The sequence below is a fragment of the Tauraco erythrolophus genome, chromosome 7 (assembly GCF_009769465.1).
Source record: "Tauraco erythrolophus isolate bTauEry1 chromosome 7, bTauEry1.pri, whole genome shotgun sequence".
Lineage (NCBI taxonomy): Eukaryota > Metazoa > Chordata > Aves > Musophagiformes > Musophagidae > Tauraco > Tauraco erythrolophus.
This window is the reverse complement of record NC_141471.1, coordinates 50917752-50987038: the sequence shown is the minus strand read 5'-3', so window position 1 is coordinate 50987038 and position 69287 is coordinate 50917752. Positions and strand designations below refer to the sequence as shown.

At 47.9% G+C, this 69287-nt stretch overlaps 4 protein-coding genes and 2 non-coding genes across 12 annotated transcripts; 4 read left to right on the top strand and 2 right to left on the bottom strand.

Moving 5' to 3' along the window:
- Positions 1-2572: 2572 nt before the first annotated feature.
- On the bottom strand, positions 2573-3637 carry CX3CR1 (C-X3-C motif chemokine receptor 1). Its single transcript, XM_009989413.2, has one exon. The coding sequence runs from the start codon at positions 3635-3637 to the stop codon at positions 2573-2575; it is 1065 nt and encodes a 354-aa protein (XP_009987715.2).
- A 25949-nt stretch (positions 3638-29586) lies between these two features.
- LOC104371459 (C-C chemokine receptor type 8) lies at positions 29587-31827 on the bottom strand. Its single transcript, XM_009992500.1, has 2 exons — positions 31774-31827; positions 29587-30666 (listed from the first exon to the last, which is right to left on the bottom strand). The coding sequence occupies exons 1-2, from the start codon at positions 31825-31827 to the stop codon at positions 29587-29589; spliced, it is 1134 nt and encodes a 377-aa protein (XP_009990802.1).
- A 6006-nt stretch (positions 31828-37833) lies between these two features.
- Positions 37834-46769, top strand: SLC25A38 (solute carrier family 25 member 38). 7 transcript variants are annotated; one of them, XM_086614877.1, is made up of 8 exons: positions 37876-38078; positions 38529-38534; positions 39747-39868; positions 40527-40611; positions 41153-41332; positions 41791-41959; positions 42584-42750; positions 44119-46769. In XM_086614877.1, exons 1-8 carry the CDS (start codon positions 38010-38012, stop codon positions 44239-44241), a joined length of 921 nt encoding a protein of 306 aa, XP_086471003.1. In that variant the 5' UTR covers positions 37876-38009; the 3' UTR covers positions 44242-46769. The 7 variants fall into 7 exon arrangements, with proteins under 7 accessions (XP_086471008.1, XP_086471003.1, XP_086471005.1 ...); XM_086614882.1 differs by lacking the exons at positions 37876-38078; positions 38529-38534 and adding an exon at positions 37834-37859; XM_086614879.1 differs by lacking the exon at positions 38529-38534 and having other exon boundaries at positions 42641-42750.
- Positions 46770-51830: 5061 nt separating this feature from the next.
- Positions 51831-58540, top strand: RPSA (ribosomal protein SA). The gene is made up of 7 exons (XM_086614407.1): positions 51831-51861; positions 52147-52314; positions 52842-52960; positions 54268-54513; positions 56149-56277; positions 58142-58310; positions 58404-58540. Exons 2-7 carry the CDS (start codon positions 52182-52184, stop codon positions 58496-58498), a joined length of 891 nt encoding a protein of 296 aa, XP_086470533.1. The 5' UTR covers positions 51831-51861; positions 52147-52181; the 3' UTR covers positions 58499-58540.
- Positions 53583-53742, top strand: LOC147528460 (small nucleolar RNA SNORA62/SNORA6 family). Its single transcript, XR_015222279.1, has one exon. It is a non-coding gene; the product is annotated as a small nucleolar RNA SNORA62/SNORA6 family (small nucleolar RNA).
- Positions 54692-54850, top strand: LOC147528459 (small nucleolar RNA SNORA62/SNORA6 family). Its single transcript, XR_015222280.1, has one exon. It is a non-coding gene; the product is annotated as a small nucleolar RNA SNORA62/SNORA6 family (small nucleolar RNA).
- Positions 58541-69287: the final 10747 nt, after the last annotated feature.

Here is a 69287-nt window from a genome sequence, read left to right as displayed (position 1 = left end):
GCCTAGTGCCTGGAAAGCCCCCCTGAAGCTTTTAATCTCATACAAATGGCCAAATATTGAGCGATAAGATCTTGCACGTAATTAGCAAATTCTATATAATGACTTGCGAAGACGAGGCATAAAAATTTGACGATGTTATGCCAACAATCCTTGGAAGTCTTACGTTGCACAGTGTGGCAAAGAAGACAGAACAAGTGTGGATTGTCAGGAGGAGCCCTTGACTTGGAAGTGAAGGGTTTTTGCAGATGCAGTTTCTCACCACGCAGCTTGCAGAGGGCCCAGCCCTGTCAAGGCAGTGTGACTCACAGTAGCCAAGTCTGTGCTGCCCGAGGAGATGCACCGGGAAGATGTGTGTGTTGTGGTGCACTGGGCTGGTGATGGGGAAGATTACTGGGAAACTACTGGGGCTAGGCAGGAAAATGCTCTCCTTTCCTAGAGAGCTGGCAGAAAGCTCTGTCCTTGCGCCTTTCATTTTGGAGAAAGCACATGGATCATCTTTAAAGGTGCCTTTTACTCTTCCTACTCAGTTACTCACCATTGTCTGAAAAATAAAAGGAAAGTTAGACAAACTGAGTGAGATTGCATTGCTGAGCCTGGCAATCCGCCCTCTTCAGGCTGATTTCATGCAGATGACTTTTTGTTTAGTCTCAGAGCACCTTCCTCTTTCTTTCTGCACATCTTAGCATTTCTTAAAAAAAACATTGTAAAAATGCCGTTTCTTAAAAGTACCACTTACTTGGGGGTGGGGACGGAGGGAGTTGTCTGATCTCACTTGCTTAGGCAGACTGAATTTCGAAAAGTAATTTAATTTCAAGTGACACTCATGCTACACTTAATCTTAGCCAATAAGTCTGAAGTCCACTTATATCCGAAATTTGAAAAGTTGAGCATATAGAATATATTTACACTTAATACAAGGCATTTTATGAAAAGGGGCTATTATACTGTAGAGTGTACTGAATGTTCAGCAGCAAAAAATTGAATATTTAATATTTGTGGAATTGTTGCATATAGAAAACTGCTCAATGGGGAGACTCTCCTGCAAGCTTTCTTAGAAACAAGGTGGTACTAAGGTCCACAAAACAATGAGCTACTTCTCCCACGGATACTCTAGAACAACACTTTTGTGTTAGCTGGCAGACGAGAGTGTTTCTTCAGATTTGACATGTTGCCAGCTCCATCAATGATTAGCAATAGGGTTGCACTGGCATGGACTCATTTTGTAAGATTGGTCCTTGATTTTTCCTTGTAAAATGACTGCAGCTTTACAGATGGTAACGGTCCTTTTTCCATTCACCTAACTCCAGTCCACAGCGCCAACAAAAATCTCCTTTGCTCTTGCAGCAGATGACAGCAGGAGCTTGCCAGGGAGGCCCCTGGGGAAGGACTCTCAGTTGTCTGATCGACATTTTCCACCCTCAATGCATTGTCATTGCAAGAGTAGAAAGCATATTTGGAGGCTGTGGAGAGCACATAGTAAATGTGTCCTCTGGGACACGTTAAATCTGGGTACACCTGCAGGTTTCCCTGGGGAAATCAGCTGTCATGGGGCAGCTGTGCTAAGCAGCATGGGCAAGTGCTTATTTTGTCCCAAGAGCTGTTGTTTATGATGGTATAGGTGCAGTTGGTGTTTATAATGTGCGGAAAACAGAGCACAGGTGTGAAGCACGTACTTACCACGCTCTGCAAGCCTCTCACAGCTTGACCATGCTGTACTTGGACCCAGCACAATGACATCCAAACTCATACCTCCCGTTCCCCTTGTCCTGGCATGTGCTGATGTCCCTTGATAAAGCCAGCAGCCCCTCACTCAGTGGAGCGCTTGGGGATGTGCTGAGCAAAGGGCACCACCGAGCTCAGTCCTTTGGCTCAGGCCACAGCCCACGGGAATCAGGAGAGATGCCTGCTGGCTTGGATCAGCTCCAGGTCAGGTCCCAAATCCTTAAGGTCGGTCCTTGCTCTGATTGTTGCATGCTATAAACACTGAGTGCATTGATGGCACTAAAAGTGCATTCAGAAATCACTTTTTTTTTTTAACAGTAGGATTTTATTAGGCATGAAAGCACAGGCGAAATCAATAACTCCCAAACCGCTTCCATATGGATGTATAGCATCAAAACTACACCCCTTTATGATAAAAAATATTCCCCTCTGCTAGCAGTCAGCTATCATTCGTTAAAGAGATCTCTCTTCCCTTAAAGATGTTTAGGTCTATGTGTATTTGTACTGCATGTGCATAGACGGACACACGCACAAGTTATGATGCTGAACCCTTTCAACAGCTTCCCAATCCTTGAATTCTTCTCCACCTCCCGTTCTAGGCACAGAGCTCTGCGTTTCCTTCTACTTTCCCTCTTCCTCTCTCTTGATTCAATTCCACATTCAGCCCTGACATATTGTACTGCTTTTGTTTTTTAAATCTTTACTGTTTTAGAATATTTAATGCTTAAAAAGAAGCATGTCAGTAATTCAGTGTGGCCCTAAGTCTCTTCGTACGGCTAATGGCAATCTCTGAGCGGTGGCTAGTTCTGCAGAAGACATATTTACACATATTTCTTCTTCACAGAGCCTTTTAGACGAAGACAGAGCCATCCTGGTCACTGGTGTTCAGGGTTATGTTGCTGATCACGACGCTTTCTGCACGGCTGGCTGAATAGGTGACCTGGTAGCGACTGCAGGGGCCACAGAAACACAGGAACGGACAGTACTTTAAGCAGACACGATAAAGGTATTTCCTGAATTTTTGCCCAGCAAAGGCATAGATAAGAGGATTGAGACAACAATGGCTGAAAGCAATGGTTTCGGTCAGGTGCATTGCGTAGTCCAATGATTTAATTTGGTTGCAACTTGTGAATAAGTCATAGCGCCTTAAAGTCTCTAGAAAAATCAGTACATTGTAGGGGGACCAAAACAGAAAAAACACGACCACCACAAGCAAGATCAGTTTTATGGCTCGTGATTTTTTCTGATTTTTGCAGAACAGCAGGGTTTTGATGATCCCACAGTAGCAATAGCATATGATACAGACTGGGATGAAAAAGCCAATGGTGTTCAGCTCCATGTTGCAGAACACCGGCCAGATGTTCTCCAGTTCCTGGGGGAAGACAGAAATGCAGTCGTCTTCTACCAGCTGGGAGAACACAAAATGTGGCACTGAAACTAAAACTGCTATTGCCCATACTCCGCAGGTTATAAGAAAGCCATGTTTCACTGTTCTGGATTTCAGAGAATATGTTGCCCGGACAATGGCCAAGTATCTGTCGATACTGATAACAGTGATAAAGAACATGCCCCCAAAGAAACCAATGTAATACAGTGAGGAAACAGCTGTGCATGAGATTGTCCCGAGGGTCCATCCACGCACTGTGTTGGAAGCCCAGAAGGGGAGGGAGATCACGAAGAGAAGGTCCGAGATAGCCAAGCTCAGGAGATAAATGTCAGTGATGCTTTTTTTACTGCCTTCTTTCACGATGGCAAAAACCACCATCACGTTCCCTGAGAGGCCAAGAGCAAACACTGCAATGTAAAATATTGGCAGAAATACTTTCCCAAATTCTTGGATGTCAGTCTTATTGCAGGAAAAAGCATGTTCGTCATAAGCGTATTCAGCTGTCGTTTCTGTGAATGCTTCCGTCATGCTGAATCTTCTGCCTAGAGGCAACATGAAAAAGGACAAGTGCTCAGCAGGAAAGGATGCCTCACATGTCGCTGTTGATCAGCGTGCCATGTCTGTCAACACCACCGAGCGCCCGGTCTCGCCCCACGCGTTAACCCCCAGGGTGGAAGCGTGGTAAGATGCCCAGTTTGGCCACGTCCGAGCAGATGCTTGCCGACACGGGAGGAACAGTTTGTGCTGGGATATCCCTTAGGAGCAAGCATACTTCTGTTGAGGGTTTTTTTTTTTTAAAAAAATCATCCTATAATCAAAAGAAGAGAAACTGTATTGACATACTTCCTCAAGCACCAAAGCATCTCATGACTGTTCCCGCCTCGGGTGTGGGATAGTCAAGTTGGAGCCAAGGCTTGTTAACTTGGAGGCTGCACCCAAAGAGAGTCTGGTGTGCAGGTGTGTGACCTCTGGGCTCACTGGTCTGCACACCCAATAACTTGGGGGCACCCATCAGTTCCCCTGCACTTCCTTGGGATGTGGTGGTCAAGCCTCTGCAAAGATTGCTGTTTGCAGGAACCAAGAATCCTAGAGGGTTGCAGATCTTACTGCATTAGCTCTGCTTCCTGGCTGAGGTAAGGAGCTTGTAAATATCTGTTACTTGCTCTTGCTGTAGGAAATGAAGGAAGTTGACTGTGATATGCTGTGCAGAAGCCCAGGGGTGTGACAACACAACCAAACCAGGCTGCTAAAGCTGGGATTGAAAGGAAAGGTCAGCGATAACTAAACTGCAACTACCCCTTGGTCACAGTGTTGCAATCTTCTTACAGGAACCCCCATTGATTGCAAAGAAGGGAATCAGTTCAATGACCATCAGCTGTCTCCAATACAGGTGCTTACATCCTCCATTAGAGGGAGGTGTAGTCAATACAGCCAATGAAGAGCAGTGCATCTGACTGAATGCAGGTCAGGCCAAATCTGCTTTAAGACAAGACAGACTGCTTTCCAGACTCTGCTGATCGTGTTGATGGTGCTTCATGCTGAGCATGGGCACATTACTCAGTGGCAGGCGCCGATGCTGTATAACTACTCCCACTCCTGATGCTTACAGCAAAGTGGTTGGAATCCCAGCCTACATGTCCACCTTTCAATGATAGCAGTAGCTTTTATAGCCTCTGTTTAAAAGAAGCTTTGCAAGACTAAGCATGAAATTAAGATGTCCTGAGGTGTAAGACAGTCCTTGCCCAAGAAGTTTCATATGATGTAGTGGTAACTACAACAAACTCCCCCATGGATGGCTGCTGTGAGCACACTGAAATTTTCTCCTAATGCCTCATTGCCAGAGTGCCATTTGTGTTGTGGGCTATGAAATTCTGGCCTCTTATTTTGTAGTCATTTCTCAAAGAGTTTTTTCTGTGCTAGTTGGAAATGTGGGCTCTCCATTTTAAAATATCTTCTTATTCTGAAATTTCAAAACCTAATTGTTCCCAAACCATTTAAATGAGAAGTGCCCACAGTCATTAGTAAACAGTCTTTGTGGTTTTGCACAGGAAAAGTGGGCTAGAGCAGGGCTGGTTTCGGGCATGGGCACGACGCAGGGCAGGCTGTTTGCAGCAGGCAGGCACACCCACAGGCTGAGCTACTCTTGCAGTGCCTTTCCACTTAACTGGGAGCTGAGCCCACCTGCAAAGTCTGTCCAGACACTTGCTTGCAGCCCAGTTTAGTTCTCCAGCTTTTGGAGATGTGGTATTTGACACCAGCAGAATTAAAGGGGACGAACGGGTAATGCCTAGGTGCTGGGGCAGAAGCTGACAGCAATTGCAAAGAAGATACTGATTTTTTACTGGTGAAGTAACTAGAGTTGCCTACAGAGATATGTGCCTGCCCAGTCATTACTTTATCTACCCTGTTGAGGGATATAGAAATAATCTGGAGACATCGTGCATAGGCTCAATAACCCGTCATTTTCTGCCTTCCCACCCTGACGTTTTCTTTCTCCTCTTCTGAGACTAAATCTATGCAGCAAGTGCCTTTAAAATTAAAAGAAGCTTTGGGCTCCACCAAGTCTCTTGTGCCAAATGAGTCACTGCACCAGCCCACCCAGCTCCTTGGCACTGAGATGTGCTCCACAGCTGGTTCTTACCCGATGCACTGGTGTGTGGTAACTGAGGGCTACCAAAATGCCTGGGGCTAGAGCACCTGCTGTATGAGAAGACACTGAGAACTGGGTTTGATCAGCCTCAACAAGAGGCATCTCAGGGGGATCTAGTGAGAAGGTGTAAAGGTGAAGCATACAACATTCCTCAGAGGAATAAGAGGCAATAGCCATAGGAAATTGTTACTCACTACATGGAAAAAAGAAAATTCGCTGTGAGTGTGGTCAAACACCAGGACAGGTCACCAGGGAAGTTGTGGGATCTCCATTCCTGTAGATACTTGAAACTTGGGTGGCCCTGCTCTGAGGAGGATTTTGGACAAGAGACCTCCAGAAGTCCCATCCTAACTTTGTGACTCTGCAACAAAGCCAGACAGAGGCCATGATCTCTCTGTGAAGCCCTCCAGCATTTTCTCTGCAGTATGAGCTCCTGTTTCACACACATCTCTCCTGGTGTGACAGGTAGGAGCACTCTCATGCATGGAAGAAAACACTAACGGATGCCTGCTCATATGCCATTAGCATCTTTGCTGTCTGCACAGGCACACAGAGAGGGCTGTGCGGTGGTGCTTACCTAGACTCCGCATGCTGTGCAAGATCCCTGATCTGGAGAGAGGGAGCCCACGTTGATTTACTCTCTCTCTGAGGACCTCTAGCTGTGCTGGCCTTTCCTGTGCTCGTTCCCTTCATTCACATCTAGAAAGACATCTTGTTGCTCTGGAGAGTTTCTGTATGTGCGTGTACAAGCCGCTGCGCTCCATCGGGCACAGGGAGGGTTTCACACGCATAAGGAAGTGCAGCTCCCACCACGGGGTAGCCCTCAGGTCTGGCAGACTTCTGCATAGACTGCTCCCACTGGCATTGCCTGGAGAGAAACCTGGGTGTGGGAATGGTCACTGTCTTCAGAGGTGGAGGATGAACACGTGGCCTTATTGAAGTAAGGAGAAACATTGCTTGGGCTGGGATTTTTTCTGAAATACTTTTCAGAGAGCTAATCTCCTCTAGCTCACTGGCAGAGATCGTTTATTTCTACAGTAGCAAATTATTTTCTTTACCCCTAAATGGGTGGTTGCAAAGGCCATGGGGGGACCTACGCCAAGGGGAAGGGCGAGATCCTGCTCGGCACATCCGGAGGCAAGCGAAGAACGGTGCTTACCAAAATGACGCTGGCATCCGAAACTATCGGCACCATCTGTGGCTTGTTCACTCTCTAGCTCTTGGGTTTTGTGTATCACCACCCACCCACTCGTATCCTCCCACTGCCACTCATCCTGCATATGCAGTGCCGCCAGTTCTTTTTGAATATTTAGCTCCTCTGATACCGCTTTGCTCAGTTTAAGCTGATGATACTCAACAGGTGGGCTCCAAACTCCAAAGGGCCCCCAAAAAGAGCTTCAACCTAATTTTCTCTCTTGTGCTGACGACAAACGTTCACTTAAGGGCCAAAGTTAACTGAAGAGTGTAGAAGACACTGGAGAAGGACTGCAGGGCTGTGAGGTCCCTCCACCAGCCGTTTTCCTTTGCTGAGTGCAGGAAATTGTAGATTCACTTCTGCTTCTCATGGAACTGTTCAACCGCTTTGCTCTCTCTCCAGATTTCCCCGGCAGTTTTACACCCTGCTCCCCACAAACACTTCTGCTTTTAAACACATTTCTAGCTATCTCAAAGACAATAGTCTGCAGGACCAAAACCCCCATTTCTCAAGTCAGCTTTTCCAACCAACCATGTGTGCTGTATGTAATATGGAGGGAAGTGGAATTACGAGAGATATATGAACTCTTCTAAGCAACAGAAGTTGCATTTCACCCTTCAAACAGCACTGGCATCAGGCTGGATGACACAAGAGCCAAATCCTGTTTATCCATCTGACTTTTCCAGTTACCACCCTTGGCGCTGCAGCCAAGTGCCATGTTACAAGCTTTCCTGCCAAGAAGAGGGATCTGCGAGCACTTCGCCTCTCCGCAATACCTCTGGTGTTACCAGGTGAAAAGAATTTAAAAAACATAACCAAACCGCGGCCTCTGCCCGAGGGTCATGCTTCAGATTTGCACAATGTATGGATAAAAGTATTTAAGTCTCAGAAAGGCTTTTCACACCTTAGTCAGCATTTCTGGGTGAGGCTGACTTAGGTGCTTTTCTCATGCGAACAAAGCATGTTTTCAGCGCAAGCTGAACGGGCCGGAGCTGCACGCTGACAATTCAGCTGGCCCAGGGAAGGCTTTGTGGTAAGCCCTGTGAAACCCTATGTGTACACGATGGCTTTCTCACCCTTCGATCTGAGCTGCCACCACCCTACCCAAATATAAACGCTGTTGCTTTTGTGCATTTGCGACTACACACGTCTGCTTCTCGATGGCCGGTTATTCTCGGCAAGACTGTAGGGATGTCCTCGGGTAGCTCCAAATGAAAACTCGTAGCTCCTGGTGGCACTTCTAACACACAGAAAAAAATAGACTGAAGGGAATTAACCAGAACTGGGTGGTAACTAGCAGGAGAGATGAGTCTTAATAGCACTCTGGGTGAAACTCTTAACCAGCCTGGCGCCAAGCAGCTACCACACAATCGCCAGACTGCCGGCACCTCTAACCATGGTTTGGATGATATCCAACCCAAAACTTAGACTTATGGGCAATACACTAACCAGAGTTGGGGCTCGGTTTCTAGTCCTACACCCAACTGGTTCCTTTAATTCACTCAGTTGATCTTTCAAAGCAGGGTGGCTCCATCCTTAGGGGACGGTCTCTGGAGTTGCTTGGAATCATGTTAGATAGCCGAGGCCAAAAGCAGGCCCAGCCCAGCAGACAAAGTTAATTTAAATCTTAAATACAAGTATTTTCTTCAGTCCTTCAGTTTCTTCCGTTCCACCCCTACGGGTGCTGGAAGCAGCTGATACAATACCAATCTTTGAAAGCAGGAAGCAAGGTGAAGGAGTTAGTGTAACCTAGCCCTTAACCTGGGTAAAACAAAATTTAAACCGTAAAGGGGGAGGGTGCAGCTAATGCTGGTGTGGATGGCTTTATGGAAAAGAAGCTGTAGTTTGGACATCTGATGAGATTACAAGGTTGATAAACAGTACTGTGCGGGGGAGTTGGAGCTTTGACTTGCACTGCCTGCTTGGTTGGTTGACACATCTCACCAGCCTAAAGCAAGAAAAGCCCAACAAAGCATTACGATGGGGTTTGGGTTGGTTAGTTGTTAAATTTCAAAAGCCAGCCATCTGTGGAGGAAGCCTTCCTGAACTAGGAATATTGCTTGTAAAAGGTAAGCGGGAACTATGAGTTCAAAGCTGAAGACTCTTCAGTATCTTCATCGTTGATCTGAAAACAGATTGGGAATCAGAGCTGGCAGGGGGAAGTCCTAAAAGAGTCAGATAATCAGACAGTGATTCAGACAGATCTGAGTAATTCGGGGCTTCTCAGATGATTCATGTTGGCTTTGATGTAGCCAAAGTGACACGCTTGGGAGTTAAACAACACAGACCATGTCTTGAGAGCGGGGGCTCACCTGCTAGGAAACCTGACTGCTGATACAGGCAGGCTCTGAAACCGAGCTCCCGGCCAGATTGCACAGTAAGAAAAGCTGATGCAACCCTTGGGTGTTTAAAGAGGTGCTAAATGGGAAGGAAGGAAGGAAAGAGGGAAGACTTTACCATTGCAGAGCTTGATACTGGGGCTGTAGGCATACTTTGATAACACTTGATTTCACTTTTGCTCATGTTAGTAATCTCGCCGATTTAGTAGGATTAGCCGTACCATAAACTGATGCATGGAAATTCAAACCAGAATCGTGCAAGCTAGAAATCAGATACGCGTTTTTAACGGTGAAAACTAGTGACTGGAACAGACTTCATGCAGCAAAAGGAAACTTTTCTATGTCTGAAGGTCTCCATGTCAAGGTAAGATACCAATCTGGGAAATGAGTTTTGGCCAGACACATTGGAGGAGCTCAGCAGGGGGGTACTGGGTAAAACCCTACAGCCCCTGACAGGCAGGGAAGCAGAGCACAGGGGCTATTGAGGCACACTCGTCCTAACAACCATGGCTCTCTTTTGGTAATAAATGAATGAAAAGACAAACTGTCCTCTCCCCAGGTACTTCACTAGCACTAGCCAGCCCAAATCCTGAGATGGGACCCCCAAGAAGGACCTGGGGTCCTGTGAAGAGCGTGGAGCAGCTGCTGGGGTTAATTTAGAGAGGAGGCTGTATGACAGCTGTGGAAAGCAAGCAGCACAATTTGGGGACGGGAAGGTTGTTATCAAACAGCCCATCTGCACTGCCTCTGTGAAACACTACGTTTTCTCTACTTCTAACCAGTTCTTTTATCATTCCTCCATTGTTTCTGAGTGGATGGGTGTAATCCCAGATGCATCCTTGCTCCCTGCTCTCACAGCCCTTCCCCAATGACTTCAAGGTGAGGAAATTCCTTTCTTTGATGTTTCTTCTTTCTTCTGTGATTTATTCTCAGATCAGCTGGACCGTTTCTGTGGCCAGGCAGAGTTCAGCAAGCCTAGTAATTGCTTATCGATTTGGGCGATATAATTTATGGAGGCTGCCCTCAAGACTTTGAGGAGAAGTTTTTAAAAAGTAAGTAGTGATCTGGGATGTTTCATTATTGGATTTTCCAACTCAAGGTGGAGTTCAAAGTGCAGAAGCACGATGCTGAGGCTTTCTGAAAATTAGGGCATTTAAGATGTCCTAAATAAAGGACCCAAGAAATGGAAGCTGATCAAACCACTACTGATTAAGATAAATATAAGCTTGAATATCGTAGAGAACTGTGGTCCCTTTACAAGGACATTTACGTCAAAGAGATGAAAAAAATGCTCCTTCCTTGAACCAGTTCTACAGTTTTTACACCACCATCACAAACTAAATTAGAAGCAGGCACCACTAGCTGGAGATGAGCAGCATGTAAATCTACAAACTTAAACCAATAGTTGTAGGTAAAAAAAGATATTTGAAACGATCAGGCTTGGATCATGGAGGGCAGGAGGGGATGGTATAGAGTCCAAAATCCTCAGGATCTCTCTCACCTTCACCTAAGCCTTTATAGCATTGGAAAATGCTTTCTCAAAGATACTCCATGCTATCTGGGAGGTAACTGCAGGGTAGCAAGTTTCAGTTTAACCCATCACATCAAAATTAGATGTACTCTGATTTTTAGAAAAAAAAAAGACAAAAACTGGTTGATGAGAAGCTCAACATGAGCCGGCAATGTGCACTGGCAGCCCAGAAAGCCAACTGTATCCTGGGCTGCATCCAAAGAAGTGTGGCCAGCAGGTTGAGGGAGGTGATTCTGCCCCTCTACTCTGCTCTCATGAGACCCCACCTGCAGTACTGTGTCCAGCTCTGGAGTCCCCAGCACAAGAAGGACATGGAGCTGCTGGAGCGAGTCCAGAAGAGGGCCACAAAAATGATCCGAGGGCTGGAGCACCTCTGCTATGAAGACAGGCTGAGAGAGTTGGGGCTGTTCAGCCTGGAGAAGAGAAGGCTCTGGGGAGAACTTCTAGCAGCCTTCCAGTACTTCAAGGGGGCCTACAAGAAAGCTGAAGAGCGACTTTTTACAAGGGCATACAGTGATAGGACAGGGGTTAATGTCTTTAAGCTGAAAGAGGGTAGATTTTGATTAGATCTGGGGAAGAAATTCATCACTCTGAGAGTGGTGAGGCACTGAACCAAATTGCCCAGAGGAGTTGTGGCTGCCCCATCCCTGGAAGTGTTCAAGGCCAGGTTGGATGAGGCTTTGGGCAACCTGATCTAGTGGAAGGTGTCTCTACCTGTGGCATGGGAGTTGGAACTAGATGATCTTTGAGGTCCCTTCAACCCAAACCATTCTATGATTCTGTGATTCTATGGTTCTGTGACTTAGTACTGTCTCTGCTGGCAGCAACGGCTTCACTGCCTGTGCTTCAGAGCAACCACAATTATTTTGAACGAGATCTTCCTCTTGCTCCGTCAGTGCATGGTCCAGCTGGCTGGGCCAGTGGCCTCACTAGGGCTGGTTGTGCTACTGTCACAGCAAAGCGGGTACAGGGGACTGAACCCCAATGCCCTGGGCGAATCCTGCCCCCAGCGACATCTCTCCACTTGCTAGTTTTGTCACCTCGCCAGGATTGCTGCAAGCCATCCGGGAGGGACAGCAGCACTGCAGTGCTGCGTGGTTTGCACAAGGCATTGTTCTGAACCTCTGGCGGACAAAGTCACTTTAGAAATCTGGCCCTAAGGAGGTCAGAGCCTTAAATATCAATTTCAGAAATGACTTATGCATTTAGGAAATATGACCTGACAGTACGATTCAGACTCCTGTGTCCTTCTGAGGTTCAAAAATCACTGAAATAGTTCTAAACGTTTCATCTGTGCCTCTCAGGGTCATGATTTTGTGGTCTCAATCCTACAGTCAGATCCAGGGGTCCTCTGCAGAGCCTCTGCAACCTGAGATGGTTTCCAGGCAGTGTCTTGCCACCAGGGAAATTGCATAAATGGTGTGAGAATCATGTTGAAGAGCAGTATTTATTTTTGTCCTCACAGAGGCTGGGGAGCACTTTAACTCAGCTGCTGGAGGAGAGTGGCAGAGCTGGGGAAGGACCAGGCAGTCTGTCAAGAGCTGCCCAAGGAGTACTGGCTGTTTGGGGCCATTATCTGACTGGATGGTGATAAGCAGGATCAGGATTTTCCTGGAAAATTGGCTTCACAGGTATTTCTTCCAACCTGTTAGTTGCCCTGTTTGCCCTTTCTGCTTGCACAGTTGCTTGTGACACCCTTGTATCTTTTTTTACATGTATCGTTGAGTGTTTTGCCCGTGTTTTCTCTTACCTGCTTTTCCTTGGTATATCTTTCTCCCAGGCCTTCCCTTCTTAAGTGGCATTCAAATTGCTTTTGTATTTTCTGTTGAAGCGACAGTGAAAACAGACGATTGTTTGTAGCTGTGTGCACTGTTTGTACTTGTTCATGGTTACTATTTGCTCCATCCTCTCCACACCTTTATCGCGGTGCCTATTTACTCCCTGCCCCCTCTTTTTGTTATTAATAAGCTCACGTTGCCTTGGCATCTGTGAGAAATCTGAGATGGCTGTCTAGAAATGAGAGATCTGTTAAATCATCTTCTCCATCCTCATTTTAGAGGGCAGACCATATTATGCCTTGACTGTATCCAGATGAGATTTAAGTTCTGGAGTTACCAGCCCCTTCCTGGGAAGATCACATTTACTACATGATTTACTCTCAATTTCTATGTTTTCTCCTTTGCCAAACTTTAGCCTTGTCCTCTCCCTTTCGGGCTTTTTCTACACTGCCCAAACCCTTGTGATTCATTGCAGTTCCTGTCTTTCACCCCGTCGCTCAGTTCGCTGCCTCCGGCTGCCCTGCCTCTACGCAGGGTTTGCCCCAGCACATCACGTTTGGAGAGCCTCTGTTTCTGGGTTAAACATTTGTGTTTATATCACACAAGTACTTTACAGGCTGCTACCACTGTATTACCCAAATGTCTCACCCAAACCAGGGAACATCTTTGTGCAACATCCTTCCTCTGGAAAGCTGAGTCACAGAGAAATTAAATAATATGGTCATACAGAAAGTGGGGTTTTCAAGTGTTTTGGATTTCTGCCATTCCCTTGCCGATTTGTCTGCGTCTGACAGTTTCTGTCCTCTCTATCAGACTTTCTATATTGGGCTGTCATTCAGTGTCAGTGATGTTTGGGAAGTTGGTTCACTGACCAAAACTAAAAGCTGTTGAGTTACGAAATCCCTGTGGACATCTAACAAAAAGCATCTAATGAAGTAGAGGGCTCTATCTTCTTGGTCTGCCCTTCTGGACTGATGCTGCACACTAGTCATCCATCAGCATTTTGCTTTAACCTTGGGAACTTCCAGCCAGGGTGAATATTTCTCTAACCACAAGGTGCCACAAATAATTAGTCACCAAGTAAAATGTCTCTGTCCTGGTCCACTTCGATTAATAAAAGCATTCCCCTTTCTACTTTCACAATTTGTAAACATTGCCCACATCATCTTTACCCAAATTAAATATCATTTAGAGTCCAAGCACTAAGCAGCAAAGAGTTTCCTTAAGTTCATGAGACACCCTTTCTTGTCATCCTGCTCTGTCAAATCACAGGTAAAATATAATCGTCTCTTACCTTAATTCATAGCTGCATTGAAAAACGTTTTCTTCCAGCCGAGCCTGTTTGGATTTAAATGTATGTTTCCTCTTCTCTAGCGCTCATGCCTACCCTATAAAACATGTGAACTTTGGCAGGGCTACTTCCTGGGCTGAGCGTCGGGGCTGAGCTGAGAACGTATTAATGTGCTCTGCTCTGGTCCTGCTGGTGCCTTGTGAAATTGTGAAGCAGGATGCGGCCGCTCAGTGGGGCAGAAGTGCTTACGGAGGGCAGAAATTGCACAGGAGGCAGAAACGCCTGAGGAGCTTCATACTCAGCGTGTAAAAGCTCTCACCGCCTTGATTCCCCCTGTCCTATGCAGAACGAGATATTTTTGACTCCTACCAAGTCTGGTAGGATAGCAGGGGCCTTGAGCAGTGGGGGCATATGATGCAGCAGAGGGGACTACGGGGACAGGATGGTAAAAGATGGGTCACTGGCTGGCACCGGAGACCCCCACAGCTGTACACAACTCACTGGTGGCCAGTTGAAAAAACGCAGAACTGGGGCTGGCAAAACTGGTTTTAGCAGTGACAGAACAAAAACAGTATCTAACATTCGTAAGAGGCACCGTGCATAGTAAATTGGCAGTAACATGAAGATGCAGACCAGTGAAGGCAAAAGAAGGTATAGAAACATGTTAGCAGATACAAAAATAACCCCAAGCAGATCCTAGAGAAAGGCAGAAAAAAACATCGGCATGAATATTGCATTAGTCCCAGGGAGGGGCTGGAGATGCTGACAGCTCGCTCTAATACCCCACCCCACCACTACCACCACCTGAGGGAAACCACTGGACTTTGGACCCAAAGAAGCAGGAGAAGGGTGAGTGTACCACCAGGAAAAGGACTAGAAACTACGCGTGTGTAAGACAATTTTAACTGCATTAGTATTCTTCCTTTTTCTGCAACCAGCAGATCTAGAACGATAATGATCAGAGCCTTGAGACTGCCATTGGACTAAAATTAAATGAAACAAACACAAAAGGGAAGCCTACAGAGGGTGGAAGCAAGGACAGGTAGCCTGGGAGGAATACAGAGAAATTATCTGAGCTGTTAGGGATCAGGTTAGGAAAGCTAAAGCCCTGATAGAACTAAACCTGGCCAGGGACATCAAGGGTGACAAGAAAAACTTCAGTAGGTACATCAGTGATAAACTGAAGACTAGGGAAAATGTGGGCCCTCTCTGGAAGGAAAAAGAAAACCTGGTTACCCAGGATATGGAGAAGGTTGAGGTACTCAACGACTTTTTTGCCTCAGTCTTCACTGGCAAGTGCTCCAGTGGCACTGCTTGAGTCACAGAAGGCAAAGGCAGGGACTGGGAGAATGAAGAACCACCCACTGTAGAAGAATCATAGAATCATAGAATGGTTAGGGTTGGAAGGGACCTTAAAGATCATCTAGTTCCAACCCCCCTGCCATGGGCAGGGAAACCCTCCACTACACCAGGTTGCCCAAAGCCTCATCCAACCTGGCCTTGAACACTTGCAAGGATGGGGCATCTACAACTCCTCCAGTGCCTCACCACCCTCAGAGTGAAAAATTTCTTCCTCAGATCTAATCTAATCTAATCTAAATCTGCCCTCTTTCAATTTAAAGCCATTGCCCCTTGTCCTGTCACTACACGCCCTTGGAAAAAGCCCCTCTCCAGCTTTCCTGTAGGCCCCCTTGAAGTACTGGAAGGCTGCTAGAAGATCATCCCAGAGCCTTCTCTTCTCTAGGCTGAACAGCCCCAACTATCTCAGCCTGTCTTCATAGCAGAGGTCTTCCAGCCCCCGGATCATCTTCGTGGCCCTCCTCTGGACTCGCTCCAACAGCTCCATGTCCTTCTTGTGTTGGGGACTCCAGAGCTGAACGCAGTATTCCAGGTGGGGTCTCACGAGAGCAGAGTAGAGGGGCAGAATCACTTCCCTCGGCCTGCTGGCCACGCTTCTTTGGATGCAGCCCAGGATACAGTTGGCTTTCTGGGCTGCCAGTGCACATTGCTGGCTCATGTTGAGCTTCTCATCCACCAGCACTCCCAAGTCCTTTTCCTTAGGGCTGCTCTCAATCCATTCTCCGCCCAGCCTGTATTTGTGCATGGGATTGCCCCTACCCATGTGCAGGACCTTGCACTTGGCCTTGTTGAACTTCATGAGGTTCTCACAGGCCCACCTCTCCAGCCTGTCAAGGTCCCTCTGGATGGCATCCCTTCCCTCCAGCGTGTCCACAACAGCACACAACTTGGTGTCATCTGCAAACTTGCTGAGGGTGCACTCGATCCCACTGTCGAAGAAGATCAGGCTCAAGACCAGCTAAGGAACCTGAAGGTGCACAAGTCCATGGGACCTGATGAGATGCATCCACAGGTCCTGAGGGAACTGGCGGATGAAGTTGCTAAATCATTCTCCATCATATTTGAGAAGCCTTGGCAGTCTGGTGAAGTTCCCACTAACTAAAAAAGGGGAAACATAGCCCCCATTTTTAAAAAGAGGAAAAAAGGAAGACTCAGGGAACTACAGGCCTGTCAGTCTCACCTCTGTGCCTGGGGAGATCATGGAGCAGATCCTTCTGGCAACTATGCTAAGGCACATGGGAAAAAAAGAGGTGATTGGTAACAGCCAACATGGTTTCACTAGGAGCAAATCATGCCTGACAAATTTGGTGGCCTTCTACAATGGGTTTACAGCGTTAATGGATAAGGAAAGAGCAACTGATGCCATCTACCTGGACTTATGCAAAGCATTTGATACTGTCCCACGTGACATCCTTGTCTCTAAATTGCAGAGACATGGACTTGATGGATGGAGCACTTGGTGCATAAGGAATTGGCTGAATGATCACACTCAAAGAGTTGCGGTCAATAGCTCGATGTCCAAGTGGAGACCAGTGATGAGCGGCGTTCCTCAGGGATCGATATTGGGACCGGTGCTATTTAACATCTTTGTTGGCGGCATGGACAGTGGGATTGAGTGCACCCTCTGCAAGTTTGCTGACAAAACTAAGACGTGTGGTGTGCTTGACACACTGGAGGGAAGGGATGCCATTCAGAGAGACCTCGATCTGGTGGACTGAGTCCAGAGGAGGGCCGTGAAGATGATCAGAGGGCTGGAGCACCTCTCCTATGAAGACAGGCTGGATGAGGCTTTGAGAAACCTGATGTAGGGGAAGTTGTCCCTGTCCCTGTCCCTGTCCATGGCAGGGAGGTTGGAACTAGATGATCTTTAAGGTCCCTTCCAACCCAAACCATTCTATTAAGATTAAATTCTTCGATTTACCTATACATATGTTGTGCCTCCTCTTTGCCCATAAACAAGATCTTGAGAACAACATCTCCCTGTAGCCTGGGGCCTCCAGGCAACCGGAGGAATTGGAGAGTTTAATGCATTGGCATGTTTATTAATCAAGAAGCTTACTTCACCCCTGACCCAAGCATCATGCTCATGGTTGCATTTACAGGTGCACCCACAACTGGGATGCCACGTGGCACATTTCCAGGCACAGCTGGGGCACGTGAAGTTTTATCTGGGATAAAACCAGGCGAGAGGCTGTGCAGTGGGGTGCATTATTATGGAGATCTGAGACACTGCTTCTGCTTGGGGGCTGTTCCAATATCAAGGTCCTCCAGCACACACAGGAATTCAGTCTTGGAAACACCTCCAGGTACTGTCCCTGCCTCAGATGCCAAGGGAGATTAAAATGCCTTCTCCTCGAAAGCAGAGTTGTGCCACCTCCATACTGGCTGAACTGGATGAGGTTTTTGAGGTGGAGAGCGTCTTCCAGGTTGTCTGAACTGTTGCCCGTTGATTAGTGTAGCGAGTTGCCAAGCAAATATTCTTGTACAAGTTCAGTTCTCGTATTTCTGCCAATTGCATGTTTTTGCCATGATATTAGGCTTTATCTAGCAAGGGTTACATCTGCAACAGCTACAAAGTGATATACCAAAGGTCAAACTGTGGGCCTCCACCATCAGCCAAATTTTGCAAGCGATGTCAGTCATGTAGGCCAGGACAAGCACCCATGGAAATAATCAGGGAACCGATACCTGGTTAGATGTTAGCCAGGAACAGCAAAGATACACCACTGAAAATAAAGTGTAAAGGTTCAGGAATAGTAAAAGGTCAGAGCAGCAGATTTTCAAAACTCACCTTTTTCTCCTTTTTCTCTGACAAGTGCATACAGCCCCATCCTGTCCCTTTTTTAAAAACAGATGCAAAGAACTCTGCACTTGTTTCAGGAAAACATCAGCTGATGGCTGGTTTCTCCCCACACACTGAAAGTAGGAGCTATGACTGCCAAAATTATGAGCTTTTGACTTTCAGAAGGATAATTTCTGGTATATGGTCCTAAGGAAACATTCTCACTGCGGGAGAACCGTAAGATTCAGAAAGGCAAATGACAGCATCCTCGATGGCAGTGATAGTCTGACGTTCTCCCTGCAGTGCTGCCCCAGCCGTGGGTCCTGCAGAAAGTGTGCTGTGGTTCAGAGGACCCCCAAATCTAAGTCTGCCTCCCATGTCCTTATGGGATGATGAAAGGCTGCATCCTCACCAGCCCCCACCTCCCAGAGACAAGCCTTATAAAAAAGGTAAGGATAATCCAGTCCCCACTGGGGACCTGCACACATTAAACTGGTTTGCTGCTGACCTGTAAAATGTGAGTTGCCAGAGCTGGTGGATACCTGCTCCTGAGTCTGCAGTACTCAGCACAGCACCTCTGACGTTGCTCTTTGCAGTCAAAAACCTTGCAAACAGGGCCAGGAGTGCCCAAGTAACAGCAGGAGAGACAATCCCCAGCCAGCACTTCCCTCCGGTAGAAAGCACCTCCTTGCAGCTGGGTTTCCCTGAAGGCAGTCGTCAACCCCATCCGTCCCGTGCTGCCCGGCATTCAACTGGAACTGAACACAGAGCAGGTTATTACCCTCGTGAAGAAATTAGGTTTGTGGAAAGGGGTACCCACATGGTTTTTAACTGGAGGACTTCAAATAAAGAGAAACCAAATCAAGTTGGCTCACAGATGTCCTCGACAGATCTCTCCGGGCTTTCTGTCGTATTCTGATGTTAGGGATAACCCTAGATAAGAGTGCTGCTCATTATCATGGTGTGCGCTCCTAGTGCAACATGAACAGACATGAAAGTGTCGTGGTTCAGCCCAGCTGGCAACTAAACGCCATCCAGCCGCCTGCTCACCCTGCCTCACCCCTGGGGGAAAGGGGAAGAGAATTAAAGGGGAAAAGGGAGAGAGACGCGTGGGTTGAGAAAAGTACAATTTAATAATAACAATAATACAAATTAAAAGTTATAATGGTAATAATAATAATATATATATAATTATAATAATTATATACACAAACAAGTGATGCACAGTGTAATTACTCACCACTTGGTGACCAACACTTGTCCTGTCCTGGCAAACGATCCTGGAACAGATAAGTCCCGACATCATAATCCCAGATGAGTGAGAGGCTCCAAAAGAGAGCAAGAGAGAGAGAGTACTCTGAGCGTCCGAGAGCGAGAGCCCTCAGAAGAGCAAAGCCCTTCTTTCTGGTCAACCCCCATCTATATACTGGGCATGATGTTGCATGAAATGCTTCCACACCAGCGGCATCTCCTCCCGCTCCATGGCCAGGCTGCCAGGTCAGGTCAGCTCAGGCAGGCTTTTGCATGGCAGCCTTGGCAAGTTCAAGCTTTGTGGACTAAAGCACTTGGTAAAGAAACTTCTGGCCTGAAAGAATCCAAATGCTGTTCTCCCCAGCACACTCTGTTTTCACTGCCGTGTGGGAAAGCCTGATGGTGATGACTCTCTACAGAAGGCGGCTCTCTCAGCTCTCCAGAGTTTCACTGGAGTCCCCTCTGCAGGATGGGCAATTGTAACTGCCTGGGGGTACCACAGGGAACTCCAGGAACCTCCTCTCACCCAGTGCTGTGACACCAGGACTTCTCTGTGTGGACTTTAGAGACTTGCTGGAGTTGCCAAACTCTTTCTTTTTGTTTGATTTATCACTTTTCTCAAGTGGAAAGCAGTTACAGCTGAGACCATGGCAGAGATGGAATGAGTAAGTGGAGGCAGAACATGGTTTTGGAGATGTAGCAGAAATGGCCCTTGACAATTTAATTCCTTGTAGACATGGAGAAAAAGAGCTAGTGTGGAGAATAGCGTACAGAGATGCTACTTTCTAAATGTACAGGGTAAAAAAAAGTCCACACAAACTTGCAAGCATCCATACATTGATCATAAAAGAGCAGATACAGTCCTGTTTTGACTTTCTCTGCTCTGCAGAACACCTGCTCGGGTGTTTTGGTCTTACAACTGACTTTGACTGTAAACCATGTCTGTTTGCATCATGTTTGGCTTTCACTTTGAAGACACAGGAAAAGCTCATCCAAATGATTTTTATGAGGAGCAGAATTCAAACCTGGAAAGCTTACAAGCCTGAATGGTGCATTTGAAATGCTCCCAAAGGGTGCCGAGCTCTGGAGGCCACTTCCTTCCGTTCTCTTCCCCTGAGGCCACCAGCAGCAGCTGAATGGTGATGGCACCGTGTTGCTGAGTGCAGCTACAACGGACACTTGCGCTGCTTCCCTGAGCAAAGCAACAGCAGCACCCAGATGGCTCACATCCCAAGAAAGAGCTCTTCCAGCCTGAAGACCTGCCAGGTTCTTCTGCATTTGTTTCAAGCGGAGGGACAGGAGCAAAACCCAGGCAGCTGTGACCTTCACCGCACTGTGAGTAGTGTGACATGGAGCCAGGAGCTGTGTTGTTCAGGCTGTATCCTTTGGAAATCCTTGTCAAGGCTGGGCAGTGGGCAGGGATGGAGCCCCTGGGTCCCACTGGAGCTCTCTGATGCAGAGCTGCCCTGCATGTCTCAGCAGTGCGGCACCATGACACGCACCATAGCCGTGACTGCACTGAACCCTACAGGACAGTTTTTTTGTTCCCCTTCCCTTAATTTCTCCTCCAAAACTCTCCTCTTGTCTTTTCTATCAGCTGGGTGGAGGCACTTCTGGAGGCACATCCCTGCAGCAGCAGCGCCCCGTTCCTCCCGTGCTCTCCTGCCGCAGAGCTGCTGCCTGCCCTGAGCCCACCCGTCAGCTTTTGGAGTGGGTGTGGGCACCAGTTGATCACACACAGCACCCTTCGTAGAAACCATTTCTGTGCCTCACTTCTGAAAGAAAACCCAGCAGAGGGAGCCTCATCCCTTCATGTCACTATCCTGGAGAGATGCAAGGAGACAACCCAGCTCAGGCAGCTTTGCAGCCACCAGTGGCAGATGCGTTTAATCTTCATCAAAAAGATGGCGAGGCAAAAATTACTCAGAGAGAGAGAAGTTGTGTCTAGGGATGAAAATATTTCAGCCTGAGGGCTCGTGAAGGGAAGAGCCGCAGAAAGCTGAAGGTTTGCATGATTTCTGCAAGCAAAAGGAGTGCGGCCCAAACAGGTATTAAGGGCGAAGAGAAACACTTATCCCCACATTAGAAATAATACTGAAGGGATGAGGGCATGGAAACAGCTTAGTGTTTAGGCTCACTCGTGCCTTGGTGACCATATCTGAGTTCCTGAGCTGTTCGTTATCCTCCCCTCGCTCCAGCTGCCATGTGGGGACGGAGCTCTCCTGCCCTGGAGAGATGACAGATGCTCAGCCAGATCCCCTGGGGAGGTGACCTCCTCCCCTGGGACGGGTGATGTGCACGCGAGCTGCTCAGGTCCACCTGTTTCATTGTGTGCCTGAGTTACACCCATTGCTCAGAGCACATCACTGAGGCTGTGCTGCTAGTGAGGTCGGCTCCAACGCTATCAGCAAGGCATGAGAAAGCGGGCAGGGAGCTGTCGCTGGGCCATTGCATCCCTTCCCTCCTGGGCTCGCCCAGGCAGGAGGAACTGCCGCACAGCCACGCTCCAGCAAGCCGCTGTTCAAAACGCTGCTAAAAGAAACTCCTTTCCTTCCTCCTTCCTTTTCTGCCTCTCTCCCTCCCTCCTTCTCCTCCTCTCCCTCTCCCTCATGCAGCTCACGAGAGTTGAAGCTGACGGGTGCATTTGCACCAGCATCACCCCTCTCCGCACCGCTGTGTCTGAGCATCCCTCAGATAGGATGGGGCAGCACGGTGCTGGGGACAGCAGACAGGATATGTGCAGGGATGGTGCCAGAGGTGCATGAGCGCAGAAGTGTGGAAGCAGCCGGTGTGAGCATGGGGAGGAGAATGCAGTCAGCCTCGCAGTGAGTGTGGACAAAAGACCCAAGGAAACCAGCCAGCGTTGCTCTTTGCTCTCAGCCCAGTTGAACACCTGAGTGTTGAGGGACGAGATCCGTTTACTCTGTTGCTTCTTGTGTAGGAAAGGCACTGCCTTCTGGCAGCGATTTGCAAATCTTGCTGGCACATCGATCTCTTTCCGTTGCCGGGTGCTGCAGTCAAGGCTGGTGCTGGGTCAAACACAAGTGACAGACAACGCTTTTGCAGTGTCCTAGTAGTGGCTGCGTCCTTCTTTCCGTCTGTTGCTGTGCTCATCCTCACACCCTGCACACCCATTCACACCTTGAGGTCAAATTTTCTTCTGGAGCTCTGTTCGGAACAAGCCGTTTATTTCCATCATCTGGCTGCCCAGAGAGAGCCAGCACTGCTGTGCTCAGGGCAGGATGGAGAGCCAGGGGCTCGCTCTGTCCTTGCAAGACACATGAAGGGAAGGGACAGAGAAGAAAATGCCCCAGGATGTCTCTAGCAGCCCTGTGTCACAGCTGGGGAAGGGCTGCCCGTGCTAATGAGGTCCCTGCCCTAACGACCCACATGAGCAGGCATGCAGCTCCAGGTGGGACGCGTGGTGCAGAGAGAGACCCTGCTATAACCAGGAGGGTTTGGCTCTGAAGTGCTTGTAGGATATTTTCTGCTGAAGCTCTGCCCAGAAGAAACAAGGTTATCTTTATCTCATGCCACTACTCTGAATGGAGGGACACTGGCTGCTTTCCTGCCAGGGCTGGTGGCCAATTGACTTGTTCCTGGGCTTCTCTCAGACAGAGCTTCCTGCTGCCATGCAGGGCACAGCCAGGGTCTCCTGGCAGCGGTGTTTTGCCTTGTCTCTCCCCTGGGCATGAGATGCCTGGGCATTTCACAGCTTCCCAGCAGTCTCGGTGCTGCTGGGGCTGCCTGTTCCTTGTACTTGGGCAGCTTGTCATCTCTATTTAGGAGATAAAATGTACAGAGCTGCCTAAAGGGCCAAATTCCTGTGTATGATTGCTCTGCTCGATACCTGCCTGTTAGTGTGCGTTGCACATTTGCTGGGTGCTGGTCCAATAGTTGTCTGCTGCTGTTAACTTAAAAATGGGTAACAGAGATTGCTTCAGCAGAGCTTTAGTTGTGAAGTCAAGAGAACCTATTGATGAGTATATTTTTAACCAAATTGTGTTTGAATTCACTTTAGTTGGTGGCAATAGGGCACAGGCTGTCACTGACCCAGGAATACAGGGCACTGCATCCATCTCCTGCTGCTGCGAGACACACGTTTTCTGAAGATCCCAAATGAAATCTCCTCTCAACCTCTGCGGTGTGTTAGAGTTCATCAAGGATTTGCATCCAGTCTGGCAACGTCCATCCCAGAGGCAGGTGTCGGATGTGTCCCTTCAACATGCAGAAAGCTCCAGCATCATATGTGTTCCTGAAGGACTGAAACCTGCCCAGACAGCCACAAACCCATCTGCTGGGGTTGGATGATGGGTCAAGAGACAGGTACTAAAAAAATGGGTATTTCCCTTTGGATCACAATTCATCTCCTTTTTTTCTGAAACAGACTCCACAGTCATCTGTCAGTAAGTTTAGCATCAGAGTTTAGGTTCAGGAATGAATCAGGCTGGGGCTGTTCCTCCATGGCAGAAAGGACTGTGGTGTCTTTGAAAAAGAAGAGTAGAATATGCACGCCCTGCCAGTTGTGGTGCTGGATTACTGAGGTGCTGCTGAACTCTTAGGAAATGGAGAGATGAGCAGAGGCCCTCCACCATGCTCTGCTTCTCGATGTGCTGGCTCCCTTTGGCAGAGCTGAAGCTTGGGCTGTGCTTTACCCCTGCACATCATTTCACATGTGCCACCTCTGAGCACCGTGCTCACGTTCTTTGGAAAGATCACATTTATCTCCACGTATGGACCAGCAGAAGGTTAGGGCTTTTAGGAATGGTTGCCTTGCTGCACTTCATTGATTAACAACCTGGTATGTTTGGTTTTTGTTTTGTTTTTTTTTTTTTTCTGTAGAAAAAGGAGGAAAAAATGGACTGCTGAAAGCACAATAGCCTAGTTCTCAAGCCCTCCTGAACCTGTGCTGCAGGATCGTTTAGGACAGACATGGTTATCTGGGCAGCTAATGGTGAACAGATGTGATGTGAAGAGTTCAGCTGGCTGTGGTGCTTTCTCTAAACCCAAGCACATGGAGAATTATGGAGACTGAACATCCTTGGAGAGCAGTAGGTGAAGAAAAGGTGTGTGGATAAATATTTTGGTGATACACACACACGTAGTAATGTTAGTGGGAAGTCTGCCTGGATACGCCAGTATGGTGAGGAAAACCAGTATTTGCTGGGGTAGCACAGCAGACATTGCTGTTTGCATGGTAGTACTCTTCTCTTGCATATATCTCATCCTACATGGTAAGTCTGACCCAGCTGCTGATACCAGGGTTACACTGGCTACATTGACTGCTGGAAAGCACACTGGGCCCACACGGACAGTCCTGGCTGGCCATGAGACAAGAGCAGCTTTGGGTTGGGACAAGCCCCAGCAGATGCACTTGTCAGCAGAGGCTGCGGAAGCCCAAATCACGCTACTGCTATTCTGAGGTGGGGATTTCTGTGCCCTGCCTCTGTACATTTTAGCATTTCAGCTGAGCAAGCAGAAGTACAGACTTCTGCAGAAGCGCACGGACACGCAGAAGCCGTGCGTCAGAACTGGCGTAGTGCAGCAGCAGCAGCTGTGCTTTGGCCAGCGTTACTTGCTGCCTTTGAGGTAAAAATATCAATCAAAAATGCATGTCAGTCTGCACGTTACGGTTAAATTTGACATACTCAGACTAAGGTTATAATTAACTTTCAATTTTTTTTTTACATCTGGACAGAACACCTAAAGTCATGGTTTGGTTTTTTTTTTTTCAGTCGTGATCCTTCCTGGATCCTCTCCTGGCACAGTTAGTAATTTCCATGGTGCTTGTCACTGGTATACTAAATCAGTGTTTTCAACAGGCTGAAAATAAAACAGGATTATCCTGGACATGGTACAGTTACCAGGGGTTTTGTAGGTTTTGTGTATGCTAATGCAGGGCCATCCCTGAACAGGAGCATCTCTCAGCCATGAGAGGTGTGGGATACAAACACTTTTCTTTAACCTTTCTTTTTTACCCTCGTAAAACTTTTGAGCAGTTCTGACTGCCGGGTGTAGCTGGATGTTACCACAACAGAAAGAGGCAGGATCATGCTGCTGGCTGGGAGGACTCCTACGGAAAGGATCAAGTCAGAAGCTCCCATCCTCACCCCCAGGCTGCATGCAGCGGCCTGAACGAGTGACTTGAAAGCCAAAGATTCTGCCGAGGATCGAATTAGTGTTGACTCTGTGTTGCCTGGGGAAGGAAGCTTCAGCATAATGTCAGAAAAAGCCAGATATGGTCTAGTTTCATACTCTGGGATGCCATTTTGGAATAAGATGCTGAGACTCTCACTCCCCATGCGAAACTGTCAGTCCTGCAGCTCAGAGCTGAGAGAGAGAAGAATCCACCATATCCCACTGCACACTATTTCCTGAGGGATCTAGTAACAATGTAAGCAAGTGTGTCCCCATATATCCCAATCTTTTGTCTGGTGTGGTTCAACAGCGTGTGTCCTTGAACATACTCTTTGCCCTCTGGCACTGCTGCACAGGCTTATATAGTGCAGTGAGTGACAGCTGTGCGAGACAAGCCCCACTGATGCCACTGCAACAACCTTGTCAAGGGCTTTTCATCCAAACGTGCAGAGCATCATGGGTGGAATCAGACAAAGACTCCATCTTTCTAACAGAGACCCTCAGGCTTAAGAGGCTGAATACTGATAAAGCAGCATATACAGCCGTACTAATTTTTATCTATTTTTTTTAATCTGAAAGTCTCTCCCTGAGCTGCAGAGAGACGTAATGGATGGAAGGATTCTCGAGACACACAAGTGAGGGTAGTGAATAGTTCCCTCTGTCATTTTCCCTCTTTTCCACCCAGACCACCAGCAGTCTGACAGAAACCTTCTAGGCTACAATTAACTTGAGCTGAATACTCTAACCATGATGGACGCTGTGCTCCTTCTCTGTCACTACCCTAAGGGAGTAGCTGAGTTCCTCTAATTTCGCAAATGCTGTTGATGTACCATGGAGGAGAACATATAGGAGTGCACAGGTAAGAGGATCACATTTTCTCCAGGGACACAGCTTTTATTCACTTAATTTCTTTTAACTCTTTATTTTGCAAATAACACCAAAGAATTGAAAGAAAACAAGTGGGTATTTCAGATTTAAGCTTGAATGTGAGTAACAATGACTCTGGTCTCTGTTTTAAGATGACACGCTGAAGCCAGAACAAGAGAATATCTGACTATTTAATGTGCCAACATCATCCTGAATCCTCTTTAACCTGCATCATCTCAGCAAAAAAAGTAAAAGCAAGACCAGGATATGAAGCGAAGTAGCAGATACGAGCAGGACCAATATAACAGCTGTGGTAGGTACTTTTTACGCAAGCAGGTGAACAGGCACGTGGTCTGTGCAGGATGGTCCAGCCTCAGCAGCCAGGTGCTTCTTGTGCTCCCAGCTCTGGGGACAACCCTACAATTTGGCATGACCCTCAAGTTGCCCAGCAGCTTGCACAGAGGCAGGAAGACGCCTCCTGCTCTCCTGTGCTCTCAGTGCCTTCACAGACACTGGCAGGGCAGCAGGCTGCTCCCAGGCTTGTCCCTGCAGAAAGGAGAGGAGCTTTGAGACCTGCAGGGATGCTCCTGGGCGCCCGCAGCGACACCGGGCAGGCCCTGCCAGCCCTGCAGCCTCCCGATGTGGTTCTCACCTTCTCCCTTTGCACAGGAAGGTAGCAGTAGCAGCTCAAAGCAGCTGAGCTGTGAGGAGAAGTTGAGGCTAGGTCCAGCTCAGGGCTCCTGATTTTGCTGTCACGATGGAGGAAGGCAGCTGCCTCCGGCAGGAAATCTTCTGAGCCGCAGAAAGCGTCTCCCACCTCCTCGCTGGAAGGCTTTGCGAGCGGTGCTGAGCCCGCAGCAGGGGGAAGATGCCCTTTAGACTCTCGTAAGAGCTGGAGAAGTGAAAGACTTTGCAAATAAGGCTCTGCACGTTTATGCCACCCTCACGCCACAGAGCTACAGCCCTTTGGGGGAAGTCCTGACTCACAGCCTCGCTCCGACAGCTGCACAGCAATCGGTGAAACCTCTGAAAAGAGGGAGATATCCCCTGGAGGAGATGCTCGGCAGTGCCAGGGCTCCAGCGCCTGTCCCGAAGCGTTCACACAAGGGCCGCAGGATGGGGCTGCAGAAACCAGTCCCATCTCCTGCGCTTTAGCTGAGCGAGGTCTGATCTAGAGGGTTCACGCTGTGAATCTGCAGGGGTGGGAGAGAGCTGGTGCTGTCCTCCTGCCCACCATCCCTTGGCTTTGTCCTGAATTTTTGGGAATTGCTTTCTAGAGCACCTGACTGTTTGCCGATACAAAACAAAGCCTGGGTGCCCCAGGGTGGTAAGGTACCTGAAAGGCAGGGCCTGGCTGCGATTCTGCTGCTGGAACCTAGGCAGCAGCTGAGCCTTTTCCTCTGGTCACAGCCTTTGCTTTGCAATTTGGAGAACGTGTGTCGTGGCCCACATGAGGGAGTGTGTATTTCTTACACACCTTCTGTTACTGGCCTGTTCTTGCAAAAGATTGTACCTTACAGATTGAAAACACGAGTACACATTAAAACAGTAAATCCTATCTGAAGAAGATCGGTGGTTTAAAAGAATTGTATTTTGTGTTTTGTGCTGCTGTACTCTAGGAAGTAAGCCCAAGGTACTCAGTACGTGTGGAAACACTACCAAGGGAGACTCTTACAGGAAATTAAATTTCTAGAATAAAAGATAATCTACTCTCTGCTTCTTTTTCCCGGGGGAGGAGGAAGAGAGATGGAGAGAGAGGAGGGAGAGAAGAGGCAGCTGGAGGGAGTCAGTTTTTTAAAACTGCCCAGCACAGAAGAAAATGCACAAGCTGAAAGAATTAACAATGAAATATATTTCCAGGATTGTGCAATTACACTGCATGCAGTATCTTTATTATAAAACTTCAAATATGGTGATATCTTGTAGGGAGAAACAGACCAGGACTAAAAGCTTCAGAACACCATTGCATTTATCTGTAAATATTTGTGTATGTAAAACATATATACATGTGCATGTATATGTATGTGTATATATTTGTGTATATATACACACATGCATGTATATATACACAAATATGAGTATTTATATGTACATCTAAATGTATATGCATGGGTAACCATTCACATATAAATCAGTCATTCATAGTTACCGAATTGGAACAGTAACTGGGAGATCAACTCCAGTCGTGTGCTCAAGAGCAGCGACCATCCTGGCACATCAGTTGCTTAAAGTATTCAGAAAGTTACCTCATGGGGAAGCATGAGTGTCATCTGCGTTTTAGGCATCTCTGGAGCCTCTGGCCACTCAGTCCAGCCAGTGCTGTCCACTTGAGATACCACCTGAGTTACAGGATGCTTGGTGTATTACCCCTCTTTGTGTCTCTCTCCACCCTCTTTCGGGCATCCGCAGAACAACCAGCCCCTCGGCTAGTGAGTCAGGGCTCTGCTGAGAGCAGCCACCACCCTGGCCTGTGGCTTACCAGCCAGCAGGTCCATCGGAAGCTGTGACATATGACTCTTAATGCTCTCTCAGCTCACACTCAGTATTTTTTCCACTCTTCACCCTTTTTTTTCCTGGTAACCATTTCTCCACTAGGGCACTTGTTCATTCTCATAAGGGTTTTTTCTTGATATCCACAGTGTCACTTCTAGGCTACAGCTTCCAAACCCTTCCAGCTGAGGAAAACTCCATGCTGATTTTGACAAAACGCATGCATAGCGTTTGTTTCTTTGTTGCTTATCTAATTATTCACTCGCTAAGCTCTTTCTGGGCTGGAAACCTTGTTCAGATCTGTCAACAGGGAGCCAGGCCCCAGCATAATGCCTTAAACTTGGGTACCGTGTCCCTTGAAAGAGTGGGTTCCCGCTCCTGCTGGGAGCCACATCTCTGCCTATGAAGTCAATCCACTCTGCTGAGATGAGAGAAGGTGCAGCCGAGTGTCTCAAGTTCAGAAACATAAACTGTTCCTTTCATCACTGAATCTGAGATGGGGGAAGAAATGTTTCTGAGGCGCCTCTCTGTGCTGCTCAGGCAGTGCAGGAGTCTGCTGGTAGTTTCAGCCTCCCTTTCACAAAGCAGGCAGGACAGGACGTGCCAAGGGAAAGGGAGGAAGATGCTAAAAAAGACGTTAAAAACTAAGAACCTCAAAGGCAACCATGATAAAAGCAAGCTCAAGCAGCTGCTTCCATTTTTCCTGTTCTAAAAGGTTGCCCAAAGTTTGCCCCAAAGGTTGCCTGCTGGAAGGATTTCTGAACATCTGGTCACCTGTTCAGGATGAAAGTTTTTGACTTGTAGCTCTACAAGACAGGGCCAACAAAAGACGACTGTGAGGATGTTACATGCAGAGAGGAGTGCTTGTCCAGGCTGCGCCTATCGAAAGCATTGTAGTCTTTGTAGATCAACAGAAAACGTGCGTATTTTCTGAAAGCTTCGCGGAGATGCTTCTTGAACTTCTCACCCACAAAGGTGTAGATGACCGGGTTTAGGCAGCAGTGGATGAAGGAGAGTGCCTCAGCCAGCTCCATGGCTAGGTCTAGCCTTTGGCTTGTCTGGCAGTCATCGATGATGTACATGTTCCTCAGAGAGTCCAGAAAAAGCACAATGTTGACAGGAGTCCAGAAGAAGAAGAACACGAAGACAACAATAAAAACCAGTTTAATTGCTTTGTACTTGTTCTGAGTATGGCACTTCTGCAGGTTTTTCAAGATGCTGTGGTAGCAGAAAATGAGGACACCAGCAGGGATCAGCCACCCCAGGACATTGACTTCAAAATTCCTGAAAGTCTTCCAGCCATTGTTGCCATCAGGATAGTGAGGGATGCATTTAGTTGAGTTATTGTCATTTGTCTCCTGGAAAAAAATTAAGTCTGGCACTGACGCTAAAGTGGCGACTGCCCAAAGGACCAGGCTGGTGATAACCCCATGGGCAGTTGTCCGAACACGTAGAGCATAGACAGACCGGACAATGGCCAAGTACCTGTCGATGCTCATGATGGTTATGAAGAAGGCGCTGCTGTAGAAACCAATGAAGTAAGCTGAGCTGACGATTTTGCACATCGTATTTCCAAAAGTCCACTGGCTCCTGATGGAATACTGAACCAAGAAGGGGAGGGAGAAAACAAAGAGGAGGTCAGAGATGGCGAGGTTCAGCAGATACACGTCAGTCATAGCCCTGACTTTCTTGAAGACTGTCAGGACCCAAACAACCAAAGCATTTCCCACGAGGCCAGTCACGAACAGCAGGGAGTACAGCACTGGAAAAAAGGTAGATGCAAATGCTGGAATATTTTCAAGATCACAGTTGATGTCCAGTTCTGGGTAGAAGGCGGCGTATTCATAGGCTGCAGAGGAGTTAGATGTTGGTGATGTGTAACCCACCTGTTCAGGGACAATGAAGTTCATGAGGCCCAAATCCCAAATTACCCTCTTAGTAAACACTCTAGGCACAAGTCAGTTCACACTCACTTGCATGAGGACAAAACAGCTGTGCCTCAGCTCTGTTGGAGGATGCAAATGATGAATGAACATGAGTGAGCAGTCCTCCCCTGCAAGATCCGGGATGAGGTTCTTGCACCAGAGGGACGTGCCTGCAGTCCAGGTGGACATGGTGGGGCACCAGAGCCAGAGCCAGGTGGCATCCCCAAACCAGCAACCAAATGGGCATGGCCATGGGGCTGAGAGCCCCTGACAAAGGTTTTGGGGTCCTATTCCATGTTTCCTTCAGAAAGGAGAAAGGGAGCAGTGCTCAGGGAAGAACTGACATGTAAATGCTCAGCTAAAAGCTGCGTTTCCAGTTAGCTGAGTGACAGAAATACCCCTTCGTGAGACAAATCACTTTTACAGAGGATTCCTGCACGGTTCAAGCAGGTTTTCAGCTGTAAAGGCACCAGCACATAGAAATCACCGGTGGGTGCTGCATGTTGCACATTGTCTCCACCCTGGGTGAGATCAGCGGTGGCAGCTCTGGCCCGAGGAGCAACTTCCCAAAGAGCAGATGGGGGGTTTCTGCCCCTTTTTCCCCTCTCCCCAGCAGGAACTTTGCCCTCTTGTCCTGTGTCAGCACAAACCGCTGCTGGCAGCAGCTCATGCCCACCAAGATTTTACTCTGCTAATGGAGACAACTGGATTCCTTTCAACACCAGCAGTTCTGCTCTCCTGGCACCTGACAGGATGCACCAGCGGCAGCAACGTATCCCTTCCCTGCGCCTCAGCCCCTTGCAGCTCCCCAGCAGCAACCACTACATCCCTGGGCAGCACCTTTGACAGCAAACAGCTAAAGATGATGGGTAGCAGTAGATCCTTTGGTCTCGTCAGCCAAGGATATTTTCACTTACTCTTTTTTTCAAAGAACAAAAATCACACTGATTTCTTCTAAACCCTCCTTGTCCCTGCCAATACTATGTGTCCCTGTAGGCAAAACTGAACCCCTCAGGTATGCTACTGGCTTTGGCTTGCACGACAGCAGCCTGGCAGGGAACGACTCACCAACATGTCCTCAGAGCTCCCTATGCCCAGCAGGTACGTCAAGTTCTCCTCCATAATCCAATGCTGTGTCTGAAAGAGTGCAAAAAAAAATGCCTTTACATCACAGGTTTTGAAGAAGCAGGCATACCTTCACACATATATATGCTGGCAGTATTTACCTTAGCTTATGTTGCAATGACGAGTCACAGGCAAGGTCCTCACCGTAGCAGTGCACAGTTATAAAATGCCTTTTCCTCTGTGTGATGCGGGTCACATTAAAGACATAAAAAACCCCAAGCCAGTGGGTTCACCTCTTTACTTGACAGTTAAGAGAAACGGAAAAGTGTCAGGTTTATCTTCTTAATGATCTACGTCCTTTCACTTTGAGCATTGATATGAACGTCAGTGGAATAGATTTGCAATTTCCCCCACGCATTTGCAAAGTGCCCCCGCCCCTCACCTGCAGCTCCTGCTCTGCAGTCCCCACGGCTGGGAGAGGGGAAGCAGTGCTGCCTCTCCTCTGCTCAGGATTTTGGTGAAGATGTCTGCGGGGGAAGGCCCAATGCTGTCAACAGCCAGTGATGGCAAAGGGCACCATGTTTGCCTTGACATTTTTCCTTGGAAGGTGCTCTCCTCCTGCACCCACCCACTCACAGACAGAAATACCCAAGGGCACTGATCATAGAATCATGGAATCATTTAGGTTGGAAAAGACCTTTAAGATCATTGAGTTCAACCATAAACCTAACACCTTATAAGGTATCCTTGCAGGACACTCTTGCAGACTAACACTGATGTAAAGCCCTGAACAGCACTGGATTTCCACTGACTCTACCAACTACCTACTGGGGCCTCATTCTGACCCACCACGGCTTTCATCCTGTCTCTGATCTCCTCCCCAAAACAAGATATTTGGAAAAGAGCAGCACTACTGAGCAACAGGCAGCATTTGAAATGTGTGTTATCTCCTTAAATACTGCTGCTCCTCACCGTAGTCTGGTGTTGTTACTGTAATTCAGGCAAGTCACATCGCCTTTTTTTTTGGTTTTGAGGAAACAGTACCTCACTGGGTGTCAGTCCATAGATGTGCTGCTGGAGATCTCCATGTGGAATAGTCTATCGTCTCTTTCAAACCCTCTGAATGCCCACCTTCATTCACCATCACTGCAAAGGCAGAGGCGTAAATCTCTGTGAACTGAGAAAATCTGCAACTATTCCACATGGGGCGGTGGCTGACTTTGGCTGTGGTGGGAAGTGTGATATTGGGTCAAAGTTTTACCTGTGGATCAAGCCATATGCATATCATAGTCTGATTGACAGCCAAGCTTTGCTGGGTATTAACTCTTGCAATAGCTGAAACCAGAAACCAGAATTAGAAACAATCTCCTTTGTCATAGGAGTTACTGGCAGTGTTGACGTAGAATCTCCAATACCCATTCGCAGGTTTGAAACTGTACTGACATCTCTGTCAGTGTTGGTGGCCGAGAAGCCACCCAGGAATTATGCAACGTGGAAAAGAGGTGACAACCAAACAAGAATTTGGCCCTTTAGGCAGCTCTGTACTTCTCATCTCCTAAATAGAGATGACAGGCTGCCCAAGCACAAAGAAAAGAGCTGGAAAATGCCTTTCTTAACTCATAACCACAAATTTGACACCTTCAGCATCTGAGGGGTGCTCAGCTGCAGCGGTGCAGAGAGAGGGGTGCTGCTGGGTGCAAAAACACCAGCCAGCTCCAGCCCTGTCTCACAGGGCTCATGAGCAGCACCTTTTCTGCAGTGATGTCAAGGCCACTTGCTAATTTCCCTGACACACATCAGGACATCGCCTTGCTCATGCACTCTGGTGTGCCTGTACTGCTGTGCACCGTGAGCCATGTCTGTGCCTCCATCACATGCGAGCACGTGTGTGCAGTGTGCTGAGGTCTCCCTGTTTGTAACTGGCCTGAGGCTGGTCCTTGGTGCCAGGTGGCCATGGTGACCTGTGGATCCCTGTAAAGCCCTCTAAGATCCCCCTGTGGAAGATGTCCTCACGGCACAGCACATGCTGGGCACGTGGTCCATCTCCCTGTTCACGGCCAGATGGCGTGCATCAGTGTCACCCCTGCGTGATGCTTGTCAGACCACCAGAAAGACTGCTGTGGAGAAGTGTCTACTCTATGGCCCCAGACTCATTGGCTCTGACATGAAGGTGTATTTGTTGACCAGTGCTGTCACTGGAAATGATCTTGGTGTGTGAGGGGTCTCTCCTGTACTGGCAGTGCCTCAAAGCAGTATTTGGCTCTGCGTAGAGGCTTGTGTCCTTCAGCAAGTCAGCAACACTTTGCCTTTGAGTTCCTATCTCTCAGCAACTGGAGAAATTTGGGACCGTGGTGAGACATAGAGTGAGGCACAGGGGCAGAAGGGACCATGGGTTCAGACAGAGCTGTCCTACACCTAAAGCCAACAGTGTCTGAGCACCCCAGCTGCAGGCACCCCTGAGCAGGGATCAACTCAAATTCAGATCATGCAAGCAATTTTTGCCTGCCCCTCTTTTTATGAATAAATGTGTCTCCCACTGGTGGCTGAAAAGCCAAAAGACACAACTCTGCAAAGCCACCAGAGCTGAGTTGTGTCCTTGCATCTCTCCAAGACTGTGACATGAAGGGATGAGGCTTTCTCTGCTGTGTTTTTCTGAGGCAGTGAGGCACAGAAATCATCCCTGCAGTGGTGCGTGTGATCAACAGTGCTGCTTCACCTCCTCATTCATCGTGAGTCTTATTTTGAGAGTAAAACTCTTCCAGGTCCACAGTAAACCGAGAACCTGGAGACTGCTGTTACTGCCAGGGTTTCAGGCTGGAAGAATCCTTTCTTGGGGTGTGCACCATTTGGCCACTATTATTGCAGTCCCTGCTTTGCTCCGGGAAACAACACAAGTGTCCATTGTAGCTCCACTCAAAGACCTGGAGGGAGAGGATCCAGCCACACCACCCTCAGCTCCATACAAAAGCTAAGCTCCATACAGAAATGTTTCAAATGCACCATTTGCGTTTGTCAGCTTTATTAGACTTGTTAAGCTCACTCCTCTGAACAATAATTTAAATGTGTTTTTATTGTGTCTTCGAAGCAAAAGACAAACAAGATGCAAACTGCCATGGCTAAAGTCAGAATTAGTTCTGAGAACAAAACATCCCCGTAAGAGCTTGGCTACCTGCTCGGTCCCACCCAGCACTGCAGAAACACACCAGAGGAAATCAGCCAAAGGAGCTTTTTCAAGATAACATATATCACCAAGCCAGCTTCCTTATAAAATAAATGATGATGTATTGGGTTTACATGGCAAGGTTTTAGTAGCAGAGGGGCTGCAGGGTTGGCTGCTGTGAGAAGATACCAGAAGCTGCCCCCACGTTGGAGGTAACCAGTTCCAGCTGACTCCAAGATGGATCTGCCACTGGCCAAAGCTGAGCTTATCAGTGATGTTGGTAGTGCATCTGTGATAACATGTTTAATAAAGGGTAAACCCCACTGTGTAACAGCAGCTAGGAGAGAGGAGTGGGAATATGTGAGACAAAAACCTGCAGACTCTAAGGTCAGTAAAGAAGGAGAGGGAGGAGGTGCTCCAGGTGCCGGAGAAAAGATTTCCCTGCAGCTTGTGGTAAAGACCATGGTGATACAGGCTGTGCCCCTGCAGCTCATAGAGGTTAATGGTGGAGCAGATACCCATCTGCAGCCCATGGAGGACCCCACACCAGAGCAGGTGGATGCACCCTGAATGAAGCTGTAGCCTGTAGACAGCCTGTGCTGGAGCAGGCTCCTAGCAGGAGCTGTGGACCTGTGGAGAGAGAAGCCCACGCTGGAGCAGGTTTTCTGGCAGGAGCTGTGACCCTATGGGGGATCCATGCTGAAGCAGTCTGTTCCTGAGGGACTACACCCTGTTGTAGGAACCCAGGCTGGACCAGGATTGCAGCCCATGGGAAGGACCCATGTTAGAGAAGTTTGTGAAGGACTACAACCTGTGGGTGGGACCCCATGCTGGAGCTGGGGAAGAGTGCGAGGAAGAAGGAGCAGCTGAGATAAAGTGTTATCAGCTGACCACATCCCCCATTCTCCAAACCCCTGTGCCGCTTAGGAGGAGGAGGTAGAAGAGCTGGGAGTGAGGCTGAGCCTGGGAAGAGGCGAAGAGTGCGGTGGAGGTATTTTTAAGATTTGTTCTTATTTTTCATTATCCTTCTCTGTTTAATTGGCAACAAGTTAAATTGTTTTCCCCAAATAGAATCTGGTTTGCCTGTGACAGTAATTGCTGGGCAATCTCCCTGTCTTTATCTCAGTCTATGAACCCTTTGTTGTATCTCCTCCTCCCTGTCCTTTGAAGAAGGGGGAGTGATACAGTGGCTTGGTGGGCACTTGGTGGCCAGCCAAGGTCAACGAACCACAGTCTTTTGTGGCACCCAACATGGGACATGAGGAATTTGAAATAAGGATAGTAATCGAGAGAGGTAATGGGCAAAACATGGACTGAACATTGCTAGAGAGCGGGAAGCATAATAGTGGGGGGGATTTTTTTGTGTTGTAATTGTGGTGAAGGGACGAGGGATGGAATACGTGTAAATTGTCCACATTTGTTGGTGTTATGATGATGTTATTTGTATTTTGGTATGGGGAATTGTTTTGTTGATATTAAGTAAAGTTTGTGACGATTATAGATTGTGTGATGTTATGTATTTTAATGATAATTCTTAAATACATGATTCATAGAGGTGAGGGGCAGAATGTGTTTGGTTTATGTGGCAAGGTTTTGGTAGTGGAGCAGTTGCAGGAGTGGCTTCTATGAGAAGATGCCAGAAGCTGTCCCCATGTTGGGCAAACAGTTTCAGCTGGCTCCAAAATGAACTCGTTGCTTGGCCAAAGCTGAGCCCATCAGTGGCACTGGTACTATATCTGTGATAACACATATAAGAAAGGGTAAATAGCACAGTGTAACAGCAACTATAGGAGAGGAGCGGGATTACATGACAGAAACAGCCCTGCAGACACCAAGATCAGTGAAGAAGGAGGAGGAGGTGCTCCAGGCGCTGGAGCAGAGATTCCCCTGCAGCCAGTGATGAAGACCATGGTGATGCAGGTTGTCCCCTTTTCCATGAGTTAGCAGGCAATCAGTTAATGGAACTGCATAATGAGAGAAGAGTTTGCAAAAGGGGAGTCCCTAGTTGTTCTGATTTTGACCAGGACAGAGTTAGTTTTTCTTTTTAGCAGCTACAAGAGCTCTGTGTTTTGGTTTTAGTCTGGGATTTGTTATGAGAAGAATGTTGATAGCACACTGATGTTTATAGTTGATGTTGAGACAGCAAGGACCTTTCAGTTTTCCATGTCCTGCCAGTGTACAGAAGTGCAGCAGGCTGGGGGGGGGGGGGGGGGGGGGAAGCATGGCCAGGACAAAGGTCCCAGAACTCCTTTTATGATTTGAATTTAGACTTAGGATTGAGAGCCAAATTGGCTGATGGAGTGTTCCATATCATGCAACGTCATGCCCGAGTATATGAATGAGCATTGACTGGGAAGGTGGGTTCTCTCTTTCTTCAGAGAGGGACTCTTTCTGACTCTCAGAGTTCTTTCTCTGTGTTGCTCTTCTCGGGCTTCTCACTCATCCAGGATTGTGGTGTCAAGATTTACCTGTTTTGGGATTGCTTGCCTGGACAGGACAGGCACTGGTCACCAGGTGGTGAGTAATTACACTGTACATCACCTGTTTGTATCTATTATTATAATTATACACACATATATTTTCATATATTATTATTATTTTAATTTTATATTATTAACTTGTTCTTGTCTCTTTCCCTTTTCCCCTTTAATTCTCTTCCCCCTTCCCCTGGGGTGGGGAGAGTGAGCCTGCGACATGGCCGGGGCAAACCACGACAGGAATGAAGAGCTTTTGCTAGCCCGGAGGGGTTTATTCCCTCTTTCTAAAGGGGCTGCCAAGCAGCAAAGCCAGCAAACAAGGGTAAAGTGGTGCCCGCACGTGGCTATTGGCACTCTCGGGATTTTCTTTCTAGGAACAGCCCAACTCGGCTGGAGCGTGACGTATGAGCACGTGACGCCCTTCACTTGGCGTAGGCACAGCGAGCTGGCAGGTGAGGTTTTCGGAAAAGCAGCTCCTCCGAGCCTCCTCCTGCTCGGCTGATAAGCAATGTCCGGCTCCGCGGGCGCAGCGAGGACAGGCGGTGTGCGGGCTGGCGCGGGTCTGAAATAGAAGCGCTTCATTTCGGCGCCCGGCGCCTTCAATGCTGTGGAAACGCGGCCCTCCTCCGCTCTGCGCCCAGGGTGCGGAAGAGCAAGTGGAAACACTGGTGGTAAGAAGGCGCCAGGGCGGTGCTCAGGTTTCGGAACGCCACCGCCTCCGCAAGACGGCGGGGGGGAGGCGGGGGGCTGGGGGAAGACATGAAAACTATGCACTGTCCCCTTCCCCCTGCCCGTGTCTGACGGAGCCCCCACTGGGACTCGGCTGCTGGATATGGAACAGCCAAGAGATGTGAGAAACACGGGGGCGCGGCGGCTGGCTGCTGCTCGCTCTCAGGCTCGGGCCCGCCGGCGGGCGGCCGCGGGCAGCGGCAGCCGGCGGGAGGGCCGCAGCACGCCAAGGGTTAAGGGGCGGCTCACGCGCCCTCCAGGGCCGCGCTCCCCGCTCCCGTCCTGCGGGTCGGCCGCTCGGATTGGCCGGCGGGGGCGGAGCGCCGCGCTGCGTCACTCGCTCCCGCCGCGCTCAGTGGCTGCGGAGCGGCGCGGGGATGCCGGGGCGAGAGCTGGAGGTAGCGGCGCGCGGCCGGGCCGTTGCGGTCCGCCGGGCCGTCGGAGCCCGACCGGCGTTCCCGGTCGCGCTGCCGAGGGGAGCCCGGCGGCAGCGCCCGGGTGGAAGGCGGCAGGGGGTTTGCTGCGCCCCTTCCCCTCTTCCATCGTGTCCCGCGGCCTCCCGGCTTTTGGGAAGCGGGCCCCGGGGCAGCCCGAGGGAAGGGCGGGACGCGCGGGCCCTGCCCGGTAAGGCGGCAGCGAACTGCGGGGCTGCCCCGCTGGCGGGCCCGGGGAGGAGGGGACGTGCCGGGGGACGGCCGCTGCTCCGCCCGCGCAGCGCGGCCAGAGGGTCATAACGGGTTTTCAGAGGAGTCTGACATTCGGCGGGGGAAGGCAGCCATCTGCCGCTCGCCGCGGAAGGCGAATCGGTGGGTTTGGAGCGTGCCCGTCCGGAAACCGCCGCGCTGCAAAAATCCCTGACATGGTTCGGCTCCGAGGGATGTAGAAACTCGTTCTTCGTTAACAAAACACCATCGCGTCTTTTGATAAATCCCCCCCCTCCCCGCGCTGTGTGGTTTGTGCCTCCTGCCTTATCCCCCGAGAAGTGCGGAGAGGCGGCAGCCGGAGCTGTTGGGAAAACCAGACCTTAGCGGAGGAGGCCGTGCTGTGCTTTGGGCGCGTTTGAGCTGCGTTTGGGTGGTGGGCAGTTCTAAGGGAGAGCTCTGCTAGTGCCTGTGGTGGGGGATCCTGGTGTGCAACGGGGCAGAAGGGTTGGAGGTGCTGCTAGCAGGATGCTGAGCAGAGGTGGATGGGATTGGGGCTAAGGCATAGGTAGTTGACGGGGTGATGGGGAGGGGGCACCTGTTTCCTTTAACATGGCGAATAGTTACCAAATCGCTGCTAATACATTTGACCCCATGGTAGGGGGGTTGGTACTAGGTGATCTTTGAGGTACCTTCCAACCCAAACCATTCTATGATTCTATGATGTTCAGAAAGCTCTTTCCAGCCACCAAATTTCAAGGAGAGTCTGCAACAATCTCCCAGGAAAGGCAGAGGTTCCAAAAGCTACAAATAAAACTTGATCAGGGTCTGAAAAGGTCTGAAAAAGTTTCCTGTGCCCTGAGCAGCAGTCCTTAGCTAGTCTTCCTTTTCTGTAACAAGTGACGCATCACCTGCTGTATTTCCTTTTTCTTAATTAAATGGTAATTTAAAGTCCTTTTCTTCTTCCAGATGCATCCAGTCCTAAAGGCCTTCGTGTGTGGCTCCATCAGTGGCACTTGCTCCACACTCCTCTTCCAACCCCTTGACCTGCTGAAAACCCGCCTGCAAACTCTGCAGCCTGCTGTGAATGGGTGAGAGGGTGGGGATGTGAGGATGTGTATGCATGGGGGGTGTGGGGGTGCTCCACCACAGGCTTCTGCTTGATTTGCTGGCTGGGAGTTGGAGTTCAGGGTTGTAGTTAAGATACTGAGAGTCTTTCTGAAATAGGACATGTGTTTTTGTAGCACAGAGGATTTATATTTTTCTCCAGAAGAGAGAAAATGGCTGCTCTTGTGAACACTACTTTAATAACATGTAACCAGAGCATTTGTCTGTACACGTCTGAGAGTCTGTTGTTAGCTGGAGTAGCCACCATGCATTTTCACATGGTATCCTCTGCCTGACAAATAGTGTGTGGTTGAACATAACCTGTCCACATGTGTGCAGCTGCTCCAGTTTCCCAGGAGTGGTCAATTATGACTGTATTTGCTGCTTCTAACAAAGGGAGTGAGCAACTAAAGACGCTAATGAGAGAGGCCTCTAACGTGTGTTACAAGTGGTGGGAAAGCAGAATGTGACAGAGAAGCCCTGGAATGAGTGACTGAGGAAAGCAGGCTGAGATTAGAAGGAGCACGTCTGAGGTGCTGGGGTAATGCACAGAGATATGAATGAAGGGAGTGGCCGCAGACTATGTCTGCTAGAGAGCATAAGCAGGTCATCTCTGCAGTTCCTGTCTTGTTTTCCTTTCAGGCCCAGTCGTGCTGGGATGGTAACACTGCTCTTTAGGGTTGTTCGTACTGAGAGTCTTCTGGGGCTCTGGAAAGGTGTTTCTCCAGTAAGTGGCTGTTTTAACCCTGACTTCTGAAAATAACTACATGAATAAACCTACTATTTATTATTAACTATGGACTGGATTTAAATAGCCAGCTCTTGTACAATTATGAATGAAACCATGTGATTTAGTTGTTTAAATCTTATTTTAAGGTGTTAGTGTTGTGAATTCCCCTCATTAGGTCATAGCAGTCACTGTGGATTTGCAATCCTGAGCAGCCGAACACTTGAGTGCCATTGCAAATGTGAGGTGACAACTCCATCAACCTCATTTTGTTTTGGAGTATCTTGTTCCTAGAAAACTGTAGTTGAGGAATGCGTTAAATCTTGGCGTAGTTTTAATCAATCGACTCTCAATGCTGTAAAAGATTTTTACCTTGTCGTCTTTCCTCAGCATGTTAGCTGAGGAAAAATCACTGAAGTGATTTTTTTGTTTTGTTTTGGTGCAAAGCTTCCTCTGAAGTTTAACAGTCTCTGAAATGTTCTGCAGTATATTTTGTCTTAAGCATGCTTTTTCTTTCTTCATCTGCTTCTTTCTTCTGAAGTCCTTTGCAAGATGTATTCCAGGGGTTGGGATTTACTTCAGCACTTTGTACATGATGAAGCAAAAGTTTCTAGTGGACCGTTCACCCACAGCCCTGGAGTCTGTCTTTCTGGGTGCCACTGCACGTGCAGTATCAGGGATTTGCATGTTGCCAGTGACTGTAGTGAAGACCCGATATGAGGTGAGTGTGACTTTATAGTTAGTTCCCTGTTAATGATGCTGCACCCCTTCCTCATGATTAAAAAGAAATTCTTCCATCTGGAGAAGGTTGCTGCCTTGAGTACTGTCAGAGATGTAGTCCTGACTTCATCCTGATTCACACATTGTGCAGGAAATGCCATGCATTGATTTTTAGGCAAGAAGCATAAGATGAAACAGAACTTACCATGAGATTTTTAAGTTTCAGTTGTATACATGTAATTTTAGCATCTTTCTTATTTTACCTTCTTGAAGGATTGTTTTAAAGGCTGAGGTAGGTGGAACCCAGTTTTTGCCTTGGACTGTCCTCTGTGCTGTCATCTCAGGTGTCACATGGAGCGCATACTAACCCTTCTTTGGACAGGGTGTCCTTGGGGTGTGTGTAGGGCTCCTTGGCCTGTGCCTGGCACATGGATGACTGACCGTTGTCCACACTTGCAGAGTGGAAGATTTGACTATGGGAGTGTGTACGGAGCTCTGAAGAATATCTATCAGACAGAAGGAGCTCGCGGCATGTTCAGTGGGCTCACTGCAACGCTGCTGCGGGATGCACCCTTCTCTGGGATCTACCTGATGTTCTACACACAGACCAAAAACTTCACAGCTCAGGGTAAGGCTGAACGTTAGAGGCTGTAATGGGAGTTGTCTTTTTTCTCGCATCTTGTCCTGCAGTTGACTGCCTGTGTGCTCTGCTTATTGCACTCTACCTCAGTAGTTAAATAAGTCTACTGTAGGGATTTAGGTGGAACATTCACCTTTTTCTATGGAGAACGGTAGACCTGTAGCTCAGTTCAGTGTACAAATGGAAATTAGCCCTAAATTGATTGATTGTCTTTATGAAGGCTGATGCATAAGGTCAGTCAGTGAGCAGTTGAAAGAGAGGGTGTGTTCAGCTGTCCTTTCTGCTGCTGATTGTTTTGTATGCTGATCAGTTTCCACTAACCTGAGAGGTTTCTCTTGTGCTAGAACTGGCTGGGGCAACACTTGCACAATCTTTCCTTCTCTGTGTTCCTGTCAAAATCAGTTCCCCAGCAAGTGAGACTTCTTAACAGTGCTAACTTTTGACTTGTTAGCCACTTTTCCCCTTGAAGGGTTTCTCTACTCTGCATGGATTTTAACTTCTCTTAGACTCTGACATTGATGTAATCATTCAGTAGCTTTTCACTTTGTCACGCAACATGAGTATTCCTGGCCTGTTTTGTGTCTTGAGTTCATTCTCTTTGCTCTGTTGCAGACCAGCTGGATCCAGTGCTCATGCCCTTGCTGAATTTTGGCTGTGGGATCTTTGCAGGAATCTTGGCCTCACTGGCGACACAGCCTGCTGATGTCATCAAAACACACATGCAGCTGTCCCCCCAAAAGTACCACAGGACGATCCAGGCCATTGCCTTCATCTACAAGGTGAGGTGAATCCCTTCTAATATGTGCAATCACAGCTCACTTCTGGTCTCCTCGCCCAGAGCACAGCTATGGTAAGAAAGTTGTTGTTTTTTTTTAAAGGAGGCGAACAGTTGTGACTGCTTGATGTGCTTTTGCAGTCAGGCTACTCAGTGTCGACATTTTCAGAAGCTGAGATGAGTCATGCTGTGGGAGACTGAGGCTGAATCTCTTGTCACTGATTTGTGTGTGGACTTGTTCGGTAATAACTGGAAAGTACTCTGGTTGATAGTCCGAAAGCAGTCAGAGGCTTCAGTCTATTCCGTGCTTTTCCTTATAATTAGAGAGGCTATTGTCACTACTCAGATGTGTTTCTTGCTCCTCTTGAATGGATTACAAGGCAGTGAACTATCTCCGTGGTTATTCTCGCTTTTCCTCAGTCCTGTATCTGTTTTCACAAAGTTACACATGATGGAATTGGAGAGGAAGTTCAGAGTAGTGGAGCACAAAGGTGGGCATATTCCAGTAAGTGTTTCTCTACACAGGCCTGCTTCACATTTCAGGCTGGTGAATGATTTCACTTTGGTTCTGTCTGTTACGTATTGATTCTTACACTGGTAGTGATGGAAAGCACTCGGAGGAGCCGTACTTACAGCTCCTGCTGTCTGTGGTTTATCGGTGTAGGCACATCTGTGATTATCATACTGGGGCAAAGGGTTTCTTTATTATGTAGCGTGAAATGCCAGTGTGAGATATAAGCCAGCTGCAAAACAATTCTTTGCCCTGTGGACACTGGAAGAGAAATAAATGCCCAGATCTGTATCCCAGGAATGGGATGGACATGTACTCAAAGCCCACCTTTCCCTTTCTGCCCTCAGAAGAGCAGATCTTGGCAAGTTAGCTTCGTTTCCATATTGAATTCTATTCCTAAACAGGAATCTGTTTATTTGTGCATTGATTTTTTTGTGCATGGTACATTCTTCTCATATCAGAATGTATTTTTACTTCAGTGCTTACACATCTCTGTTTTTACAGAATAGCTAAGTTACGTTTTTAAATACAAAGCTCTAAAACAAGGGCAAGTAATTTTCCTGAAGTGCATTGAAACTGTTACACCCTCACCTTCTGTTTGTTGGGCTTGAGCATGGCTTTCCCCATCCCGGCATTCCCTTCTCCACTCGCTGCTTTCTTGCTTTCTTGGGTAGCCCTGCAATTGCACAGTACTGCAGGTTCTTCTTAAACAGTAAATGCTGTTTAAGCCTGGATCTTTTGGAAACTGATCTGAGTCTGAGCTGAAATATATCCTGTGCTGTTCCATGTAATAAATGATGAGAAATTAAAACAACAGAGGCAGATAATGATGGATTGCTGTTTGTTTGTCTGCTGTTGCAGGACTTCGGGTTGGTCGGCTTTTTCCAAGGTGGTGTGCCCCGTGCCCTCAGGCGGACTCTGATGGCAGCAATGGCATGGACGGTGTATGAACAGATGATGGAAAAAATGGGCTTGAAATCTTGACTGACTTGCACAAGAAGTGACCAGCTTCACTCCTCCTCCTGCTTGCTGTGATCAACTGGCACTGGGAAGTTCCTGGTTCCACAGAGGAATAAGCCTTGCTCAGCCAAGAGGAAGACAGCCCTTCTGAGACAGGGGAGATTCAGCCTTTTGGCAAGTAGAGGAAAGAAGGATTGTATCTTTGCGTCATTTGATCAATGCATTCTGGAAGGATTGCAGACTGCCAGGGGAAATGGCGGAGTTTCCACAGCTTGGTAACTGCGCTGAGAGAAAAGCCCCTTTTAAAAATAGCTCTGTGCTTACCACCTTTATGCAATGAGACATTGCTGAGCAAAAGTGTTTGAGGAGAGAACAGCGACTGCAGAAGCTGCCAGCTTGTTCCCTGCTGGTCTGGCCAGTAAGGCCTCAGTGACCCACTGTCTGTTGTAGATCCTCCTTCCACACATGCTTTGTTCTCACAGGGGAACATTGCAGACCACAGTGGGAGACTGAATATGTCTCTTAATGCTTATATCGCAGGAGTGGGTGGAAGAGAAAATAAGTGCTGATGGAAAGCTAGGAACATGGTCTCTGTCTACTGTGCAGGATAGCAGAGAAGGTAACTGGAACCTCCTTGCTGTGTTGTGTTATTATGTAATTGAGCATTTTAACACTCCTGAAACGTGCTTCTGCCCTACAGCAGCGTTTGCACAGGAATTAAGAAGCATAAGGCACTTTAGAGTTGATTGCTACCAAAGTTCTACTTGTTCTCTGAAAAAAAAACATTTTTCCTGCTGGTCTGACTCTTCAGGAACACTCAAGTTTTTTAGTATCGAGTTGTACTAGAGACTTATTTGCTTCCTAATATTCATTTGTTAATCCTGGATCAACACCCTTGGCGTGAGCTGGTGCTTAGCTTTTAGGGTCATTGCTCATAATGCGTAAATGTGTCATGGAAGCAGATATAGATACTGACACTTCAGAATTTCCTAAAAAGCTGCTGCTGATTGCATGTGGAGTGTCTTTGGGTTTGGTCTTTTCTGTAAGCTTTCTCCAAAGTTCGAGACCTATGAGTGTTTCATAGGGAACTTGAATTCTCTTTGGGCTCCACACGGACCCTTCACAGTTTCCCAGCTGATCATTTTCTCTTTGCAGGTAGTCCATGTTTCAGTACTCCTGAGTTTAGGCTTAGAGATAAATACACTTTTTTCATCCACTGTGCCTTCTTCCTCATTCCTGCTTTGTTACAAAGACCTTATAGTGTGTGCTGTCCAAACTTGAGTACACCTTCCTTCTCTCTTCACTTGTGCCTCTGTGCTGGCTAAGCTGGGCATAAAAATGTGCATCCTGTTCTGTAGTGTGCCTTGCAGAAAACATAGGTTTGGCTTTTATTTTCTTGAATATCTAGGGATATTACAATTCACTTGAGGAACAGAGCAGGTGTCTCTCTAGATAGGAAGACGTGACACTGTAGCTATATGAAAAATGGGTACTGTCTACCTGTTGTTGGTAAAATTTGGAGTGTAATTTGCACAATCATTGCCTGCCCTGGCAACCTCCTAAGCACAAGAGTAGAGGGAACATGGGTTGTAAAAGATGTCCTTTATCAAATGCCAACTCCAAGAAGGCTTGATGAAGGCTTGAGTGATCTGATTACATGATCAGAAGGCTTGACAAGAGAGTTAAGTCTGAGTAAAGTGTAAGGGCACTGGTTGGAGGCTTGGAAGGTGCTGCCTGTTTTTAGCCTCAGCCCATCTGCGAGGGGAGACTGGTGCTACACAGTGCAGGAGTCTCCAAGAATGGTGGTGGAGGGTCCATTTGTGCACATGTCTATATCTTAATAATAGTGCACTGCATCAAATCATTCCATGTTGTGACTGACCAGCTGTCAGATTCCCTCCTCACTGTTAGGCAAGTGGGCACATCATTTGCCAAATCCTGAATATGAAGAACTGTTTCTTTCTTTTGCTGTCCCTCCCATCTTTAGTGACCTGAACTCGTGAGGGTACATGAAACAGTGGTGACTGCACATCCTGCTGTTTGTTATCCTGAGCACTACTGGCAGCTGGAGAACCAAGTCTAGGATTGCTGAGCAGGTGGAGTAAGGTGGCAATTACATGAGTTACCTCATATGTCTTTTACTTCACTATGCATAGGATCAAACCAACGTACTATACTGGAAGCCTGAATTTCTTTGAGGATTTCTTAATCTGGTGTGTAAGTTGGATCTGTTGTTCATCCTGGACTGTGGCAGTCAAGGGCTGTGTATGGTGTCGCCTGCAAAGGGCTTCATGAATATTTTGGTTCCTGATTTAGCAATGGCAAAGCAGCATGCAACTTGTGCAGACAGAAGCTTAGGCTCTTAAAAATGAGGCAAGTAAGCAAAGAATGCCAGGTGATAAATCTTGAATTAAGTAATGTCCTCCTCAGAAACCTGAACTGCAGGAACACTTTAGTAGCTTTTATGCCCTATACTCCTGCCTGGTCAAGTAATAAAGGAAGAACTAGAGAATTTATTCTGGTGTGTTGGTGTTTTAAAGTCTACCTTTTTTTTTAAAAAAAAAATAAAATCTAGATTGAGGCCTAACACAGTGTTAGCTTTTCGTTTGGGAAAGTTCTTCCATTCCCCCTACTTTCAGGAGAATGGGGAGGCTCTTTGTTGTCGCAGTAGAGTGAAGTAGTATGTGCTTTTGACTTGTGAATTAGCCTGGGCTCCTTTGAGTTTAAGAAATAGAGAATCTAAACTTCACTGTTTTATCAGCCCTTGGTGCTGCAAATGCAAAAACTTCTCTACATATCAGCTGGGGAGAGTGAGTTTTGTGGTGCAAGTTTGCTGTTTATTTTTCTTTATTATTTTTTTTGTAAGCTCTCTCATATATGGGGGAAGGGAAAGCCTGAAGTTCTGTTTCACTGTCTTCTGAAAGCTGTATCACATAGGCAGGCCCAAGACTATTTCTCAGCTCTGATCCTTACCATCCTTCACCCTTTTTCCCTCATCAAAAGCATCCTGCTTCTAAAGTGATTTATTGAAGTTACTTCTTGATCACTATAATAAGCCAAGAAAAACAAGTGTGCAGACTTGAAATTTAGATATATTGTCCTTGAGGCTGTATGTGTCTAAACAACAAATGGTCGCTGTACAGCCTAAATGCAAAGGAAATCAAATAAAAGATCCGACACTGGTGCTTAATCACCTACCTGCACCATGCCAGCAATTCAACACTAACAATCCTATTAGATAATAATTTACAAAGCCATCTTAGCTTGGATTCCAGAGAAGGTGGTGCAATCTCTTCTCTATACAGCAGGGTGGCAGTCAGATCCCTCTTGGAATGACCTCTGTTGCTGTCAGTATGCTGTTAGAGAATGTGCATTGGCTCTGCTTGTCCCTGCAGCTGTGGTGTAACAACACAACTGGCTAACAAGTTGAGGCAGTTGGTATTTAAGTGGAGTGTAAGTACACAAGAGAAATAGTCTGATTATTTATGTTTTAGAAACTTCACATTGCCATTCTTCCTGTGCCAATGAAATTTTTTTTTTCCTTGCACTGTTTAAACAGTACTGGAGCTTTGGAACATTGCATAGGTTTGAGTATTGTGCGTGTGTATGTGTCTATATAAATGTGTCTATATAAAATATTTATGTGAGAAGATGTATTATATGTTTCCATTAAAAACTGGTTGTCAAAATGAACTATGTCATCTCTTCAGTGTTTCTTTAAAAAAAACAAACCCCAAACCAATCAAGCCCACAAGGTATGGGGTGAAATAGAGGCTTAAGAAAGCAAAAGAAGTTTCCCAAGAAAACAGGACTATTGGGTAAGTTCAGAGCCCACACAAGTCGACACATATTCTCTTTTTCTATGGGGCATAATATACACAGGCTGTGCTAGTACAACCTAAATCAGTTTTATTTAAATGGAAAAAACATACAGCAATGGGGAATCTTGTCTTTTTCACAGCTTCCTCTGCCTGCCTGCTGCGTATAAAGACTGTGGAAATTGAATCTCCATACCAGCTGGTGAAATACTCACCTTTAGGACAGGGGTTTTGAGCACTCTCGGGGAGAGACTGTTTTTAATCTCCTGCCAACCAGGTCTTTGCTACTCAGGCAGTCTGATCTCAGTAGGGGACCAGAAATTGTGCCTGGGACTTCATTCTCTGCTGCAAGGTATGGTGCAAGGTGACGCTGGATTGCTGGGATCTCCCTTTGCTGTCACAGCATGGTCCTGGGATTCAGTAGGAGGCAGGTTGTGCTAAGCAAAACATCAATATTTTTGATACTGAGATGTACGTCTTCCAGATGTGAAGATCCTAAACCTCTTCTGTTTTTAGATGTTGCCTAGATGATGCATTCTTTTATGGAGCAGCTTTCACGAAGAATTATCTGTGTGTAACAGACTTACCAGGCAGTCCTGGCATGCAGCCATGTGCCAGCTGGACCTGAACTGCTTATGCAGGTACCTGATACCAAATTAGGCTGGTGATAGTGCCCACTTTTAAATGCAGGGCTCCCCCGAGCTCTCCTACTGCCTTGGAGAACCACCTCTGGTGCAGAGGGTGTTTCTGGTCATGCTGCTGACAGCTGCCCCAGCTGTCAGAAGAGATAGCAGACAAGCTCCCTAACCCTCTTGGGTGGTGGAGGGTGGGAAAGAGAGAAAAGGAACAGTTTAAAGGCACCATCCTTGTAATAAAACATTGAATTACAGGTCTCCCTTTCACCTAAAAACCAGGCAAATGCTTTGCTTGCTTTTTTAATTTTTATGTTTAGTGTATTATGTGCCATGCATAATCATACTCCTCATTTCTCCCACACACACACACACACGTACTTCTGCAAAACCAATGTGGAGCTCTTGAATATGCTTATTGCTTCTGGTTGCAAAGTGTTGAGCTGATTTTCTGCATTGCACTGTTTCTTAATTTCCAATTTTATCACTACTAAGTGCTTTGGGAGATTTTATTATAATGCGTTATAACGCGCAAAAATGACAAAAAACCCAAAACAGTAAGTAAGAGGTTAAAATGAGATCTCCACAACTTTTGTGACAGATGTTTGGCAATTCTAGCTTTGTAGAACCAGAAATAAGAAGGGAATAGATTTGCTGAAGTATGTTTCCCCAAAACGTCAAAGAAATAATAACAAACCTTTGAAACACAAGCCAAGATGGAATTTACAAAGCAGCAAGGTATTGTGCAGTTTTGCTGGAGGTGGGTCAGTCTCCATGGGTTCCTCTTTTTCTTCTGGAGGGTCTAGCTCTAGGGATGCCACACCAGCTCTAGGGATGCCACACCACCTCTTGGATGACACCCACTGGCACTTTTGGTGGGACAGATACTGCCTGAACATCTTTCTTCCTGAGCCTCTTCCCAAGATGCATCTGTCTCAGGACTCTTTTGGCAGCAGAGAACACCTCCGCTCCAGCCCAGTGGCTCTCTCCCACCACTGTTACAGCCCCCTACTCCCGTTTTTTGGGGAATAGACTGAATTCAAGGAGAAAGATACTGGTAAACACTCTATGCTAAAATTGTTATTTGGCGTTTCTGTGTGTATCAATAAATATGTGACTTAATTGCATGTGTGTCGGGTCCATAGATTTGGGAAATGCTTTCGTACTAAGTTTCTCTTAGTTAAGGAACATTTTGAAGCTAACTCAACTTTAAAAAAAAAATCGATCATGCTCTGCATATAATTATGTAATCAAGTTCAGTGTGAACAGTAACAGCAGAGACATACATGGTCTATAAATACATGGTAAGACAGATGCACTTCTACCTGAGGGTTGTGTTCATTAGTGACAGAGATTTATTTCAAAGCGTCTCAGCACACAGTCAAAAACCATACTTTCAGGACTGTCAAGCTTTAGTATGACTCTTCCAAGCCCTCTCATGGGCTGTGGAGCTCATGGTCTACCAGAAAGGGCCCAAACTGTAACAACAAGAAATAAGTTAAGTATTAGAGATTGCACAGGAGTTTGGAATGCTTCCCAGCAGCACTACTTTGGTAACATCGTATTTGCTGCAATGTTTGTTACTGAACTTCCAGTCACTATGTTCAAATACACTTTTAATGCAGTTGGTTTTTGATTATGCAGAAGAGCTCTCCAGACTAAATCCACTGCACGCACTACGGTAACACTACCACCTCCCCTCTTTCCCCCCAAGCTAGTATTCAAACCGTGCTCTTGTTAGGAGCCCCAACAGGCCAGCTCTCACTATCCACAGCGCTCTTACCAACGCGCGACGAAAGTCTGTGATCTGCTAGGTACCTGCGCAACAGTCCATGTTCCTGCGGAGAGCTCGCTCAGCTGGTTGTCGGGTTTCGTTTTACCTGCCTTTGTCACCACCATGTGGCAAACGTGTGAATTACGCTCTTAAAGAACATTTTCTAAAACTGATCTGGTAATCTTGCTCATTAAGATCATCTAATAAGTACAGAGAAATGAAGAACAGTGTGACAGCCAGCTCCTGACTTGCAGGCTGAAGTTTGGTGGGAACAATGGAGAGCGGCTGACAGTAAACGTGCAAACTGCTGCTCACCAAAACAGAAAAAGGTCTCACTTCACAGGAAGCGAAGAACACTCATGAGATGATGCTCTAACCTGCTGCCTCAGTAATCTCCTCCAGAGCAACTCAGTGCACAGTCATTGCAAAGGGGCTCTCGGGAGGTTCAATGCCCAACCACACCGCTGGGCTTATATCAGGTTAAAACAGATGAGAGAAAACTAAAGGAGTGCTGTTATTAGAAAGACATGAACATGAATTCTTACTTGCAGAAGGCACTGGCAATAGTGTCTGCACCGTCCAGATATGTATCCAGATCCAGATGATAGCAAGAATAACAAAGTAAATATCACTACTTTTCTTTTTCCTAAGAAACTCCGCTGTCAGGCCTGCGTCTGCTCCCTGAGTATGACAGAGGAGGTTGATGGAGCCTGTGGAGCCTGATCACTTTCTCCTGCTTCTTAAGAGCAAAGAAACAAACAAACAAATCCCCTGAAGGGGAAATGATCACATGAATGTCTACTGCAGAACGGAACGTGTGAGCTCAGTGCCAATTTAACCTACTTCTGCTGTAATTTGTAATTTGCCTGGAAGAGAGGGAGAGCCTCGGCCGCACCGGCTCTCCCGCGTGGCACAGCACTGCGCCCGCCACTGCCACAGAGCGCAGGGGGCACGGGGAAGCAGAAGAGATGCTACAGCCTCTCCGAGGCCCCCTCCCACTGTAAGCAATTTGAAGCTACGCGTATACTTCGTGAGAGATTATATTTCACTTCCAACAGGAAAACAGGATTCTAACACGTTACAATAAATCTTTGATTTCTCTTCGCCTCAAAAGAAGCCGTAAGCCCGCTCAGACCACAAGCCGCAGCACACTGGAGAGGATGCTCCCATCCTACAAATTTCTTTGGGAACCGGTCGCAGAAGAGGGGAGGGGAAGGGCTGGGGAAGAGGGAAAACGCCGGGAGACGGACCCCACGCGGCCTGGGGGGGGGGCCGCCGGGTTCCTCCTGCCCCAGCGCCCGGCGGAGCCCCGCCCCGCCCGCGGCTCCCCATTGGCCGGGAGGGCCATATATAGGCGTCGGGCGGAAGTGACGCTCCTTTCCGCTCCGCGCCCGAGCAGCCTCCACACGGCGTTGTCAGCGTGAGTCCGTGCCGCCGGCTCGGGAGGGGCGGCGGCGGTGCGTGCGCCCGCCCGCCCCCCCCCCCCCCCCCCCGCGGCGCTGGCGGCGGGCCCCTCCGCGCTGCCGGCGCCCGGACCTGGCCGAGCCGCGGGGAAGGCCGAGGAGTGCCGGATCGGGGGGCAGGAGGCGGGCGGCGCGGCCAAGATGGCGGCGGGGGCTCCCGGCGGGCGCGTTGGCCCGAGCCCGCGTGGGGCGGGGGAAGGCGGGAGTCCCCGCGCGGCTGAGTCGGGTGGTTGTGCCCGCAGGTTCCCTGTCGTCGCTTCTGAAGGGAAACCCCACAATGTCCGGAGGTCTCGATGTCCTGCAGATGAAGGAGGAGGATGTCCTCAAATTCCTCGCTGCCGGGACCCACCTGGGAGGCACCAACCTTGACTTCCAGATGGAGCAGTATATCTACAAAAGGAAGAGCGATGGTATAGCTGTAGGGTGGGTGGCCCTGGGTGGGCAGCAGGGATTTTGCGGGCATAGCTGAGGAAAGCAGGAAAGCGCTAATGCTTGAGCTCCCTAGCAGTTTGTTCATGGCCTGAGAGGTGTGGAAGTCTTTAGTGATTGAATCGTGTTACTGGGAGAAGTAGGATGAAATACAGATTTCAGAACTTTGTAAATCCATCACAGCTGGATTTGGGCAGTTCTACTAGTTCTTCACTATAGTAACAGAATGGTTTTAATGTCTCAGTAGTGATTTCTGCTTTTCTGCATTGTTTTTCAATCTGCAGCCTATTAAAAGAGGGAGGCTTATACCAGCCTCTGGTTCATGTTGGTAGGTTCTAGAAGTGTGCTACATTAAAACCACGTGGAAGGATTTTCTTTGGAATAGCTTTCCATTAACTAGAATTTTGGAGTAGCCACAGCTATGTGGCAAGCTTAATGGCAGAAGATGGCTATCCTGGTTTAGGATCTTGTATTTGCTGATTGCTCTAAAGCCTGTTTTCACCAATAGGTATTTACATCATCAATCTGAAGAGGACCTGGGAAAAGCTCCTCTTGGCAGCCCGTGCCATTGTTGCCATTGAGAACCCAGCTGATGTGAGCGTTATTTCTTCTAGGAATACTGGGCAGGTATGGACATTTGTTGGTCATGAGGCCTGCAGTCTTGGCAGCTGGACTCTCTTGCCGTGCATCATTGCCTGCCAGTGGCAGCTTGATTATAAAAGGGAGTAACACAAATTTTGGCTCTAGGAATGCTTTTTTAAAAGTGTGTTTCTTGTGTTGTGCTTGCAGCTTAGAAGAGATAAGTTGAAACCCATCCTCCGTTTCTGTAGTTTCAGGGAGTTTGATAACTTACTTTTCTTTTATATCCTCCTTTGGGTACTTCTGTTGGATTTCTGGCATATTAGTGGTCAGTCTCCTGGTGCCCCCTCTCCCACTAATTCTGTGAGGCATTGACACTTTTTTGGGACAATAAGCACCTGATAAAAAAGTTATTGAAGAAGTAATTTGATCTCTTATTGAGCAAGGTATAGTAACTAGTATATTTTTAATTTCATCTCTAGATTTTTAGCAAAAAAATTCTGTTATAGAAGGGGACACAACCTTTACATAGAATCTAATTGGCCACTGAAGTTTACCTGTGAGCTTAGTTTCTCTGGAGTAATGCAGGTGATGCCACAAACATACAGGAAGATTATGAATGACATGGGGTGGATTTCCAAAGGAAGAGCTTGGGCTCCTTTGGGCTTCACCTGCACACTGTTAAAGCTTGATGCTGAGGTCAGTTTCTGGCCGATGAGCTCTCAAGTGTCGGAAGTGTGCTACAGCAGACCAAACGGCAGGGTTTTCGCTAACGCCAGGAGGGGAGTTCCCTCTATGAATGGAGTTTGATAGTAGGCCCTGCCACACGTCCAGCTGGCTGATGCCTGAGAAGGTGAAAGCTGTTGCAAGTAAGAAAGAACTGCCAACTGCAGTTTTAAGGGACACAGTTGCAGTTTGTGTGTATTTACTACCGAGCTGCTTCTGTAGTTCCTGAAGTTAGGCTACTGGATGATGAAAGGATGTAGAAATAATAGAAGAAAATCTGCTTTGCTTTTTCTGTAAGCTGCTTGTTTATCACCCCTTTCATGATTTGCTAATGATACTTTGGAGTAGAGCTAGTGACTAAGTTCAAGAAAAAAAAGGTTTTTATCTGTATCCTGACTTGCTTTCTTGGTGGATATGATCTTTTTAATTCCTGGTGTCAGTGTAGCCGTTTTTAAAAGCATTTTTATTTTGTCTCAGTCTGAATGCGGAGCTGTTGGAGAGCCCTGATTTCACAGGAATTGAAACAAATAGTTCAATTAAATTTCATGCGTGTTCACTGACTTCGTACCTGGGTGGCGCGGTTGAAACGCAGTTTTCCTGCTTCACCTTTGCTGTGGTGCGTTTTGCAGCGTGCTGTTCTGAAGTTTGCTGCTGCTACTGGGGCTACTCCTATTGCTGGACGTTTCACCCCCGGTACCTTCACAAATCAGATCCAAGCAGCTTTCCGTGAGCCACGACTCCTGGTTGTTACGGACCCCCGGGCTGATCATCAGCCACTGACAGAGGCGTCTTATGTCAACATCCCCACCATTGCCCTGTGCAACACCGACTCCCCGCTGCGCTACGTGGATATTGCTATTCCCTGCAACAACAAGGTAACAGCTTTGTTGTAGCATTCAAAGCTGCTTCCTCCAGCGCATGCCGTAGGTGGCATGATGGATGTTTTCTGCAGGAGAGAATATCTCTCCAGGCTTGTATCTCACGTGTCTCCTGGGGTGATGAGCTAATTAAGGCCTCTTGCAAACTCGCGGGTGGGTGGGGAGGAGGAGATGAACTGCACACAGTTGGAGCTTGGAGCTGAGGCCGGTTTCTGGCCAAGGAACTCTCAAGTGTAGGACGTGTGCTATAGTAACCTGGCAGGACTTTTCGCTGACGCCATGAGGGTCTTTGTGGCCCAATGAGTGGAGTTTGATAGTCATTCTTGGCACAGTTTTATGAATGTGAATGAATGAAGGATAAAGTGAACCGATGAACAAACTGCTCAGAAACGTTACCGTGCCAGAAACCGCCTGAAAGGTAAAGGCTAGAGAGATGGGAAACTTATCTTTGATCTCTAGATGTTGTTATTCACCAAAACTAATGTAAGCCAAATCTGACCATATGTGTAAGATTTGCTCATTTGGTCAAGTTTTCTGTTTCTTCATTCTAGCATGTGTGATGTGCGTAATCCCTGTCTTTTGGACAAGATTCATGTGGGATAGTGAGCAGTATGAAACTCCATAGCAGGAGCATTGCTTCAGGCTGTGCTGTATACAGCAAATTCAGATGCTGGTGATGGAAGTGCGCTGTGATTTCTGCAGAAACCTGATAATGTGTTGTGATTTAGCCCGGTTGGCAACTAAACACCACACAATGTCTTGCTCACTCTCCCCTACCCCAGGGGAAGGAGGGAGAGAATTGAAGGGGAAAGGGGAAGGAGACTCGTGGATTGAGACAAGAACAACTTAATAGTATAAAATTAAAAGTAATAGTGATAATATATGAATATATATGTAGTGATAATAATATATACAAACAAGTGATGCACAGTGTAATTGCTCGCCACCTGGTGACCAATGCCTGTCCCTTCTTAGCAAATGATCCCGAAACAGGTAAGTCCCCACACTGCAATCCTGGATGAGCAAGAGGCCTGAAAAAAAAGGAGATGGAACTCTGAGAGTCAGAGAGAGAGCCTTCCCAAGAGTTCCCAGAAGAGGAAAAGCCTTTCTTTCCAGTCAGCCCTCATCTATATACTGGGCATGACGTTCCATGATATGGAATACTTCATTGGCCGATTTAGCCCTCAATCCTAAGTCAGTTAAATGATAAGGGGAGATGTGGACCATTTGTCCTGCTACACTCCCCACCTCCCCCAGCCTGTTGTACTCCTGCACACTGGCAAAAACACAGGAAGCTGAAGTTCTTGAGGTCTCAGTACCAACTATCAACATTCTTCTTATAGTGAATCCCAGACTGAAACCAGTCTGAGCAGCAGAGCTCTTCTAGCTGCTAAAAAGAAAAACTAACTCCTAACTCCCAATCAAAACCGAGACAAAAATGTCACTGGGGACTTGAAAACTTGCCCTTCTTTGAGGACAAGTGGATAAGTCTGGGCATTAGCAAGTAATGCCTTTCTCTTGCTGATAAGAACCTTGGACTGAGTGTAAATAACTCTTTTGTTCTTATAAAGAAAATGGTGTTTTCAAAGGTTTAGCTTTACAGGAAATCCCATGAACTTTTGTCTATTCCAGGGAGCCCATTCAGTGGGTCTGATGTGGTGGATGCTGGCTCGAGAGGTCCTGCGGATGCGTGGCACCATCTCCCGTGAGCACCCGTGGGAAGTCATGCCTGACTTGTACTTCTACAGGGATCCCGAGGAGGTAGGAGACCTGTGGAAGGATGTGTGGCTGTGTGAGATCATAGAATCGTTTAGGGTGGAAAAGACCTTTAAGATCATAGAGTCCCACTGTTAACCTAATGCTGCCAAGTCTACAACTAGTCAATGTCCCTAAGCGCCACATCTACAGGTCTTTTAAATACCTTCAGGGATGGTGGCTCCAATGCTTGACAAACCTTTCAGTGCAGAAATTTTTCCTAATACCAAATCTAAACCTCCCCTGGCACAACTGGAGGATATTTCCTCTTGTCCTATCGCTTGTTACTTGGGAGAAGAGACTGACACCCACGTTGCTACAACCTTTCAGGTGGTTGTTGAGAGTGGTAAAGTCTCCCCTGAGCCTCCTTTTCTCCAGGCGAAACAAACCCAGTTCTCTCAGCTGCTCCTCATAAGACTTGTGCTCTAGACCCTTGAACACCTTTGTTGTCCTTTGGACACACTCCAGCAGCTCAATGTCTGTCTTGTAGTGAGGGGCCCAAAACTCAACACAGTATTCGAGGTGCAGCATCACCAGTGCTGAGTGCAGAGAGACAATCACTTCCCTAGTCCTGCTGGCCACACTATTTCTGATAAAAGCTGGGATGCTACTGGCCTTGGCCACCAGGGCATACTGCCAGCTGGTATTCAGCTGGCTCTTGACCGCACCCTCAGGTCCTTTTCCACTGGGCAGCTTGCCAGCCATTCTTCTGCAAGTGTGTAGTGTTGCATGGGCTGGTTGTGACCCAAGTGCAGGACTTGTCCCTTAGCCCTGTTGAACCTCATACAGTTGGCCTCAGCCCATTGATCCAGCCTGTCCTGATCCTTCTGTACAGCCTTCCTACCCTCAAGCAGGTCAACACTCCCACCCAGCCTGGTGCAGTCTGCAAACTTACTGAGGGTGCACTCGATCCCCTCATCCAGATCATTGATGAACATATTAAACAGAACTGGCCCCAGTACTGAACCCTGTGGAACCCCATTTGTGACCGGCTGGTATCTTGTCTTCAGGAATCACAACCCAAAAGGCTGTTGTGATTCCCCTCGTATATCAGAAGGCTCTATCACACTCCAAAGGTCCTTATCACAACCGAAGGCTTCCAACAGAGAGCTTCAACTCACTGCTCTCCAGGGGCTCCTACCTCTCCAATCTCCAGTAGGGAACTACCCCCCTCCCTGAGGGGAGTGCCCCGCCTTTAAGCCTCCCATAGGTCACGTGGTCTCCAGCTGGCCAAAGTGACTCGCAACACCTATCTTGACAAGGCACAGGTGCTTCCCATGTAGCAGCCAGGAAACTTCCCCGACAGCCGGCCACCAACTGGATTTAACTCCATTCACCACAACTTTCTGGGCCTGGCCATCCACCTAGTTTTTTACCCAGTGAAGAATAAGCTGTGAGCAGCCAGTTTCTCCAGGAGAATGCTGTGGGAAACAGTGTCAAAGGCATTACTGAAGTTTAGGTAGACAGCATCCACAGCCTTTCCCTCATCTGCTGAGTGTGTCACCTTGTCATAGGAGATCAGGTCAGTCAAAAAGGACCTGCCTTTCATAAGCCCATGCTCACTGGGTTTGATCTATGTGCTGGGTGATGGCACTCAAGGTGATCTGCTGCACAATGTTCCCTGGCACTGAGTTCAGACTGACAAACCTGTAGTTCCTTGGATCCTCCTTCAGGCCCTTGTGCCTCGTGCCCCATGGTCCTGTGTGCCTGCTGTTGAGGACAGGTTTTGCCAATATAATAATTGCACTTCACACTTAAGGTGGTGGTTAATTAGTCTTGTCTGTTGCTGGTTAGTGCATATTGTCTGGTGTGCGATAGTGAGGGTGGTGAGATGCTGCTGGGGGACTTAGGCTATGCTCTTCCATTGCAGATCGAAAAGGAGGAGCAGGCTGCTGCTGAGAAGGCAGTTACCAAGGAGGAGTTCCAGGCTGAATGGACGGCCCCAGCTCCTGAGTTCACTGCTCCTCCTCAGCCTGAGGTTGCAGACTGGTCTGAGGGAGTGCAGGTCCCATCTGTCCCCATCCAGCAGTTTCCCACAGGTCAGTTTGGGGGATGTCTGGGAGGCGGGGTACGCGGTGTGGTGGGTGGGAAGCGCTGGGGCGTGCTAAGCGTTGTTGTCTTTGTGATTGCAGAGGACTGGAGCGCCCAGCCTGCCACTGAGGACTGGTCAGCGGCTCCCACTGCCCAGGCTACCGAGTGGGTTGGCACTGCCACCGAGTGGTCCTAAGCCCCACTGCACTGTCAGAGAAATAAAGAAAGGTTTAATACACGCCGTTCTTGGGACTGCTCTTTTGTCTGTCGGCAGTGAAGTGCGTGGGTAGCTCGGGGCACAGTGCTGCGCCGAGGGAGGGTCTGAGGGTCTCTGAACTGCTGGTACGTGCTGTTCCGTGGGGCTGGGGGCTGCAGGCTCCGGCGGGGCTCCCGTTTCCCGCTTTCCCTGGCTCCATGCCCTCTGCTGGCACGGCAGCTTGCTATTGGCCAGCGAGAGGCCACTCGCAGGGCAGCGGTGCCTGCGCTGTCCAGAGGCGAGGACAGATGTCACTGGTGACGTTGGTGGCGGGGCTGTTTTCCCGCCACTGCCGCTGCGCCGGGGAGTGGTGGGCAGAGGGATCTGCGTTGCCCCTGCCCGGGGTTTCACCAGTTGTCGGGGTGGTCCTGGGTGCGGGTGGGAGTGGTGGCATGGCCGTGTGCCGTGGGCAGGGGAGCCCATGAGTGGGAACTGCTCTGCGGTGAAACACCAGTTCTAGTGTCCAAGTTGCAGTGTCTTTCATCAAAAATGCTGCAGTAATCCTTAAAAAATAGTTAATTCATCTGTTTTAACTGTTTTAAGGATTGTATTAGCTCTGTGATTAATAGGAGTAATGGGAGGCAGACCCTTCACCCAGAGAAACGGGGTTTTGTTGAAGATGGAGCAATGTTTCATTTGGATGCTGTTTCCCATGTTGTGGTAGTCTCACTATCCTTTTTCTGACTTCAGCCATGGCAATCAACCTGTGAAGAATGTATTAATTTTTTTTTTGCGTTAGCACATGTGCTGGTTTGCTTTTACTGTAAAATGCATATTAACAGTAAAAAAAAACCTCTAAAGCAAGCTGCGTATATTATCCCACAATATCTGTCCAAAGGAAGCTGATCTTTTCTCCTATTGTCTTTCCTATTAGATGCAAGTCAGCAAAAGATACTGTTAATTATTAACAGCTTTTAGCTGAGAGGCACATGAGCACTTTACTATTTGGCCCTGAAAGGGCCCTTCCCATTCTATTTGTGTGCTGTGTTTTTCAGATGTGAGTTTCTGGCATGTCCTTGAGTCTTCTTCCCAGCACCCAGCAGTGGGAGGCTCCTTCCTGGTGCCTGAGGTCTGTCACCATGTGTCAGGGTGGGCTGAGAGTCTGAGCTTTGGGCCTCTGGTTGGGTGCTGTAGCTGGGTCAGGGACAGCCCACAGCAACTGCTGATTCACTCTCCATCTCTGAGATTGCCCAAAATAACCCATTGTTCTGGTCTTTCTTTTCACCCTTCTGCATGAAAAGTTTCCGAATTCAGAGCACAGGTTACCCCGCTGAACTTTGAATCACTGCTACTGCTGTTTCACCGTTGTCCTTTTTCTTATCTGTTTTTTTAAACTCCTTCATGTGAGTAAGTTCCAGATATTGAGAATGTGGCAGTCATCTGATAGCTCCTGTGTAAGTGATGGGCTGTTTTAAATCGGCCAAGACCTGCCAGTGAGAGGTGTATCCATGCAGCCTGGAAAAAGAGGATCAAGAGCTGTGTCTCTGCATGTGGATTTAGAATTGCCTTTTTGGGATAACTGAGGTGAGGCAGGAGAGCTCATTTGACTGGAGCTCTGCAGAGGGGATGAATAGCAGCCCTTTAGAAAAGGAGGCAGCCTTGGCTGCAGCAGCAGAGGGCATGTGGCAGGAAGGGTATGTTCCTCAGCATGCTGAGGGCACAGGAGAGGTGAGGTCTCAGGACAGCGGGTGGAGGCAGCAGCAGACATGTGGCAGGAGATCTTACATCTGCCAGATCTTCCTCTGTGGCAAATACCTTGTGTATGTGATCTATTGAGGCAGTGCAGAGGGATAGGAAGAGGAGCTAGGAATTCCTAGAGACAATGGCTTGTTTATTATTGCAATTTTTTTCTGGCAAACGCAGTGGTAGTGTAGATGTTGAAAAAGGACAACAGAAAACTAGTAACCATGTTCTTCTGGTTTGATCTGATTTGACCCTAGATGGCTTAGGCTGAGGTCCCAATGCAGTGAAAACAATTTCTTTCCCTTGAGGGTCTGGCAGCGTTCCCCTTCTCCACGACCTTCTCTTTGCATTTGCTTTGGGTTGGTTGGACTGGGCTAGATATGCTTAGGATAGCCTTTGTCTGTCATGTTTGGTCTCAACAGAAGGTAGCTGATGTTGCTGAGCATCACAGAATCCTTCTGGAGAAACGAGCTGTTGAAGAGTCCCCTTTGCTGATATTCATAGATTCATAGATTTCTAGGTTGGAAAAGACCTTAGAGATCGAGTCCAACCATCCCTAATCCCCATTAAACCATATCCCCAAGTAGATCATCCATTCTATTCTTAAACACATCCAGGGATGGGGACTCAACCACCTCCCTGGGCAGCCTATTCCACTGGCTGACAACCCTTTCAGAGAAGAAATACTTCCTAACATCCAACCTGAATCTCCCCTGACTAAGCTTATACCCATTTCCTCTTGTTCTGTCACCCAAATCTAATGTAAAGAGCCCTTCCCCTACCTTCCCACCATCTTTTCTCAAGTATTTGTAGGCAGTAATCAGGTCTCCCCTCAGCCTCCTCTTCTCCAGGCTAAACAGCCCCAACTCCCTCAGCCGCTCCTCATAAGTTTTATTTTCCAGCCCCTTGACCAGTTTAGTCGCCCTTCTTTGGACTCGCTCGAGGAGCTCAATATCTCTCTTAAAGCGAGGGGCCCAAAACTGGACACAATATTCCAGGTGCGGCCTCACCAGTGCCGAGTACAGGGGCAGGATCACTTCCCTGCTCCTGCTGGTCACACTATTCTTGATACACGCCAGTATCCCATTGGCCTTTTTGGCCACCTGGGCACACTGCTGGCTCATATCAAGCCGGTAGACAACCAACACCCCCAGGTCCTTCTCCGCCAGGCAGCTCTCCAGCCACTCCTCCCCGAGCCTATAGCGATGCTTGGGGTTTTTATACCCCAAGTGAAGGACTCTGCACTTGGCCTTATTAAAGCTCATGCCATTGGCCTCAGCCCAACAATCCAGTCTGTTCAAATCCCTCTGAAGGGCCTCCCTACCCTCCAGCAGATTGACACAGCCTCCCAGCTTGGTGTCGTCCGCAAATTTACTGAGGGTACATTCAATCCCCTCATCCAGGTCATTGATAAAGATGTTAAACAGAACCGGACCCAGCACTGAGCCCTGGGGAACCCCACTGGTGACTGGCCTCCAGCCGGATTTAGCCCCGTTTACCACCACTCTTTGGGCCCGGCCATCCAGCCAGTTTTTAACCCAAAGGAGGGTGTGCCTATCCAGGCCAGCAGTTATCAGTTTCTCCACCAGAACACTATGAGAAACTGTATCAAAGGCTTTACTGAGGTCAAGAAAATTACATCCACAGTCCTTCCCTCATCAACCAGGTGGGTCACCCTGTCATAGAAGGTGATCAGGTTTGATTGGCAAGACCTGCCTTTCATAAACCCATGTTGACTGGGCCTGATCACCCGGTTAACCTGTATGTGCTCATTAATAGCACTCAAGATAACCTGTTCCATGACTTTGCCCGTCACCGAGGTCAAACTGACAGGCCTGTAGTTCCCCGAATCCTCCTTCCGCCCTTTTTTGTAAATGGGGGTAACGTCCGCCAGCCTGCAGTCCAGCGGAACTTGGAGATATGCAGATATGCTACTATCTGATCCATCAATCTCATGCATGAGATACGTACTTCCTAATTCCCTCCCTAATTTGTGTGCCTCCATTCACAGATGTTCCCGTTCCTCTCCAGTCATTTCTTTGCCTAAACAATTGCATGATATTTTTAGTATCAGAGTATTGTTGTAGGATTGCATCAAGGCTTTTCTTTTACAGGAAGCAAAGGGCCTTATGCACAGCTGAAGAGACTCAGCTCCGTTTGCTTAAATCCAGGCTGCAAAAATGTTCCACTCTTTCCATCTGTGGGCTGTTTTGCTTTAAGAAACTGAAAATGATTGTGAGATGGTGCTGTCTTTTAGGACTATGGTGTACTCATTGGAAACCTGTTTACTAAAATCAGTGTGCAGCCTGTATGTAAGTGTGTAAAGGATAGTGAGGGGAGTGTGTGTGTGGTTGATAAACTCACTTCACTGCTCCTCTTAGGAGGTTTCCTCCCCACCCAGGAGTGCCGTCGTGCAGCTGGAGCGGATCTTGTGATGTTAAGTTATTTTTCTTTCTTTCTTAGGTTAATAGCATCCAGGTACAGAGAGATTTTATGTGGAGTAAAGCACAGGGTAAATCTGCAATTGTCACAAACTCGTCAGTCTCCAAAGCTATGTATCCTCAACATTCTCAGGGCAGATGAACCCTGTTGTCTTGAGTATGTGCATCCTAGCAGAGGAAGAACAGCGTTTCAGATTTGCCTCATTATTGCTGGGTCATCTCCCCACTGCTCTGCAGCTTCCAAAGGAACATTGGCCAGCACTTGAGGCAAAATATTTTCCCTCTAGCCCATGCTTGACACTACCAGCTCCCAGCCCTTGCAGCCTAGAGTTTGTGAAAATCTCACCTGTATCGAGTGTGTATGACAGGTGAAGGTAGAACAACGCATTACAGCTGCATGTAGTGATGGGAATGAAGAACATCCTTGATTATCAGCCCTGCAAAGAGACGTGTTGTGGTAAATACCTTGGAAATGGTCTTGCTATCTACAATCTCATCCACAACTGCGATTTTCTGATTTCTTGCTTCCTGGGACACTGATTTCTGAAGCTGTTTTGATTTGCTCTTTTAATACTTGTATTTTTAAGAATACTCACTGCCATTTTGCTACTGTCCACATTTGAAAGTGTGTAATTTTTATTTATACCTATTCTTGTATACATTCAGTAGTTACTGATGAGTAAAATTAGATAATGAAGAGTTTTTTGGTTTAATTACCTCTGTACTTGAAAGAAAATGTATTTTCTAGGCTTCTGCTTAAAATCTCAGTTTACAAAGTTCATAAAGCCTGAGTTTAACTAGTGTGTCTCTTCTCGTGTGAGAGTCCTAAATATTTCTGTCAGTGTTTGTTTCACTGGCTACAAGATTACAGTTTGTACTAATACTGCTCAGGCATGAATAAGATGAATGCTCTATAGTATGTTGGAATTGTCCTTTGAAATGATGGCTCTCTAGCTCCGCTTTGAAGGCCAGAGAAACCTCCTCTGGTACAAAATCTGTGTGCTCGCTTTAAATGCCAGTGCACCACAGCCAGAAGGGTTTCTTGGGTTGAGTCACACACTTGTCATTTTGGTTGCAGAGTCTTGCCAGTGACTCTTGAGTGGAACAAGGGGTACCACAGCACACCTGTGCATCTGGCACAGATCACCTTTCAGTGGCATTGTGTACCCACCACTTTTAACTGTGGGGGCTTGGGTTTTTAACAGCAGGCAGCTCAGAAGAAGAGGGAGCCGGGTGTATTGTGTGAGCCAGAGTTGGATGCCAAGGACTGAAAAAAATTAACTTTTTGGTTGTTCAAAGGGACTATACGTCTACCCACCCACCCTATATGTGCGGATAGGTTTCAGTTTAGGGTTATGCAAAGCAGGGAGCTCAGCATGAGAAGAAGTGTGGCATGTTGCACGATTCGGAGCTGGTCTGCCATGAGGACAGTCATGTCCAAGACCAGTACAAACCTTTGCCATAACCACGCACACTGGCACTGCTCATTCCTGTGCTGTGGCTGGAAACCCTGCAGTGCAGCCATAAAACCTAGAAAGCTGCTGTGAAGCTCACATCTCTTAATCAGCTTGTAATGCTGAATTTGTTAGCATTGCCCAAAAAGCTGGTTCTGGTCCCAGAGGTGGTTTGCCATCTTGCCTCTGGAGGGTGGAGAAGATGCTTAGAGTTAAGGAAATGATCTGGATATTTGCCTTTTGGGTCTGAGCCAGGTCAGGAGGACCATACCAGCCTTTTGCCGCTCTCAGATGCAGGCAGGTTAACAAAAGCAGCTTTCTAGGGGCAGACAAACACGCGAGCATTGCCCCTGCCTGGCAGGTTTCGGGTGGATGATGGTGATGGCTGGCACAGTTGCAAAATGCAAGGGTGCGGATCATTTCCAAGACCCCAGTAGATGGGGCTGTTATTCCTGGTTTGTCTGTGTTTTGGCTGCTGCTGGCAGTGTGGCTGGAGAGCTGAACAGGTGGGCACCGGACAAGGGAGGGATGATCAAAAGGTGCTTTGTAAGCACATCTGGGACTTTTTGGGGTGACTCCCTGTGATGCAAGAGATCGCCTACCCCTCCTAATTATCCCAGCTGCTATTCGGTGCTGTAGGAGAGACTTAATACCATTGCAAATCCCCTGGCTGTGGGGACTAGTGGAGAAGTGTCTACAGCACCAGCCTCCATCTCTTGCACTTGGAGCAGAGCTGGTACAGCTGGTGCTTGCCCTGCCTCTTGCCTGGCTTTTCAGCTTCCCTGTAGCAGGACGGTGCCGCCTCACAGCAACCGTAACACACTTTTTGTAAAAAACCCCAAACCCTACTGTTTTTCTATATGTGCCTAAGTGTTAAACTTGTCTCCGTGCTCAGCTGCAAACCTTGATCCAGCTTTTAAATTTCCCTAAGGGAGCAAGTGTCAGATGCTGCTGGCTTCCAGTGCAGAGAAACACAGTGCTCCTAGTGGAAGATGCCTTGGAAACTTTCTAGCTTGTCTGTGCTGGCTTATTGCTTCCAGCATTTCTAAAGTGACTAGTATTCCCAAAGCTCACAGCTATACAATTCATTGCACCTGTTGGCTTTGCTTAAATAGGGAAAAATTAAGCAGCACATTTATAGAGGGAATCAGAGAGTGTACCATTTTCCTTCACTTGTTATTTTGCTGTTGGAGGCTCTCATTTGAGAGGCAAGATAAAAAAAAAACCCCAAACACCACCACTTCCCTCTCCACAGCATCTTCTCTGGGGGCTTCTTTAAGCCCCATGCCTGCTCCCAGAAGGGTAAGGTTTTACGAGCCCTAGGTGCTGGAGTGTCTCCTCCCCTATGCTCATAAGGACTGGTGCCGGGCAGGAGTGAGCATGCTGTTGGCTTTGTGAGGCAAGCCCACTTTTTTTGAATGCTCCAAGCAGCCAGTGACTTTTCATCACCTTCTCCAGGAGGGCTGAGAAGTCTAGCAACTAGTTTTTTTGATTTCAAGGGTTCAACCCTTTGAAAAGTTTTGAGATTAATTTTAAGTCTTAATTTGGTTTGCCTAAGCATGGCTTGGATTCCTCCTTGACTTCTAGGCTGCTCCTGCATCTTGTTTTAAATTTTATTTTGCTTCTGTGAAAGCTACATGTTTGTGGTTTTGTTTCAAAATGAGAACTGGTATTTCTCAAACCGTACCTTGAATATAGAAGCAGGAACTTCATTAATATGTCAAATCTGAGACTTATGATATAAAATGCTGCAAGTTATTAATGCTGTGTGGTTCCCAGATGGGATGGGTGCTCTGTGTAGCTGTCCTCCTGTGGTGGCAGGTTGGTCTGTGCAGGCTCTGCTTCCCTGGGATCCAGGAGATGGAGGTTGCTCTGTTCAGGTAAGTGTCAAGCCTTTGAATTTATTTATTTTTTATTTTAAATCTGGGGAGCCTGTTCTTCTACTGTTATGAGAATAGTGAATAGTGTCCATTGGGTAGGCACTTGTGTTAGAGTGGCACACCTCCCAGCTGGCTGCACCCTGGGAAAGGCTTGGTGTGCATGTGTGTCCTGGGACCTGAGGGCTGCTATAAGACTCTGCTGTCTTCTGGGACTGTAGCTTTGTGATTTGCAACTCTTGAGGCTCTTCTGCTAATAAGATAATTGCAACACAAAATATGGAGGGGGACAATGAGTGTCTCCTCTGGGGCAATGTAAGACAGAGGGGAGCAGCGTAGGGATCAGGTGCAGAGCAGCCATCTCTTTCCTTGCCAAGGCTGGAGTGAGCTTAGCAGTTATGGTATCTGCTCGGGCAACATGTAGCTAGTGCTGTAGGGACCCCTGCAGCAAGTGTGAGCTCAGTATGGGTTAGGTGAGGTTTAATGGAGGCTGCCTAGGATGTGTCTTGGTGCTGTGGAGCCTCCGCATCCCACCTCTCTGGCACTGGCGGGGTACATCTCTCACGGGCTAGGTTTGGGATAAGTGGTTACTTGGGGTCAGGAGACCTGTCCCACTGCATTGGTGTTTGTGGACCCATTTAGGGGCTCCTAGGCAATAGAGTTCTGAGCTTCAGTCCGGTGCCTTGGCTGACTAGAGAACAGAGCTGTCCCCAAAACCACCCTGAGACTCCCTTCTCGCCCACAGCCAGGTGGAGCAACAGCCTTGCAAATAGTTTTAAACAGAGGTTACTTTCAGAGGCTCTGCCTTGCATCCGTCGTTCTTCCACCTCGCTGTTTTCGGATGCGTTGTGGCTGCCGATGCATCAGCAGCAGCTCCCCTTCACCCAGGGAGGATAACAATCTGAAAAGCAATTAGTAAATGAACCGTGACTGAAGGGTTGAATCAGCACCTGGTTGGGGTTATGCTCTTGTTTGGGAGGCTCATGGTTTGGCTGTGGGTGGGAGGGAGCTGGGGCTGTCTGTCCCTGGGCAGGCTGCGCTGGAGGGGATGGTAGCTGTGGGGTAGGGTGGAAGGAGAAGGATCAAGTTGCGACTGCGAGGTCTTGTTGTGTTTCTTGTAGGAGTGGCAGCAAAGAGATGCGAGCTCTGCGTGCTGTCTGCGTCAAAGTCCATCCAAAAAACCCCATATTCCAGCTACATGCAACCCTCCTATAGTTTTAGATGGATATTTGTTTTTTCTCCTGGACTTTTGTGTTGGTGAAGCTCTGTGAGCAATGTGTGTCTGGTTCATCCCTGATGAAAGTGATGGTTGGCTGTTGGTGAATAACCAGTTAAAATACACTACTTAGCTTTGGCTTCAGTGGCTCCACAGCAGCGTTCCATACCCAGGTGGTGACTTGTCCTGTTCAAGGACAAGTAGATTAGCTCTTTGGAGCCAGCAAAAAGTCTTTAAATCTACTTACTCTCCATGTTACTGGCATTGGGGTGACATAAGTGGCTGAAAGGGCATGTGCCTGACATTCGGCTTTCCCCAGAGACGGGTTACAGTTGATTTCCACTGGTTCTGTGTGAGGGGACCGGCTCTGGCCACGGCAGTGCAAAGACAGAGGTTTCTCCACTGCTGTGGCTCAACCCTGACGATGGCAGACATGTGGAAAGTTGAGCAGGAGCTGTGGAGAGTTTCCCAGACTGAGCTGAGTGGCAGCTGCTTGTGAGGAAGAGCTTGGCAGGGGCTCACTAGTTATGTTTGTGTATGCAGTGTCAAAATGCTTCTGCAGCCTTCTCCTCCAAAAAGTGCTGGGCTTCCTGGGGAGCAGAAGCTCGGTTTGCTGGGGTCCTCTGCAAAACCACTGCAGCCCTGGGGCCTTAGGGCCGTTTCCCTGCTGCAGCAGCAGCTGCTGACGGAGCTGGGGAACCCGCAAGCTGCAGTGGTGCTGCTGTGATGGCAGTGAAGCTCCGCTTCGTGTCCAGGTGGTGGGTGTACTGCTGTGCCCAAGCTGCTGTAGCAGAGTGCTATGGCTGATGAAGAAGGCACGGTTTTTATCACGTTTGGTTTCTACCTGGTCCTGAGTCTTCCTGGTACATGATTTAAATAAATCTAATAATAACCTGCTTAGTTTGAAGATCCTAAACGTCGGCTTAGGCGCTGAATTATTTACTGCTGCTGCTATGTAAAAAGAAAAAAAAGGCTGAATTTCTAGCCAATCTGCTTGCTATGCCTGGGGCCAAACCCATCTGATTTCCCAGCTCTGTGAGTTGGGTTAAATGATGCTGAATCCCACCCCGGTTCCCTTGGACATGAGCCTCCAGAGATCCTGACTAGGCTCAGCCCTGGGAGTTGTCATGTCCAGCTGGTGCTCTCCTGCCTGGGTCTGGTCCCTGGGAGGTGGGGGAGACCTTCTGTGGTTGCCCCTTGCCTGTTCTGCTGCTTTTGGGTGGCTTTTATCCATCTGGCCTTTCATGGGGGTTTGATGCTGAGACACACAAAGGTTTCACCTGCTGGGAAATGACATCTGTTCATCCCTGGGCGGTTTTGGGCTCTCCTTCCTCGGCCTGCATGCCACCATGGGAGGATGCTCGGCGCACCAGCTGCGAACACATCCCCTTGCTCAGTGCTTTCCAGTTTTGCTGCAAATCATGAAGGGGCAGTGCAGAAAATCATATCAACCTGAAACGGTTTAAAATCCACTCGTCTTTATCTCAGTGCCTGTGTGGATACACGTAGGCTGTCTCCCAACACGTGGGAGTGTAGTGGCCTCCGTTTGCTGAGTGCATGGAGGAGGCAGGTATTCCTGGTACCAATTTAAGATTTGGAGGCAATGTTCCCCACTGGTTTTGCCTGTCTATAGATGGCTGGATTGAAGGGACCCAGGGAGTTGGGCCTTGTGTTTGGAAATGAAGGATTGCAGCAAAGCCAAGCCTGCCCGCGTTAGCTTGCCGCAATGTAATGTTGCATCGGTATAGTCCATTTAAAACATGACGCTGAACTCAGATTCAGCAATGATGACAGTGTTGTGTGAGAAACGGACCGGGACCTAGAAATCCTCAGTTTCCAGATTTGCCTTTTTCCTCAGGGAAACACTGTGTCTGAGCATTTCTGAGTGATAAAGTCTTGGCTGCAGATGAAACCAGGCTGCCACCTGCCAAAGGACAAGCTGCTGCCTCAGGGCTTACGCAAGCAGCAAGAAAAGCATGACAGACAGGAGAAAAAATCCCCACGCTGTCAGGCTGGAGAGCTAATAAAGTTGCATGCAGCGTGAATCAAAACGGGGGG

Bases quoted from the DNA above. Each gene is read 5' to 3' on its own strand.
- CX3CR1 (XM_009989413.2), bottom strand. From the start codon at position 3,637: ATGACGGAAGCATTCACAGAAACGACAGCTGAATACGCTTATGACGAA.
- LOC104371459 (XM_009992500.1), bottom strand. From the start codon at position 31,827: ATGGAGGAGAACTTGACGTACCTGCTGGGCATAGGGAGCTCTGAGGAC. The intron at 30,667-31,773 runs GTGAGTCGTTCC...GTCCCTGAACAG, and splicing joins GGAGCTCTGAGGACATGTTG to GTGGGTTACACATCACCAAC.
- SLC25A38 (XM_086614877.1), top strand. From the start codon at position 38,010: ATGCTGTGGAAACGCGGCCCTCCTCCGCTCTGCGCCCAGGGTGCGGAA. The intron at 40,612-41,152 runs GTAAGTGGCTGT...TTTCTTCTGAAG, and splicing joins TCTGGAAAGGTGTTTCTCCA to TCCTTTGCAAGATGTATTCC. The intron at 42,751-44,118 runs GTGAGGTGAATC...CTGCTGTTGCAG, and splicing joins CCATTGCCTTCATCTACAAG to GACTTCGGGTTGGTCGGCTT.
- RPSA (XM_086614407.1), top strand. From the start codon at position 52,182: ATGTCCGGAGGTCTCGATGTCCTGCAGATGAAGGAGGAGGATGTCCTC. The intron at 54,514-56,148 runs GTAACAGCTTTG...TGTCTATTCCAG, and splicing joins CTATTCCCTGCAACAACAAG to GGAGCCCATTCAGTGGGTCT. The intron at 56,278-58,141 runs GTAGGAGACCTG...CTTCCATTGCAG, and splicing joins TCTACAGGGATCCCGAGGAG to ATCGAAAAGGAGGAGCAGGC.